General features: G+C 42.1%; 3 protein-coding genes across 5 annotated transcripts; 1 reads left to right on the top strand and 2 right to left on the bottom strand.

The window, feature by feature from the left end:
- Positions 1-4,828: 4,828 nt before the first annotated feature.
- On the bottom strand, positions 4,829-29,561 carry myh7ba (myosin, heavy chain 7B, cardiac muscle, beta a). 2 transcript variants are annotated; one of them, XM_084061336.1, is made up of 44 exons: positions 29,539-29,561; positions 28,497-28,659; positions 27,851-27,954; positions 27,371-27,517; positions 26,777-26,933; positions 26,387-26,414; positions 25,952-26,048; positions 25,333-25,353; positions 24,645-24,737; positions 24,329-24,392; positions 24,006-24,104; positions 23,241-23,344; positions 22,530-22,668; positions 22,245-22,363; positions 20,652-20,801; positions 20,231-20,401; positions 19,881-20,060; positions 19,228-19,366; positions 18,728-18,798; positions 18,249-18,336; positions 17,787-17,904; positions 17,462-17,585; positions 16,596-16,732; positions 14,707-14,962; positions 14,246-14,488; positions 13,667-13,843; positions 12,804-12,949; positions 12,603-12,693; positions 12,084-12,473; positions 11,399-11,525; positions 10,925-11,043; positions 10,605-10,801; positions 10,114-10,297; positions 9,237-9,402; positions 8,241-8,365; positions 8,029-8,144; positions 7,553-7,745; positions 7,109-7,312; positions 6,890-7,015; positions 6,616-6,786; positions 6,042-6,146; positions 5,828-5,923; positions 5,336-5,470; positions 4,829-5,095 (listed from the first exon to the last, which is right to left on the bottom strand). In XM_084061336.1, exons 2-44 carry the CDS (start codon positions 28,588-28,590, stop codon positions 5,084-5,086), a joined length of 5,823 nt encoding a protein of 1,940 aa, XP_083917462.1. In that variant the 5' UTR covers positions 28,591-28,659; positions 29,539-29,561; the 3' UTR covers positions 4,829-5,083. The 2 variants fall into 2 exon arrangements, with proteins under 2 accessions (XP_083917462.1, XP_083917463.1); XM_084061337.1 differs by lacking the exons at positions 25,952-26,048; positions 27,371-27,517; positions 27,851-27,954; positions 28,497-28,659; positions 29,539-29,561 and having other exon boundaries at positions 26,777-26,868.
- A 20,130-nt stretch (positions 29,562-49,691) lies between these two features.
- Positions 49,692-53,748, bottom strand: snai1a (snail family zinc finger 1a). Its single transcript, XM_084061370.1, has 3 exons — positions 53,466-53,748; positions 52,395-52,907; positions 49,692-51,295 (listed from the first exon to the last, which is right to left on the bottom strand). The coding sequence occupies exons 1-3, from the start codon at positions 53,539-53,541 to the stop codon at positions 51,111-51,113; spliced, it is 774 nt and encodes a 257-aa protein (XP_083917496.1). The 5' UTR covers positions 53,542-53,748; the 3' UTR covers positions 49,692-51,110.
- A 2,029-nt stretch (positions 53,749-55,777) lies between these two features.
- tp53inp2a (tumor protein p53 inducible nuclear protein 2a) lies at positions 55,778-60,763 on the top strand. Of its 2 annotated transcripts, none has more exons than XM_084061373.1 (4): positions 55,778-55,924; positions 57,257-57,475; positions 59,325-59,451; positions 59,985-60,763. In XM_084061373.1, the coding sequence occupies exons 2-4, from the start codon at positions 57,367-57,369 to the stop codon at positions 60,208-60,210; spliced, it is 462 nt and encodes a 153-aa protein (XP_083917499.1). In that variant the 5' UTR covers positions 55,778-55,924; positions 57,257-57,366; the 3' UTR covers positions 60,211-60,763. The 2 variants fall into 2 exon arrangements, with proteins under 2 accessions (XP_083917499.1, XP_083917500.1); XM_084061374.1 differs by lacking the exon at positions 55,778-55,924 and adding an exon at positions 56,242-56,369.
- The last annotated feature ends 185 nt before the right edge of the window (positions 60,764-60,948 follow it).

Raw genomic sequence — 60,948 nt, 5'->3', positions numbered from 1 at the left:
TACAAGTTTGAAACGTTTCGAACTTGTAGATCTGCTACAATTTTTTAATCCTGAAAAAGGTTTTGGACATAATTAGGTTTCCTCCCAAGTTTCTAATCTCCTGTTACAATGTAGCGCTGTTATCTCTCCTATCTTAGGCTTTAACATTTGTTTTGTTCGAGATATTTTATGAAAAGTATGAAATGTGAAGGTGCTGTACAAATAAGGTTTTATTATTATGATCTCGCCCTGGTCCAGAGAGTCAGTGAGTTCTCCCTAACGCTCTGCCAGGCGCTCTGCTCTGCTTATAGACAAGGAATTCCACTGTCCTGCGAGGGCTCCAACAGTAGTGAAATTAAACAAAACCATTTCACTACACACCCAAACAAAGGCTGTTTTGTGTTGTTGTCTGTTCTCGGAGGTGGGAAGCCTCTCAGCACCCATAGAGGTATAATATAACTAGAGGGCGGATTGCCCCGCCCCCAGCTATCATTTCAATGAATGTGCTCAGTGGCGTTTTGAAGCACCCGGAAGACTGCCGGAAGTAGAATTATTGAGTCGATTTTGACCACACGTAGAGTTATGAGCATGCGCACTAGTGTCATTTTTGCGTTCTACGGCAGCCCGTGTGTCAAGGATTGAACGCGAGATATTTATGAAATTCACTGGAGATGCCTATGTATATGTAAATGCATATGTATTTATGTATAATATGTTTACATATTTATATCTATATATATAAATATATATCAGTATGTTTTGCTCGCGCATGTATTTCTCCCCGCCTGCAGTTCCAGCTTTGGCCACTGGGGTGGCGGCTTCAAGATTTCTCAGCGGCTCTGGGGGCTTGTCAGCACCCCACCTTCTCTGTAAAATACACTTTTTGGCCAGAAAATAATATTTCACCGGAAGAAAAAAATGTTTTTGGTTGCTCCACTGCGCCCTCTACAGATCTGGTCAATGGAATTTTTCTATTGACCAGATTTTTGCATTCGGGTGAAATATTTTCTTTTCTGATCAAAAAGTGTATTTTACAGAGAAGGTGGGGTGCTGAGAGGCTTCCCACCTCCGAGACTAGACTTTCAACACGTTTTTGGAGTGTTCTTGAACACTCCAAAAAATAGTGTTTGTAGTTAGTTCCATGTTAAAGTCTCAAACATCTTGATAAATGTATATTACTCTAAATATAAAGTGTTTATCCCAAAGCTACAGATGTTATCCCACCACATGGACCCTTTGTGTTCAGCAATATTCCGTATTATTCAATTAATAAATGCTTTAATCTGGTCTGTCAGAACATCACTGTATATTCAATGGGTGTAAGTGGCGCTGATGCAGCAGGTGAACGCCGGTATTACATCCCATGTAATCCAGGAAATACAATGATGTTCATATTAAACTATACTGAATATCAAGAGAACACCAAGACCCCGTATGTACGGATAACATCTGTGGCTTTAAGATAATAACTTTATATTTACAATGAATACAGACATGTAGACGCACGAGCCTTAAAACACAGAAAACCACACTATTTAGGAAAGTGGCGCAGCAGGTGACCGCAGGTATTACACTACAAGTGAATGTGGAAATAGAATGGCGTTCAGACACACGCGTGATTAAAACACGTCTTTAATCAACGTTAAGTAATATTACGGAACAAACCTGACCCGTATGGACGGGTAACATCCGTGTCTTTGGGTTTAAACGCGTTATGTGTTGGATTGGGCTCATTTATGGGGATTTACGAGCCGTTTAAAACTACCAACAAACATCAGACTCTATCACCATAAATAAAATCCCTGACCAGTCTAGATCCAAGGCCTAAATAGATTATGAACCCACATGAATGTAATGTTTGTATGGTGGGGTTAGATCTACAAACCCCCACACAGTGAGTGTGGTTTAAGCTAGCCCCTTTCGGGACCCTGTTTACCTTTTTTGTATTTGGGAAGACGGTAACCAGGGTCCCTTGACGCTCAAAGCACTCTCTCTCATATTCGCGGGTACCACTGTCTCGTCTCGGGCTAATAGCTCGTCGCTGGGAAGTTGCAGAGATTTCTCAAAGGTACCAAAAAGAGCAATACTAAACCGCGGTTAATCTGCATTAATGCACTCGGATCGGCGCTGCCGTTTAACATTTTTAATCATTTAGTAAAGCTAAATTTCCTCTCTCAAACAATGCTCCACTTCCCATGTCCCGCCTCCCCGCGTTGTGACTGACAAGCTGCGCGTCCTACGCATAACTCTATGGTCCTACGGTACTGCCTCTGATTGGCGAGCTCCTACATGCTTGCATGACAATCACAACGCGGGGAGGCGGGACATGGGAAGTGGAGCATTGTTTGAGAGAGGAAATTTAGCTTTACTAAATGATTAAAAATGTTAAACGGCAGCGCCGATCCGAGCGCATTAATGCAGATTAACCGCGGTTTAGTATTGCTCTTTTTGGTACCTTTGAGAAATCTCTGCAACTTCCCAGCGACGAGCTATTAGCCCGAGACGAGACAGTGGTACCCGCGAATATGAGAGAGAGTGCTTTGAGCGTCAAGGGACCCTGGTTACCGTCTTCCCAAATACAAAACAAGGTAAACAGGGTCCCGAAAGGGGCTAGGTTTAAGCCAGGTTTAAACTTTAGGTGACATTTAGTTGTGATCATTTGGAACAAATGTTTGTTGCAATAGCCTTGAATCAAGACTATTATAGTTGTACTTTATCAATTTTGATTATTTGCATATCAATGAGGTAAAAGTCTGACTGATCAAAATGACTAGTTTGATGCATTTTCTCCCTCGGTTATAAAAAACAATATTTCATATTTATGCCCATTTTGGTGTCATAATAATTCACAGTCCTAGCACACCTCGAATGCTTAAATAATAATGGTATTAAATATTGGTGGATAAAAACGTGTCATGTTGATATAAATCAAACATCAGTTTTACCTTCTTCTACAGAGCAGCACCACGTTACAAACAAAACCGTAAGAACCAGCCGTAGTGCACCTGAGTCCAATTTAAACCCGTATTCACATCCGGTCTAGAGCCCCGCCTACTGCATCTGGTATGTTGAACGCGTACGTGGACGCATCATTTCCGTTTTCGTTTTCCAACCGGAGTGAATTGATCCCCAGACTGCTTTCAAGTAATCAACGCTAAATCATCTACTGCTGTGTGGAGGATGCAGTGGTGTAAAGTAACTAAGTACATTTACTCAAGTACTGTACTTGAGTACAATTTTGAGGTGTTTGTGCTTTACTTGAGTATTTCCAATTTCAAATACTTTTACTATTACTCCACTACATCTCAGAGTCAAATATTGTACTTTTACTCCACTACAATTATTTGAAAACATTAGTTATAGTTACTTTGTACATTTTTATTATTATTACAAAACATACATTAACCACTGCAGCCCTATGAAAATAGCCGATCTACAAGCTCACAACAAGTAGCAAAGCGATGCGTTGAGCTTGTAGATCTGCTATTTTCAAAGCATTCATACATTTTTGAAACAGTGACAATAACAGCCACTGTACTTGATTACAAAAAAACTAGTATAGTTCTGGTTGATTAACTGCTATAGTTTTGGTCATAAAACTAAGAAATTAGTTAGTGGATGTATTTGGAGATTCAGTCAACCTGTCAAGGTGAGAGCTGTTAACTTCAAACATCCATTCATTAGAAATGTCTGGTGGTGCAAGAGAAAAGTTGAGGTTCCACAATCTGAAGTCTATGGGTTTGAATCTTGGTCCCGGTGAATATTTATTTTGGTCTTTGGTCATATGTTTAACCGTGTGTACAGATTACAGTTAATATAGGAATATAAGACTTTATTTATATGATAGGAAGCAATTTTGCATGTACAATATAAATATTAATATATTGTCTGTCGGGTTGAAACCATTATGGCCAAAACTGTTACTTTTCAGCATAAACATTCTAAAATAGCAAAAACAGCAGATAGACAAAAAAAATCCAAAATATGCTTCTCATTGACTTACAGTGAAACCTTTTAAACCCGTAACTAATAATTTATATATGTGTGTGTGTGTGTGTGTGTGTGTGTGTGTGTGTGTGTGTGTGTGTGTGTGTGTGTGTGTGTGTGTGTGTGTGTGTGTGTGTGTATGTATATATAATGTCTGTCAGACATTTTTTATAATATAAAACAAAATCTGTAATATATTATCAAACATCTAACAACAATATGAACTATAGTGTTAACAGAGTGATACCCTGATGAAGACATAATATGTCGAAACGTTGGTAACTTATAAATAAAAAAGTTTATTGCATCGTGGCTGCGAGTCTGTGCGACCTCTCCTTTCCCTTTTTTAACAGTGACAATGACATATCACATGAGTCATTGTGAAACAATTATGATTCATGGTCACACTCTATTTCAGTAATATAATTAAATTGATTATATCTTATTGTATTTATTTCATTTTATTTGAATGCAGGGTCACTACAATGAGTCCATATTCAAACACATGTGTTGAATTAACTGTGGAAAAACTTGAAGAACAAGGCACTGGATTAAGTAAGCTTGGCTGTTAGCCTGGTCCCTACCAGGCTAACTTCACAGCTTAATTTCCATGGTAACTAAGGTAGGATTGCGTAAAGTTTCTTTCGTGAAATCGAGTCATGGATAAACTTATCCAGGGTGCTCTGGCAAGATAATTCAGCTTTCATGAAACCGATTCATCGCTAATCCTGGCTAAATTAAGCCAGGATAGGTGTTAAATCCAGGCTTAACCCCTAATTCTGCTTTCGTGAAATAGGCCCCAGTCCTGTATTTGCTATCCCCCATTATTGTTTTCCCCCACACTGAAATAACTAGGCATATATACAGGTTCAATAGTCTTTATTAGAGGTGCATCCTCACAGGCATGCACAGCTGTTGCAGCTGGCAGACTGTGATATGTTGACACCTGATTTATACTTAGTTGCACACTGTTGTTGCACACCAAAAATAGAAGATCTACAAGCTCACAACGTGTCACACTTCGCAGCGTTGTGAGCTTCTAGATAGGCTATTTTTGGAGTGTGACATGATCCACAACCAAGTATAAATCAGGCATTAGGCGGTCGTCTTCATCGCGTTACTCAGCAAGCTGAAATACACAAGACAGAGATGTTTATTAGCAACCACATACGGTGTAATACACAGAGAGAAAATACTCATGACCACAAGACATCACATGAGACGGGGTATGTGAGGCTAACTTCAATAATGGATTGCATCATGTCTGTTCCAAGATTAGCATGTTATTTGAATGAATACTTCTAAAGGTTATCCACTGCAGACATGATGCAATGCACATGAAATCCTCTAATGATGTTAAACTACTGACCTTGCCACCTTGGTCCCGGGTGCGAATACGGAGCTTGTTGACCTGCGACTCGGCCATATCAGCTCTCTCCTCTGCATCGTCAAGCTCATGCTGAACCTTTCTGAACTTGGACAGGTTGGTGTTGGACACCTCCTCCTGTGAATACGTGGGGACAGAAACAGCAGGAGAGTCATAATTTGTGGTGTTATGAAGTGTCCTTAACACCTGCTGCAGCCCATCCTCATGTTATCTGCAGTTATGTTATTGTGCAGAATTTGCTTCAGCAGAGGTACGCTGATAAAATATTAAAATAAATAGATTTAGAACCGAACCACTTTCAAAAGGTTGCTGACAGGGATGGTATCATTAGGGTTGTGATATGTAGGCAAATAAAGCACCAGTGTTAGGCCTACGACACCCAGTGTGGGTGTGCAAGAATAGTAATGCTATGTAAAAACAATGCCATGCAAATAATATACATACAGAATAGAATCATGTTTTAAGTGCACTTACCGCCTCTTCAGCCTGTCTCTTGTAGCTTTTCAGCTTAGCCTGCAGCTTGTCTATGAGTTCTTGGAGGCGAGCCAGGTTTTTTCTGTCCTCCTCGGTCTGCAAAAACAGCATAGGGCATTGTAGGTTTTTCATTCTGTCCACAAACAATCAATCGTCACATGTTTCAAACCCTAGCAGTATGTTCTTCCATCTATGCAGATACAGCAGATGTTACCTGGTAGGTGAGTTCTTTGATCCTCCTCTCGTACTTGCGCACTCCCTTCTGATACTCCTGGCTCCTCTTCTGCTCAGCCTCAAGCTCACTTTCTAGGTCTTTTACCTGCCATTGAGTTTAGACAGTTACATGTCTGCTCTCACTATTACAAAGATGAACAGGTAGGATAGCGCCTGAATCAATGCTTGTGTAAAGTTGCTTTCCCTAAATACTGTGTAACCAAAGCAGCCACCTTGGCTGCCTGCCAAGGGAGCCACGTCCCAACATTAATTATGTCATTGTATTCAATTATCTTGCATGAGTATATTGTTAACATTTCTAATTCAAATCATTATGATTGCGTGCTTCGACTTCTGGTGACTTATAAAGTGTTTGACAAATACCATATATTTTGTATACTAAGAGACCAATTGAAAATGCATGTAACTACGTATATGGGACAGGACAAAATGCCACCTTGGACTGACAACATTTGTAAAAGTAACCTGGTTGGAAGTCAACTTCTAACCAACCCTGTCTGGCCCCCAGTCTATCACATTGACTACAGATTTTCCAGTGTAAAAAAAAAACTCACCCTGCTCTCTAGTTTCTGGATCTGCTTCTTGCCACCCTTGAGTGCAATCTGCTCAGCCTCGTCTAGACGCATCTGCAGATCCTTGATGGTCTGCTCCATGTTCTTCTTCATCCTCTCCAGATGGGCGCTGGTGTCCTGCTCTTTCTTCAGCTCCTCTGCCATCATAGCAGCCTACAAAAGGACAGTGTTGGAATTAAAGAAATCATGAGGCTTGTATTGACACATGCAGGGAGTCAGTATTATGTGAGCTCTGTAAACGTGTGTAGGGTCTTACGTCAGTGATGGCCTTCTTGGCCTTTTCTTCTGCATTGCGGCACTCCTGCACTGCATCATCCACCTCGGTGGACAGCATGGACAGATCACTTTCCAGCTTCTTCTTCTGGTTGATCAGGCCAGTGTTCTGCATGAAAAGAGACAATGATTTCCTCTGATCTTTGCTGTTGAACTTCAGCTTCTTATGTCTTCTCTGGTACTCAATGAGCTGATACCTTACCTGAGCATGCAACAGGTTGACTCTCTCAGTGCACTCGAGCAGTTCGTGCTCAGCCAGTTTCCGACCGCGGTCGGTCTGCTCCAGTAGGGCCCTCAGCTCCTCCACCTCTGCAGCCAGCAGGTTGTTGCGGCGCTCTGTCACTGCCGCCTGCTCCTTAAGTTCCTCATTCTGGTGCAGGGTCTCATCCAGCTCCAACTGAGCATCCTGCAGCCACAGAATTTCACATCATGTACTGTACCTGACTTCAGGAATCAAGTTAATTCACGTCAGGAAAATGACAGACCATATCAGATGGAATGCAAAACACAAGCCTAAAGAATTATATTTTTTATGTCATAAAACAAAAACAAAATAAAACAAGAAGAAGACATGTAGACATTTACATCTGCTAGTTGACATGACAAACTGGGGTTAGTTGGCAGGCTGGCTGTAGTAAGGACTCACCTTGATCTGGACCTGCAGATTCCGCAGGAGTTTCTGGGACTCAGTGGCCTGTCTGTTGGCGTGGGCCAACTGCACCTCCATCTCATTCAGATCTCCCTCCATCTTCTTCCTCAGACGGACCGCCTCGTTTCGAGACTTGGACTCTGCATCCAATGTGGTCTGCATGGCCTCCAGTGATCTCTGGTGGTTGCGGCTTAAAGAAATAAGAAGTGAAGGAGTGACAGAATGAGTGGCATGGCTAAAATGTGGCTCACATTTTAGATTGCTCAAAACAGCATGTAACAGCTTGTACTGTATATCCACTATTTTTGGCAAAGAGATTTGGTGTAGACGGAAAAAAGCGGTCAGAGTACAGTTGTATCTCAAGTCCATTTCACTAAGACATGAGGCTTTAAGACTTAAGTGGTTAAGACGTTTATGGGACAGTGGTCTGGGATTCTAAGGGAGTGTTATATCTGCATGGTTATAAAGCTCACCGAAGGTTGTCGATTTCCTCATCCTTTTCTGACAGTTTCCTGTCAATGTCCGCCTTGATCTGGTTAAGTTCCAGCTGGATGCGGAGAGTTTTACTCTCCTCGTGCTCCAGAGTGCCCTGAGATAGACACATAACTTAGTAATAATAATATGGTTAGCCTGAGGCTAAATTATACCACAGACAAAAACTAAAAGAATGTGAGAGAATGCTTACCTCAGCCTCCTCTAGGGCAGCTTGGATTTCAGTTTTTTCCAGGTCCAATCCCTTCTTTAGCTTGTCCAGTTCGTGGATGGTCTTTGATCCCTGGCTGATTTGATCGACCAGGTCGGCTATCTCCTCTAGGGTGGGGGATATCAGTCAGCTTATTAGCTGAGCCACAAAATGATTGCGAAACTATTCTTACGGTTGTCATTTCTTCGGTGTCTATTTATGTATGTCACTCTGTCTGCAATGACTCAATAGTCAATATTTATCATCAAATCATAACACAAGGCTATGAAATGTTATGTATTAGATCTCTAGCTAAATATCTGACATACTCTGCATTTTGGTGGTCAAATATAAATTATTGATTAAGAAAATGTCATACATAACTTCTGAACTATTCATCATAGAAGGATATATTTAGAGCACTGAGGTCATCTGCCCAGGAGACACATACCTCACTACACACCTAGTTTTCTCATGTTGAACATTTCATACAGAGCTACACTCCTGTGTTCTTGTATATTTTCACATTTATGACCTGGGGTTCAATGAGGCCCTGTATTTTGGGATACAGGACGAGTGTGCACCTGAGAAGCACCTTAATGTGAAATTGCCCTTTTCCCCCCCAACATGTGAAAAAGTAATGAATAAAAGTATGCTTTTGAAAATTGTCTGAAATAATGTAAAGTATACATGATTTGAACATGCACGTTACATCATTATCAGACCTAAATTTAACCTTTAACTTGTTTATGCCATAATAACTGGCTAGCCACAGGTTTTGTAGCAATTATTAGCAATTGTTGAAATATTAGGCCTTAAATGTCAAATGTTCAAGCATGTTTAAATCATGTACACTTATTTCAGATAATTTCCCACAGCATATGTATTTCTTTTTTACTTAATTATTAATAATAATTATTTTGGTTGAAAATATAGCCAATTTAACATTGAGGTGCCCAGACTTCTCAGGTGCTCACTCTCTACCGTATTTTGCAGTACCTTGGAGGTTCTTGTTCTCCCTCTTGGTGGTCTCCAGATGGTCCAGAGACTCCTCGTAGGAGTTCTTCAGTTTGAAGAGCTCCGTGCTCAGACCACGAGACTCTTTCTGAGAACTTTCCAACTCTGTTTGACACTCCTCATATTTTTGTTTCCACTCAGACAGAAGCTGGAAGATATGAAGATATGAAGATATGAACAAAGAGGATGGAGGGAGAGGGAGAGAGGAAGACATGCAGAGATGGACGAAAATACATCAAAAAGGATTTTGATACAAATTACAAATACTGGGTCAAAAATATTATCACAATACAAATACAAAATACCGGTCTGAAATTTTTATTTGAGATACACATGTATTTTGTATTTTGAAAATACAAGAAAATCCATTTTATAAAAACTGATGCAATGATTAGTCAATTCAGGAATTTCTACGAATTGCCTATGCCAGAATTTCTAAGAATAAATTGATCATACAAATGTGTTTTTCATGGTGTTTGGAGCAGGCAGCCAAAATGTTTACCATTGTTATCGTCGAAAGCTAGAAAACCATGGCACGAGACAGATTTTTTTTTCCATCCCAGCCAAATACAAATGTCAAAATACAAAATATTATTTGAAAACCATATTTCTAATAAATGTATTTAAAATACTGCCCATCTCTGACGACATGCATCAAACTGGTCAGAAATCAGATTCAAACCCATGATGTTGCATGCTCATGGTATGTTACTGAACCTTACAGATTGTCAAATAACATTTGATTGAATGAAATCGGAAATCCTCCATAAAGGTCCTAGTCAGACAATGTGTCACCAACAAATAGTTTGATATTACTCACATCCATCATCTGGACTAATTAGCTCCAGTGTGTCCGTACCTTGTCAAAGTTGCGCTGCTTCTTGTCCAGGGCTGCAGCTGCAGCGTTCGAGCGCTCCAGGTCCACGACCAGGTCCTCGATCTCCGTCTGAAGCCTGTGCTTGGTCTTCTCCAGGGAGGAGCATTTGGCATTGGAAGCTTCCACCGTCTCCTCAGCCTCCTGCAAACGAGTCACAAGCTTCTTCCTAAGGGGCAAAGTTTGTAAACAATTACAAACTGCAGCTATACGTGTCATTAGATAAGACACTGTGCCATCTGGCTCCATTATATCGTCTCTGTCGGGTGGAAACCTCATATGTCCACAACTGTTACTTTTCAGGATTCAAAATTCAAAAAATATGATTTGCTACTTTTGCGTGACACTGTAGTATGATCAAGTAGGGCATTCATTTACGGAATAAAAACACAAAAAGTTATATATAGAATATGGAGATCGGCAGTTTCTGCCCGACAGCAACGATATGATATATACAGTAGCAACATCTTACTCACTTGGCCTCCTCCAGTTCCTCTGTCCTTTGGATAGCATCTGTCTCGTACTTGGTCCTCCACTGGGCCACTTCAGCGTTGGCTTTGGACAGCGCCCTCTGCAGCTCAGCCTTGGCCTCCTGCTCCTCCTCATACTGCTCTCTCAGCAGGTCACAGTCATGTCTGGACGACTGCAACGCGTGGGCCAGGGCGCTCTTAGCCTAAAGGGACAAACCAGACAAACCGTCAAGGTGGCAGAGAGTGATTTACAGTTCTGCCTCTTCAATGCTGGTAGTTACTGCATGTAAACGATAAATACTGGTTGTAATGCCAAAGCAGTGGACCTTATTCTCCTCATCCAGCTGTTTCTTCAGCTCCTCCGTAGTCTGGCAGAAGGAGTTCTTGGCACGTTGAAGTTGGGAGACTAAGGCTTCCCGTTCTTCAAGCTTCCTGCCCAGCTCAGCTACACAGAAACAAGATAGAGAGCGTGTTTGCTGCGTCATCTGTATCGAATCATATAATACTCGGGCGGGCGGAAACCTTGTATTTGTATGTTACGTTTCAGGAAATATAACAGTGGTTCCAGTGGATCCAATGTAGTTATCTATTCACCAGCTCTTGTTAATACCTTTAATTGATTTAATATTTGTAAAACCCACAGAAACCACTGGCACTTAAAACACTTTTCAATAGCAAAAAGCATATCTACAAGCTCACAATGGGTCGCATCTGCTTTTTTTGCTACTTATGTGACACTGTAGTAGGACGTGTGTGCGTGCAAATGTGCATGCAAGTGTGTGTACGCAGAGATCCCATACCACTTTCGGCGTTAGCTCGAGCCCTGTGGGCGCTCGTGTCATTGAGCTGCCTTTGGAGCTCCTCCACCTTGGCTTTAGACTCACTCAATTGGTCTTCATACATGCGGCACATCTTCTCTGAGTTGCCCTGGAGACCAGATGTAGCAAATATACATTTGTGAAATTGGTTTGTCGGTTAGCTTATTATTTCATATAGGTATTGATAACATCATATTATTAATATACATTTAAAGTAATATATAAATTAGATAGCCTATAATTATGATTAAATGAATTATTATTATATTTGTGTTAAAATATATATGTTTTGTCAGTAGCAGCTGTAAGCACATCTTTGTGTGATAGGGGGGTAACAGTTGCTGAAAATAGTAGATCAACAAGCTCACAATGTGTCACACTGCGATGTGTTGTGAGCTTGGAGATCTGCTATTTTCGGCAAAGATCAATTTGACGAAGTATTGAGTGGTTAAATGTCTAAAATACACATTAACATGAATCCAACATATTATTAGAAAAGATAATGTGTAAATAAACCAAATAAACGCACTTATGCTAGTGCAGTCACACAAGTCTATGAAATCTATGAAAATGTTTATACAGTATGTAGTAGGCGGGTCCCTGCTTAATCTCTCTCTCTCAGCTAAGGGGTCCTTGGCCTGAAAAACATTGCAGACCCCTGCTGTACCTTGCTCTTGGAAAGCTGCTCCACACTGGAGGCCAGGTCGTCCACCTCCATCTTGGCCTCGCTCCGCTCCTTCTCCAGCTTCTGCTTGACGCGCTGCAGACTGTCGATCTGCTCGCCGAGCTCCGCCACCGAGTCGGCGTGCTTCTTCCTCAGCGTGGCCGTGGTGGCCTCGTGGTGCAGCATGGCCTCCTCCAGGTCCCGCCGCATCTTCAGGAAGTCGCTCTCCCGCTTCTTGGTCATCTCGATCTGGGCCGAGGTGGCTCCGCCGGCCTCCTCCAGACGCTCGCTGAGGTCCTCCAGCTCGCGAGCCACGTCTCCACGCTGCTTCTCCACCTTAGCCCTGCAGGCCCTGTCCGCCTCCAGCTCTTCATCCAGCTCCTCGATACGAGCCTGGAGAAGAAACACATGAGAGGTCGTGAAACTGATGGAGGACGGCTGTGGAGTTTCATGATCTGGTTTAACTTTGTTCAGATGATGTTGTGATGTGTAAAGCTTTCCGCGGCAGTGTCCATCCCTTACCTGAAGCTCTTTTATCTTCTTCTGAAGCTGAATGACCAAAGCCAGTTCATCTTCAATTTTGGATCCCATCTCATTCATTTCAAAATCTTTCCTGGTTGAAAAGTAAAAAAGGTTGAATTTTAAATAACTGGTGTGATTGATACAACTTGAAAGAAAACCAAAAATAAGTTTCTTAAAAATCTTGATATGTAAATGACTGACTTTTTCAGCTTCTCTTCGAGTTGCAGTTTGTCATTGTCCAGGTCCATAGTCGACTCCATGGAAAGCTTCAGGTCTCCCTCCAGCTTGCGTTTGCAACGTTCCAGGTCCATGCGCAACTTCTTTTCTTGCTCCAGAGAGCCCTCCAACTGAGAAAGAAAATTAACATCAAGTTAATTAATATGAATGCCATATAAAATAAATAGATTAAATCTATCAAATGATGTAAATCCATGAATTATTTCAGTCAATGTGATAATGGGAGAGTTGCTATGCATCCCATGTCTATAATGCATTTTAGAAATACTCTAAATACTCATATTGCTGAATAACAACAATCATAACACACTATAAAACATTTTATTATGACTTATAAGGTAAATTATAAATGCATAGTAATCGGCTAATTACATTTATAAGCTCATAATGCAATCACAACACATTATAAAGTATTTTACAATTACTTATAAAGTCAAGTATCATAATACATAATTACTGACCACTCAATGACTTGTCACTCACTTGTTTTGGCCAAACAACTATGATAATTATAATACACTATGATCTTTGCCACAAAAAGAAGTCTGAGTATCCAGCAATGATAGGCTATAATACTTGACCTTCACCTTCAAGTCAATATAAAATGCTTTATAATCATGTGTTACGATTATTGTTATAAAGCATTATGGTATTTATGAGTGCATATAACTATAATTACACAGTGTTATAAGCATATTATAATATTATAGACATGGGATGCATAGCACCGTGCGTTTCTGTCAAGGGTAAACTTGTCGCACAAGTATAAATTAGGCCTAAGGGAGGAGGATGAAAGTGTCCCTGAACTAGAACATGTATAAACTCACATCGTCCACTTGTTGCTCCAGCTTGGCCTTAGCTTTGGTCAGAATGTTAACTTTGTCCTCCTCCACCTGCAGGTCATCCAGTGTCTGCTGGTGAGCCTCCTGAAGAACCTTTTTCTCCTTGGTCAGCTTCAGAATGGTCTCATCCAGTACTGCCATCTCTTCTATGAGGTTCTTCACCTGCATTCGGAGCGGGAGAAAATAATACACAAAGTATTTCATGATAATTGTTTTGACCTGATTCTTAATTAGTAGTCTGAGCTGGCCTCAGAACTAGAGGGGAAGAAATGTAGGACCTCTTCAATCGGGCCTTTGCCACAAGGGCCTGAGGATATCAAACTTCACTCAAGTGTACTCTTTTAATCACTTCTTAAAAGTGAACCCACTCGACTCCCAGAGAAAGGACCTTTGGCCGACACATGTCAGAGTTTTTATGTCATGATTAGCTGATTAAAGACTGTTTTGCTTTTGTACATTTAAAGAGGAGTTGTCTTGGTTGTTTCCTGTCAATAAAGCATGGGGTGTTGGTATGGGCTGGGTTTGTTCCCCCAGGTGTTAAATTGTGGTCCGTTCTCTGCTCACCTTGTTCTCGGTGGCGTGCTTCTCCTTCTCCACCTTGGCCAAGGTGATCTCCAGATCATCAATATCCTTCTTCAGCTCGGCACACTCATCCTCCAGCTTCCGCTTCTTGGCGAGCACGGTGGCATTCATCTCCTCCTCGTCTTCCAGCCTCTCCAACAGTTCTTTGACCTTGGCCTCCAGCTGGATCTTGGTCTTGATCAGCAGGTCACAGCGGTCCTCTGCGTCCGCCAGGTTGTCCTGCTCCTGAGGAGAGAGTAGACCAAAAGAACAAAAGAGGTGAGTAATAGACTGAGACGAGAGATAGAGGAAAAGTCAACATGGAGAAAAGGTTGAGTGCATGCAGTTTTAGTACTGACATTTGGAGCCTAACACTCAAATTATAACACGTATCTGTACTGTAAATGTTGAATGAGTGTCCAATGAATGGGTGTATGAATTGTTCTGTGAATGGTCCTACTTACTGCCTGCAGCTGCAGAGAGAGGTCATTCTTCTCCTGGATCAGGCTGACCTGCCTCTCCTCAAACTCCTTACGCTTGATCTCTGATTTCTCCAGAGCCTCTTTGAGCTTGGCCAGTTCTTCCTTCAGAGCGGCCAGCTCCTTCTCTGTGGCAGCACTCTTGAGCAGAGGTTTAATCTTAAAGAAAAGTCTCATCCATGGCCAGTGTTTCACTATATTGAAGGCCCGGATGTTCCACTGGATGACCATCAAAGCCTCTCTGGAAACAAGAAGGAAAAAGCGTGAAAGAATTAAAGGGTGATAAAATTCCTCTGCGGTGCATCCGGCTTGGCCGTGCGTTCCTAACTTCCTATGAACACAATTCTAGTGGAAAGTTGGCAGGGGAGGGCGTTCTCTGTTGGTGCACAAGCAACTCCTACAAGTTGTTCAGCAGGGAGCCGAACTGGGAGGGATAGCATGTCCCTCCGCACAAGTTATGCTCCTCAATGTCAGGTGAAAAGAAGTGGTTGGTGACTCCACATGTACCAGAGGAGACATTGTACATGCCAATAAAGCTCCCTTGAATTGAATCGAATCGAATTGAATTGAATTGAATTGAATTGAATTGAATTGAATTGAATTGAATTGAATTGAATTGAATTGAATTGAATTGAATTGAATTGAATGTGGTTTCCTTTCCTAGACCAACAGTAAAGGTTGGCAGTGATAGGGACTATACACATGGGGGGATTGGCAGAATGAAACAAAAAACAAACAAACAAACAAAAAAGCAAAGATTTTTTAAAGAATTAAAGGGTGATATAATTGGAATATTTCAATAGTACAGTTCACCAGAACTCTAAATATGGAACTGGGGTAGATTTCTCAAGGACTTCCTGTCAGGGTTTAGAGGTGTGTGTGTGTGTGTGTGTGTGTGTGTGTGTGTGTGTGTGTGTGTGTGTGAGCACAGGCCAATGGACAAGACAAGGTTGTGTGGGAGGGAGCTAGTAGAATGGGAGGTGGTTGAATGAGGGAGGGGGTAGCTGAGCTATGAGTCTGATTGAATGTTTGACGTGACTCCACGCCGGGTGCCTCTCAAAGGTGAACGTCTCTGTGTTTATTTAGAAACCGAAGCCCTCTGTCCAACGGCATCCTTTAATCCTCTGTCACCCGCCACATATCCCATCCACGCAGTCACTTAGAAGTACAGGCGCCGCGGACAAAAGGAGCCAAGGGGCATGGGGCGTTCGGGGAGAGAGGGAGGGGGGTGGCATATTTTTAGGGTGTACCCAAGCAGCTGCCACTTGACACATGTCGCCACGGAGCTCTGCCGACAACGTCAGCATTGTTTAATTTAGAGAGATGATGGTGAGAATGGCAGGGACGGGCGTGTGTGTATGTGACAAGAGAGAGCCAGGGCCCTTATTACCAACAGGGCCACACACATGCCTGGTAACCATATATGGGCAAGCACACGCCTCACACACGCCGATAACACTGCCCTTGCATGCCACAAATACTAGACCAAGGGAGGGAGCACTAAGGTATAATGTATCACACGATGAAAGGGTCGCAGCTGATCATGTTCCCATTGATCCTGTTTGGGAAAGCAACTGGTCACCCGGTTCAGTCATTTCATAGCAATGTCTTCATCTGCCTGTGAGGTTCAAAGTAAACCCTCTTACTTCATTCTCCTGCCCTGTGAGGTCTGAGTACTAAACACATCTACCGGACAGAACTGTGCAACAACTGCAACCATCACATCTGTGCCGTTTTCATTTGTTCAGTTTCCAAAAATTGCCAATAATCTAGCTCACAATGAGTTGCTGTGCGACACCGCCGTACAACAAAGTATAAATCAGTCTTAAGTGATTAAGAGATGAAGCTGAATGTTCCTTTGATCTCATACTTACTTCCTCTCCATCATCCTAAAGAGCTCCAGCCTCATGATCTTGCCACGGCTCACAGCCTGTAACATGGTGAGGACTTTGGCCAAGCGATCTTCCCTCAGCTCTTCTAGAACGCCCAAGAGGCCTGCTTTGAAGAACACCTTTATTATAAAGAACAGAACCACTGTAAGAATCAATGGCTGATAATGAACATCAGTGATAATTTAATTCTGAAAGTACCAAAACAGACCTGTAAGGATTCAACTCTGTGGGACAGTGGTGTGTGTAGGGGGGTGGCCAAAATGCCATTGTAATTTCTTTGGTAGGCTACTAGAGTATTCAACACACATCTATGTGTAACAAAACAGGTTATAATCACGTTTATACATAGGATGAATTAACGTTGATTTAAATGCAATCAAAGACAAAAATGTAAAATGGCTGTTTGTACATAAATGATGCGCTCCATGACGTCAACATCAGAACGCTTTGAAATCTTCACAGCATATTTACAAATGCACCCACATATTAATTGGTATCATGCCACTCTGTTGTGTTGCCATTGGTAGGTGTATTTACGTATCTTTTAAATTAAACTTTGAAAACAGTAAGACACTGGAATATATATTAAAGTAGATAGTAGTGGATACAGAACTGGTAATTAATACTATTCTGTTTTCCAGCTTGCAACATCAACATCAAAGTAGGAATTGATTTGTTTTGGGGTTATTTTAAAGGTTATGCTCCAAATAAGTTTTCTGGGAAAATGTTGACCCAGGCCTTAAATTATCTCAACTACTTTTGATATTGCCAAATAGGATCAGACAAGACTTGACGATATTATTACACACTGCTACAGTATATGTGAAACCCAATCTCCGCCATCCCACCTTGGTGTGTCCAAATCTATACTGGGTGTGGTCCACATCCAAAGAGGACAGCAGCTTCTCAGAAGCCTTCCTGCTGTCCACAAACGTGTCATCTGGGATGGCTTGTGGGTTCAGGATGCGATAGCTGTCCATGAGTAAGATAGTAGGTTCTGTTACTGATCCAGACTTGGATTCACATTGGTATCTAGGGAACTGTTTGTTGACATTTGTGTAAAAAAAAAGTGTACAAATGGACCCAAATGTTCTATATGGGTCCATTTCTACACTCTCGGAATCAAATGAACACTGAGGACTTTACTGTGTGAATTTGTCCCATTCATCTCACCGCTGTTTGAACTCAGCATAGACAAGGCGGTTAGGGAAGCCCTTTCTGCAGATTCTGATGCCCTCCAGCACACCGTTGCAGCGTAGCTGGTGTAGAACAAGAAAGGCATCCATGATCCCTGGAATAATACAATAATAACAAACAAAACACAGGGACTTAGTTGCTGATGAAATGTATGTGCCATGACAGTTACTCAAAATCAATAATTTGAAATGAAATACTTGAATTATTAATTATGTCTGACACCAAATGTATTTAACTTTTAATATATAACAAATATACCATATAATAGTTAATTCCGCAGTTAGGAATACGATGATTCTACATATCAATATAAATGTAAACAGAGACAGAATGGTCTGTTGTTCAGAAATACAGTAACTTAATTGAACAATCAGAATGGTGTATTCAACAAAGCCATGTAGCCTAATAAGATGTGGTAATGAATACACTGTGTCATACCCGGAGTCTTTGTCTCATTGGGTATGATGCAGCGCACAAAGTGGGGCTGGGTGCTGCGGAGGTTGGTCATCAGCTTGTTTAGATTTTCCTGGAGGTACGGAGAAATGTGGCAGAAAGCAAAATCGAAAAGAATCAGTGACTAAGAATTATTCGATGACTTGACCAAAAATCTCAACATCACGCTACGAACAGGGCTGTACAAATGGCTGCAAAGATCGTAGTCTGTTTTAGAGCAAATTGTGATCACCTTTTCATACGTTGTCCCCGGTGTAGAAGAGAGAGGAGCCAGCACAGACTTAAAGTGATGTTCATGTGATCAATGCCCTAAACATCACTGCAAGTCTTAACTGCCTCCTTCCCAGCACTCCAATGACAATTTATCACTGGATATTCTGGTTCTACTTGAGTATGATTGAGGGGATTAAATCAACTACATAACGCTGGTTTACACATTGACATCAAACAGGTGCCAGACTCACCTTGTGAAGCTGAGATACGGTCTGAAAAGATGCAGCCTTCTTCCTCTTCTCCTTGACCCCGCTCTTGGGGTCTGCTCATGGGTGATAAGACTTATCAGTTTATTCATACATTGATCCCAGTGATCTATAGAGAAGTGCTTCCCAAACTTTTTAGCCTATGACCCAAAAGAGAAATTTGATGTCTCCCCGGGACCCAAACTACAAACTCAGCAACGCGTTGTGAGCTTGTAGATTGGCTATTTTCACTTCCGCTTAAAAGTTATTTGAGGAATTTATGGAATTTGTTTTGTTTTAATTTTATTTATGAAATTCATTTTGAAAAATTATAATTATTTAATTTTATTTTATTTTATTATTATTATTATTTTTTTTTTTAAATCTTCTGAAAAAAAAAAGTGGGGAATATTTACTTGCGACCCACAAAGATCTGTCCATGAGCCACAATCTGTTTGGGAACCAGTGATCTAGTCATTTATTAGTCATCAGGTTGTTTACTGTACCTGCATCTGAGGCTGAGCTGACATAGTTCTCATACAGAGAGGCCATCAGCTTGCTGGCAGATTTCTGGAAGCACACCACCACTGTCTCATTCAACGGGTCTTTGTTTTTCTCCAGCCAGCCAACAATGTTGTATGGAACCTGTGAGATACAGCCAACATCTTCATTTACTTTATTACACGGCTTGGTTGAATGCTTGATTCTGATTGGTCAATCACTGAATTCAGAGGTGTGTTATTATTTTATTTAACAGACCTCTGTCTAATCAAAGGCTCAGAGCACAATGACATTTACAGCTAACGGCCGTATCTGGCATAAATTAATGGAATACTTTCATTACCGTACGCAAGGAAATCCTTTGTTTTGTTGTTACTTTTGGGTCAATTTATTAATTTATTTACTAAGTAACCGTGTAATAAGCGGGATAATTGACAGCGAGCCGGTCATTGTTTAGAAATAAACCTGTTCGGGGCGATTAAATCTCTCAGATTTAATCACCCTGTCGGGGTTTATTTCACCTGAAAAATGTCCAAAAGTGCCTTAAGGTTTTAATGGTTCTTAACTCTGCGAGCAAATACTGTGTGTGGTATTGAAGCTGCTTTTATGAGGTTTTCCTAATGCCTGGTAGGTCAATCTTTAGCAAGGATGGACTTACCACTCCGGCGTAGTGGACAAGCTCAAAGTGGGCCTCGTACTTGCGCTTCTTATCCGGTCGGGGTTTTAGGAAATTAGCTGACTTGCCAATGTGATTATCATACATCTTGGCCTTGAAGCTGTTTTCAGTGGCCTTGGGGAACATGCACTCCTCTTCGAGAATGGACATGATTCCCAGCGGCTAGAGGAAGAGGAAGTGGTTCATGAGGCCATTCATTTATACTTGATAGCTGATGATCACATAAAGTATTAAAATACAAATAAAGAGCGAAGTAGTATTAACTTTAGCCAAGACAGATACAGATGAAGTGATAACAATGAGTAACCTAACGTGAAATACGCTGTTCGTACTTTTTCAATGAGATCAATGCAAGCCTGAAGGTCAAGCCCAAAGTCAATGAAGGTCCAGTCGATCCCTTCTCTCTTGTACTCTTCCTGTTCCAGGATGAACATGTGGTGGTTGAAGAACTGTTGCAGTTTCTCGTTGGTAAAGTTGATGCACAGCTGCTCAAAGCTGTTGAGCTGCAATGAAAGTGGAACAGGTGTTTAGGAGAACATTAGAAGTGAACAGCATGTCTAAACTAGAAAATATGTTACATTGATTTATCCTGCACCACTGCTAGTCTGTCACACAATCTGAGAGGGCACCTGCTGGTATTAGACCAAAGAGAACACACTCGAGTAGAAAAGTGATTCTTCACAGTGAGTCCACCAAATAGACAATATTCTCTACATTGCTCTGTAAAATAATTGACAAAATGGAAAGACTTACATCAAAGATCTCAAAGCCAGCGATATCCAGTACGCCGATGAAGTACTGGCGAGGCAGGGACGAGTACAATGTCCGGTTGATGCGTCCCACAAGCCATTTGAACATGCGGTCATAGGTGGCTTTGGCTAGAGCGCCGACGGCATAGTTAACCTACACAGCACCCACGCAACACATGCACACACACACACACACACACACACACACACACACACACACACACACACACACACACACACACACACACACACACACACACACACACACACACACACACACACACACACACACACACACACACACACACACACACACACACACACACACACACAAAGAAACATGGTCATCTTTCACACAACTAGCCTCTGTTGCTTGGATACCAGATTTCAGAGTGTGTAGAATGCTGAGTGCATTGATTGATTGAGAATTAAGACACTACTGCTTATTAGCAAATAGAATGGCAATAAAAGTGCAGAAGCTGATTTCTTCTCCCTACGAAATACTTGTAACAAAGGCTTAGTCTGAGCATAGTCCTATTTTAGGTTTCAAATTGTATGTCAGAAATAATAATTATAATAAGCATTATTTACATTTTACGGTTCGTTCTTTTCAAACAAACAGTTACAATTTACAAAATAAATACTGTGTTCTTTTGTTCCATTAATATGTTGGACCCAAAGCCACATACAGTACTTCTACTCTGACTCTGGTCTACTCTCTGCTATATGGGCCTAAAATACCACTAAAATACCACTTGTCATGATGCGACGAGTTGTTGGCATGTAGACACCATGTTACCCTGTTACCATGGTAACACGGTAACATGATAACATGGGCCATGACAGGGCCATGACAGCCCTGCCATTCAGTGCTGTGAAAGGAGCCTGACATCCATACAATTCTACTTATAATCGTAGCAGGCTTTTTATCTCTCCCCAACATGATAACATGTTACCATGACGGCCCTATGACATGGCTATCAGGCCCTGTCACATCAGGCCCCTCTCACAGCATTGTGTGACAGGGATGATACTGGTCATAGTGTCTCCATGGTACTGGTCATTGTGTCTATATGGTACTGGTCATTGTGTCTCCATATCATGGTCAGTATCATGTCTGTATCATGTCACATGATACTGACATGATACTGACCATGATACTGACATGATACTGACCTGATACTGACCATACTGACATGATACTGACATGATACTGACCATGATACTGACCATGATACTGACATGATACTGACATGATACTGACATGATACTGACATGATACTGACCATGATACTGACACGATACTGACCACGATACTGACACGATACTGACCATGATACTGACATGATACTGACATGATACTGACCATGATACTGACATGATACTGACATGATACTGACATGTTACCCTACCATGGTAACATCACAGGGCCATGACAGCCCTGCCATTTAGTGCTGTGAGAGGGGCCGGACATCCATACAATTCTACTCTAATCGTAACAGACTTTTTATCTCTCCCTGGAAAGTAGGCTAATAATGACATAATCACATACTAACAGTCCACTTAGTCAGTCCAGCTTATTTGCAACAACACTCACCTGTTCAACACTCTGTCCCTTCACCACATACTCATTGCCAACCTTCACCCTGGGGTGCAGGAGACCCTTGATTAGGTCAGCTGAACTGACTCCCATCAAGTAGGAGGCCTTGTCAGCACCTAAGTCAAACCAACATAGAATAGGACAAAAACCATCACGGTCAAATCAGAATCAACTTTACTGTCAAGCTTAATTTCAGAAACAAAGACATTTCCAAAAATTTGGAAACCAAATTTAATATTGGAGTAAGGTTTTCAGCGTTCTTTGGACTCTGGGGGATCTTACTTTCAGTGCCGTCTGCCTCTGCCTGCTCCTCGCGCTGTTTTTGCTTGAATTTCATGTTTCCAAAGTGCATAATGGCTCCAACTATTTTATAGCAGCCGTATTTTTCTTCAGTCGTGAAACCTAGAATATCCATGGCGTGCTGTTGGAACAACCAAGAACAAGTGATGTCACCACTTCAAATTATATCGGTGCAAAGATACTTACCCGTATATATCTATTAGATATACTTGTATTCATATAAACTATTAGGGACCAAGCTTTTTCAGAGCGACAGAGCGCTTTGGATAACATGTCCAGAGCGCTTCACATGAACTGAGTGAGATGCCTCTGATCAATGATTGTGGCTGTGTCTCTCTTGATGAGAGGCGCTCTTCTCCCAAAAGTTAAACTATTTTTTGCTTGAGGTACCCAGAGCACTTTGCTAAAAAACGTCATGAGCGCTGAAACACTATGCATGGCCCCTGGGAAGAGGAGCGATTCAGCGCGTATTTACGCACCATAGAAATGCATGTTTTACTTGTACATTGCTTTGTACATCATCCGTCAATATTTACAGTACATATTGTTACGGCTGCCATTGTTGTGACTATTGTGTTTGGAAGCACTTTGCTTTGTTTTTTGTTTGTTTCTTTTTGCATTAAAACTGCTATAAAAATCAAACGTATTATTATATCATGATGATGACTACTAACAGCAAAGAAAAGCTCTTACGTCAGTGGCCATCAACTCCACTCCATCGTCCATGCTCTCCACGGTGGTGACTCCCTGGGAGCAGAAGTGGTAGTCATAGGGGTTGGTAGATACCAGTAGCATATCTGTGAGGAGGGGAGTGTGCATGGTGAGGTCCTATACTAGTTTTAAGTAGGGCTGCCAAGATCATGACATTTTACTTGACGATTAATTGGGCATTGAACATTGGAACATTATGAATAGGTATGAATGAAAATGTATGAATATTTTTCAACACGTTAACGATTATGATGATTACACAAAATAATTGGGATTATCTCAAATAATTGGGATAAGGCAATTGTGTAACAATTGTGACAGGCCGATTAGGTCTTACCCATTAAAACCGGGAAAGCATCTGTGTCATTTTAGATTTTAGCGTTGCCTATACAAAAACAGCAGATATACAAGCTCACAGCACGTCACTTCGTGCCGCACTGCGAGCTTGCACATCTGCTATTTTTGAACATTTTAGAAAAATCTTGAAAGAACTTTCAGGCCTCAGGTCTTTCATGGGTTAAGCACGATTTGCACTTTGTTGCACGATGGTGTCATCTATTTTCAGGATGCGATGCTGACAGACTATGAATTAAGCATTACTTGCAGCTGGGCAGTGAATATTAATTGCATGTCCACCAGGGTAATGGAATACCATTCTTTAAGTACCAAAAAAATTGCCCCCACGGGTCCATTTTTACACTCTCAGAGTTAAAATAACACCCTGGATTTTACAGTGAAATTACTTACCTAGGAGTTCTGGCTTCTTCTGTGACATGATCTGATAGTAGATGTGGTAGCTCCTCTCACCAGGCTGCTGAAATATCACCCTGGACTTTTCCAGAAGATCTGACAGATGAGAGCAGCAACTTATTATAACACATGGTAACACACAGCAAATGTGTTCATTTAAGTCCTGAGTATTCATTTAACTATGAGTGTAAAAAAATGAGTTTGTATGAATGAATGAATGAATGAATGAATGAATGAATGAATGAATGAATGAATGAATGAATGAATGAATGAATGAATGAATGAATAAATGTTTATGATAACAGACTGTGTTAACTCACATATATCAATATCAGATGAGGCTAGTTTGCCAGTGTGTCCAAAATGGATACGGATGAACTTTCCCTGTGGGAGAGAAATTAGAGGATAACCACATTAACCCTGGTGTCCTTATTTTGAGGATGTCATTATAGCGAACATCTTTAAAAAATAATCGGTCCATTTAACAAAAACTTTTTCTAAAATAAAATCAAAATAGTGAAAATAGCCGACGCGTTATGAGCTTGCTTGGCTATTTTCACTATTCATCACGATGAAGTATGTAGGGCTGAAGAGCACCGCAGTTCCATTCAAAAACGTTTAACAGGTAGTACTCACAAAACGGGACGAGTTGTCGTTCCTCAATGTTTTGGCATTGCCAAACGCCTCCATTGCAGGGTTCGCCTCAATAATCTGGTCCTCCAGTGTACCCTGGAAAGATAACAAGGAGGAGTCCTACACAGTCAAATAACCCTCAGTGTTAATTTAAATCTGACAGTGGATAAAATGGTCCATTGGAGTCCATTTCAAATTAACTGAATAGCATTACAACGATCTTAACCACTTGAAACCTAGCATCCATATTCTGGGGAGACTAATAAAAGAGGATAATTAAAGACTCAACCGAAAAGCAGGGAGACTACAGCAATTGTGTAAGTTAAATTATATTAACATACTCTACCAGATTGGTGAAAATATAATTTATTCTCGCAAAAAAAGTTAAATATTGAAACTTTAAGCCCTAAAGTATGATTATGATATGATATGATGTATGATTAATAGCCAAAATATTCTTGCTATTTTTGGAAATATTTGATAATTTTTTGAAAAGTGTGGAAAAGGTTTAGAAGATTAGGAAAATAAATTACAAATGTTAAGAGTTTTCACCAATAATGACATGCCCAAAATAGGGACTCCAGGTTGAAAGTGCAGCAACAAATCAGTACTAAATCAAATAGAATGATAGATAGAACACATGCATCAACATAAATCAAAGGCAATGTATGTGTCATAGAGACGAACGTACCCCTGTTTTAGTGGCCAGGCCCTGAATGAAAGAGGGTGAGAAGAAGGTGAATGTGTTATCATTGGATATAAGGTGAACACTGAATGACAGTTTCACCATCAAAGCGGCACATCATGACCAAGTTGAAATATTGATTGTTAAAGCTGTGACAAAAGTTTACAACCACGTCATTTTATATGATGAACAAAGCCACAAAAACGAAGCAGGAACGGAAATGGGGGGGGAAATGTGGGAGAAAAAGGGGAGGAAAAATGGACGCCAAGCAAAATAGGACAACCAAAAATCAAAGGAACTGGAAAGGAAACTGTGAAAGTGCTATGCCATCTTGGGGTTAATGGTTTAAAAAAAAGAAGAAGAAAAAAAGAGAGAAAATGAGAGGAAAAGGGAAAAATAAAAATGATTCAAAAAATCAACAAGAAAATAAAGTAGCTGCATACAGATGAGGGTAAAGACTCACACGGTATGAATGTGTAATCAATGTCAACATTCACCATTGACACGCAATGAAGAAAATGTATGAAGAATGTTTAAGGGGAATTCTCTAAAGGATTCCTGGGACCAAAAAAAATGTAAAAAGGGAAAGGGGAACAAAAAATATGTACTGCCATATTGGCCTTACTCCTTTCATAGAAGATGTTTCCCCAAGAGCTGCCACAATAGCAAAATACTGAATAACACGTTTCGTGTTGACAGTTTTGCCAGCACCGGATTCTCCGCTATAGGAGTGTGACAAAAAAATAAATGAACAAATGTGTGCATAAAACAGGTAAAAACGGATCACAAAAAGTTGTGTAAATTACACCGTATGTTACAAGGGGGAAGTGAAGAGGGGGGGGAAAACTGTTTGGCTTTGTTTGGCTTTGACTGAATTACATTGAAGTGCAGCAATATATTTCAAACAAAGCACAAAGCATTTTTAAGTGGCAGTGTTTGGAGGGTATACTGTACATTATGTAATTATTCACTCTGCCAAACATTCAAATGTCCTGTACTGTATTAATATGTCACACACTTGGAAAAAGAGCGCATTAGTTTTTGAAACATTTTGACTCACGTGATTAGCATGGATTGATTCTCCCGATCTAGTAAAAAAAAAGTGTATATATATATACATATTAGTTATATATAATATTTTATTAGTTATTGCTTATAATTATAGATGTCATCCTGAAAAGTGTTTGACTGCACCTTTGCATCTTTCACTGCACAGCACAGAAAAATCCTCAAGTGTTGATTTATCCATTTGTAACTCTGAGAGTGTTCATAATATGTCTCACTCACTCTCAGAGTTAAATGAACACTCAGGATTTGACTGTGTGTGTGTGTGTGTGTGTGTGTGTGTGTGTGTGTGTGTGTGTGTGTGTGTGTGTGTGTGTGTGTGTGTGTGTGTGTGTGTGTGTGTGTGTGTGTGTGTGTGTGTGTGTGTGTGTGTGTGTCCACTCACTGCGCAGCATGTCATTGTAGGCGTTATCTGCAATGGAGTAGATGTGGGGTGGAGACTCAGAGCGGCGTTTGCCTTTGTAGGCAGCAACCACCATGGGAGCGTAGACAGGCAACCATTTGTATGGATTCACTGTCACACAGAAGAGCCCGGAGTAGGTCTATGAAGAACAGCACCATAATATCAATATGGCTGATAGGGAAGTATAAAAGGCCTTTTGTGTACACAATCACAAAGCTTTTATAGTTTTTATATTGTGCATTTAATATATGTATATGTATAATAACTTAGCAAATATTTTTATATTTTGTTGTTGCTTGTCTGTGTCTATTAAGTAGATCACAACAATACACCAACCTCAACATGTCAAATTCCTTCATAATGTGCAACTCGCAGAAATAAAGAATTCTGATTTTAAAATTGTCATAATAATGAACTCGTAAAGAGAGATTAGACTGCCCTTCAATTCCAAAAAGGGACAAATTGTCAAACGTCATGTTTGCACAAGCTCATCCAGCTCTCCAGTTTAATTAGGCCTACTATGGTGAACATGGGACAGTAAAGAAAAACACAGTTAATCCATGTTAATATACTCACATAGATCATCCAGTGGGAATAGCGTCTGCGCAGGTTGTAAAGCACAGAGGCCTCATTGAGGTGGGTCAGCATGGCCATGTCCTCTATCATGTCAAACTTTGGAGGATTCATCTGCTGGATTTCCCCCTCCTTCACTACTAATGTTGTCTAAAGGAAACAGAGAGAGACCCATGGTTTACAGGTTGACTAGGCCAGTCGTAGCCTACACTTCAAGTTCAGCTGCTACTGCAAACTATTTTCTTTTTTTATAGTGACACAGAGAGGTCTGGATTTGACACATTAGATCACGATGATAACAATTTATAACGTTTGATTTTAGACCAAATAAATGCAAAGGAGAGAAGATAAAATAATAAAATAGTTAAAGATAAAATAGATAAGATGAAAAATAGATAAAATATAAAATAGATGAGGTAAAATCTTATCATATTAAATTTTACGCAAAGCCATGAGTAGGCCTATAGTGTGTAGGCTACTTACCCTCTGGTCTTTGGTCTCAACAATGACTTTGTCACCGTCCAGCTCTTTGATCTCGACCTCAATATAAGCTTCCTTCTCATCTGGGATCCACACGCGCTTCTTACCTATAATAACAGCAAAGAACCCGGAGGAGAGACAGTGTTGTTGTATGTAAGTAATCACAAACTAACACAATGTTGGTGAAATAGACTGATGTTATAATGTCTGTATTCCGATGTGTTGTGGAGTAGGATGCAATACAGTATAAAGACACAACATGTGTGACAAAAGGTTTAAACCCATTAAGACCAGGAAAGCATCTGTGTCATTTTTAGATGTCTTTGGCTATTCAAAAATAGCAGATATACAAGCTCATAGCCCGGCACCGAGTGCCAGCTATTTTTGAAAAATCGTGAGAATTTGTGCAAATCTTTGAACATATATATTTTGTAAGTAACTCAATAAATCTTTGCTTCTGGGCCCCCCCCCCCCCCCCCCCCCCCCAGGGGGGGGGGGGGGGGTCCTTGACGTGAAAACGTTTGAGAACCACGTATTATAGCAACATAGGTTTTTTTGTTAGGATTTAGAAGACATTTCCAGAAGCAAAGATTTTAAACGTGCGCGCAGCAAAACCCAATGCCAGATTGGAGCTTTCCAAGTAAAGTACCATCAAACGGTGCCTGCGCGGCCAGCAGCTCCATGTCCGTTTTACGCAAAAACGGTCCAGCCTCCCCAAACTCCTTCACGTCAAAGCGGGACATGATGATGATGATGACAACTCCTGGTGCCCGACGCACCAACGGTACAGTCAGATATGGCTTCTGGGACTCCTTGGACAAGAAAAACAAATCATTCAGTTAGATCATGAAGACGAGACATAATATGGGTGTTCTTCAATCTCCGGCCTTTCCAGAGGAGGTTAATTTATAGGTCGGCAGGAATACCAAAACGCTCGCCCCAAAACACTGTCACCCCGGGTCAAATCCGGTGGTATTCACCTGGTATTCCTAAACGTAACCTCAGTAAACTATGCCTAAACCTAACCTTATTCCTAACCTCAGTAAAACGGTGCCAAAAAGCTAGCTTTATTCCTAAACTTAACCTCAGTAAAACTATCCCTAAAACCTAACCTTATTCCTAAACGTAACCTCAGTAAAACTATGCCTAAAACCTAGCCTTATTCCTAAACGTAACCTCAGTAAAACGGTGCCAAAACCTAACCCTATTCATAAACTTAACCCCAGTCAAACTATGCCTATACCTAAACTTATTTCTAACCTTATCCTCAGTAAAACAAATACAAGAACCGCTGGTCCACGAAAAAAAAAATGAGGGTGAGCGTGTTTTGGGGCAAGTCTTCCAGTTACCGTCGGTAGCAGTTATAGACAAAAAGAGACCGCAGCTTGTGACCCGCTCAGAAGAATGACTGTGCGTAAAGAGCGCACAAAATCCACTATTATCACCACGGGCCATCCAGGCATTCAATTCCGTATGTCACGCGTAGCAGAAATGCACTTGTCGGTAGCCTATATATGGGCTATATATATATATATATATATATATATATATATATATATATATATATATATATATATAAATATATACTGAATGACATTTGGAGTCGATAAACCACTTTAAAACACAGCCAACCAACGCGCAAAACGTGTAGCCTAAAACTGGGGAAACAAAGTCAAAAGTTGTAGACTGACCTCGTGATGCCGACACAACGAAATAACAACTCGGTGAGGTGTGTCCCCCTTTTTATTGTGTCTGTCAAGGTCACGGTCAGGGGAGATTTGTCCCTCATTAGCATATGCCACCTCCTCCGACGCCTATTGGTGGTGGCCGCGTGTCTCAATTGACACAAAAGGAAAGCTACGTTTTTATCATTGCGCTAAACCTAAGCCGGCTATTTTTATAGCCCTGTTATTTTATGCGCTGCGTGAAGAGAGTAAAAGAGACATTCTCTGAAGGGAACAGTGGTGTAAAGTAACTAAGTACATTTACTCAAGTAGCCTACTGTACTTAAGTACAATTTTGAGGTATTTTTTACTTTACTGCATGGAGTATTTCCAATTTTCAGTACTTTTACTTCTACTCCACTACATATCAGATACAAATATTGTACTTTTACTCCTCTACAATTATTTGAAAACTTTAGTTACATTAGGCTACTTTGTAAATTTTGATTATTATTACAAAACATACATTAACCACTGTCTTCAGCCCTATTTGAAAATAGCCCATCTACAAGCTACTCCATATTGATACTTTTACTTAAGTAAAACAATGTAGTAGGCCTACTACTTTTTCCACCACAGGTCATGTCATGTCAAAAGTCGGATGATGACAAAAACACAGAAAACTGTCAATGATCAAAGTCCCTGGAGTCCCTATTATAGCTGGTATAAAAACGCAGATCAGAGAAATGCCAGAGTATCTTTTAGATCGACAAAGAATTGCCCACATAGATCTCTATATAAGTTTCAACAAGTTACAACACCAAGATCTAAAGTAGCCTACCGTATCTCGAGTGGGCTTCAGCTTTGACTATTTATACTCATGCTATGTCTCCTGAAAAGCACAACTTTATTCAGAAGCTCTTGATGTGACTTGGTTATCTATGATCTCATGCTGTCCCAGCTGTAATTGCCCCGCGGCTTTTTTGTAGCTGGGTGCCAACATGGATGTTTGCTATTGTGTGAGGCCGAGGATGCAACCTTAGAAGAGATTATTTCAGGAGGTGCGTGGCATTAAACATGGTACTATAAATACATCACACAATATTTATAGACAGAAACAACTCTCTTTTGAACATGGCGGATAACAGCTCACATCCAGTAGCCTAGGCGGCTAGGCCTAAAGGCAAATGGCTTAAAAAATAAAGAAAATTAGCCTAGAGAAGGGTAATATTATATAATATTATATTATAACACGCAACATGTTATAATATTTAAACTTGAAGTTATTATTCACTGTGCATGCTCCTTCAATGCTATCAGTGTCACTTAGGCTATAGATTTAAATTAGGTATTGGGTTTGAGCTAAAACTGAAAAGGATCTTGGTCTACTAGTACATAATTATGCATATTCTGTGTGTGGTCCTGTAGATTTGTCCTCCCAGTAATTCTGGTGTAAGGACCATGACTTTTAAATCCTGGCCCCAATACATCTGACCTTCAGTGCAAGGGGAGAGGTTGGTGCCTGGTATGAGAGCAGGGTGACAGTGCAACACAGGGGGTGGGGGGGACCACAGTTTCTCAGAATAGACAAAGCCAGAGTCCAGCATTCCTGATGGAGAGACATAGTAGGAAAATCTTCTGTTGGAGAGATGAAACACTGCGCTGTATTCATATATGGAGATTAACGAAACCACACACAGTAGCCGCCTATATTCTTCAATTACTGTATGTATTCAGACCCAGGGGTGGACCCATGACTACCCACATTTTTGAGGGCCATGTTTTACATTCTCAGAGTTAGATGTTTTAGATTCTCAGAGTTAGAAAGGGTGTTGGCTATGCATTAATTTTTCAAGGCATATGCTCGCAAACTAAGCTCATAATGACCACCTAAACTAAAAGGGACTTTTCTCGAAGTTAGAGGCGGCCATCTTTGTTGATGGCCCTATCTCTTGCTGTGGCAGGCGGAGAGGTGTTGCCGTGATTGCTGAAACTTTCTTGGGCATCAGTTAGATAGAGCCAGGCCTGAGTTATTCTGGGACAAGGGGCACTTCAGCGTAGCAGAGGCTGGGTTATGTACTATGTCACTTGCTGCACCGTTAAAAAAGCTGGCATGTAGATAACACACGAGGAGGAGATGAATCCCAAAGAGTCCCAGGAGCTGCTTGCTTTAAATAAGTCCACACACACACACACACACACACACACACACACACACACACACACACACACACACACACACACACACACACACACACACACACACACACACACACACACACACACACACACACACACACACACACACACACACACACACACGTAGTATAGAAGAGCATATAGTATGTGCCGTTTATCCGGTTCAACAGCACATCTCTCTGCACTACAATACTGCAGCCCAGTGCAACAGCTGAGTTCCCAAAGCAGCAGCTCTTCTTACATCCCCAACATTCACATTCAAAATCATTTTGACCCTAATGTGGCAAGGCCCCTGCCATATCATTCTATATGCCTACCTTCCTATGTGTTGCTTATTAGTCAATGGGTCTCACAATTACCTCAAAACAGTACAATACAGTCCGCACACACACACAGGATCATGCTTCCATGGATATGTATTCAATTATTGCCACCGAAAAATACATTTCAAGCGTCTACCCTTCTTAAGACCCTTCCCTGTTATATATTTCTATAGGCCTACCTTCCTATATGTTTTCCTTATTAGTCAAAGGGTCTCAAGATCACCTCTCCATGTAATATGACCAGAATAATGTGATTATTATCATACAGTATAAGATTTGATCCAAGTCCACATTAAAAAATGTCATTTGTGGGATTTCCTGCACTACAGTTTGATGATGCGGGACGGAGGAGGCAGCATTTTGGACATTAAGACATGATCTGGGAGGTGCTCACAGTTGGTTTAGATCATCATGCACTGAATGCCAGCAGGCTTACACAGAGAGATGCAGGGAAGAGATTGGGATTTATGATGCTGTCCACAACACCCCACACACACACTCGCACGCGCTCACAAACACACACACACACACACACACACGCACACACACACGCACACACGCACACACGCACACACGCACACACTCACTCACTCACTCACTTACTCAAACCATGGTCTCTCTTCTCTTTTCTCTCATCCATTACCTTGATTCCTTGAGTCCTTACTAACGCTTACAAACGCTTACTAACGCTTACAAAAGTAAATCCATATAGTCTACTCTTACAGCATGTTTTTATTGGACTTGAAATATCAAGAACCCTATTTTGGCTCTTTCCTTGATTTTGTTCAAGTCCTTACTAACGCTTACAAAAGTACTCTCTCTCTCTCTCCCTCTCTCTCGCTCTCTCTGATTCTAATTTACACGCTTATGGTATTCCAAGCAACCAATGATCAAAATGATTTGCAAACCATGTTCTCTCTTCTCTTTTCTTTCATCCATTACCTTGATTTTGTTCAAGTCCTTACTAACGCTTACAAAAGTAAATCCATATAGTCTACTCTTACAGCATGTTTTTATTGGACTTGAAATATCAAGAACCCTATTTTGGCTGCTTGTCATTAGAAGTAACTAAAAGCCAGTATCAGTGATAGCAAACCAGCCTTTCATTTTGGATCGAAGCATTCACCACTGATGAATATTTCTGTAATCACCCCTTGCCTGTGCACAATAGGCCTTGCAGCAACTGTGTGGGCTCAGGTCTTAGCCACTATTTCATCAGCGTGGAGACAGGCAGACGCGTGGCACAGACACAGGCCAAAGCCCCAATCACTCTACAAGATCTCTCTCCACACCCACTTCTAGCCTAGCACTAACCTACACACAAGCAACAATAACATACAGTAGAGTTAATCAGTCTTTTAGCAACTCGTTTGGGGTGAGATACCTTAGCTATTACATGCTGGCTCCAGACAATACCCTGTCCCTCATTGTGCTAAAGCCAGATTTATGCTTCGTCGTTTGACAGTGTCCCACGCCAAAAAATGCTGATATACAAGCTCACAACATGTCGCATCTGTGACGCGTTGTGAGATTGTAGATCTGTTTTTTTCTGTGCGTGACACCATTGTACGACAGAGCATAAATTAGGCATTAGTTGTGGATGGGGACTGTGGGCCCAGCAGGCCTGACCAACCCTGCCCCAAGTATGCACGGCAGCCCTCAGCTGTCTTTCTATTCCTGGGGCATGGAGGCATACCTCAGCCCATCAGAGACAATGGGCATGCTGCCTTATCCAAACACAGGACCGCAGACAATCTGACGCACTCCAGGATCCCAGTGAGAGCCCTGCTGCAGCCCCCCTTCTCTCCATTAAGCACCAGCTAAAAGAGAGGGGTTAACAAGGCAGCACAAACACTTACACAGATCACTCATGGAGCAGACAGGCTTGCTCTGTACACTTCTTTGACGAATGGTCTAGTTAGAGCTTCATTTTGTATATTCGTGTTGTTCAGTGACTGATATTGGACATGGTTACCTGTGTCCTGTGTATCTCCGTTTTTGGCTCTGGGCACAGATATGAGGAGTAATATGTAGAAAGATACTCCTCGGCCGGCGATTGCAAACGCTTGCGTATTTTTGTTCCCGTAAAATCAACAGCCCTAAACGGTGGGCCTGGCGTCAGCCATGTTGCTGGGCTTTAAATAGATTTTGAAAGCAGGCCCGTCCGGCTGCTGGTGAGACCTTCATTTACTGACCTGCAGCAGCTCATTGTCAGGGCAGACATAGCTTCACCTAATTTACTATCAGTCCCCTTGGGGTCTTTTAAAGATGTCCAAGGTGGCTGGTGCAAGGCCTCTGATGGTAATTGGGGGCCACTGTGATGTTTACATATGGGAGCTGCTGTCACAATGAGAGGCATTCTACTGCGCTGCCATCAGACCATAAAGCAGAGGACATAAGGCAGTGTTGCACAGGATGAACCTTTTCACAGTTTACACAGGCTCCCAAGCAACATAGATTCTTTTATATACTTGTGCACACGCTTTCATGTCCATGTGCACACACATGCACTCACAAACGGGCGAACACATGCACACGCACCCACACATACACGCCAGTGACGCCACCACTGCTACCACCTCAGCTACATAACAACAGCACCTGTCTCCTATAGCAACTGCTCAAACACAGACACACAAGTGACCAACTGGTGGTACATGTGTTAAACCGCCAATAATTAGTTCAGGAGCATTCACCACAGAGATAGAATAATTCAGTTAGTTGTCTGGCTTAATCGATTTCAATTGATATTGCCTCTCAATGGTTAGTTCAGCTGGCTGTGCCATACTGAATGAGAACAGCATCAACTTAAAAAAGTTTGCTTAAAACCACATAAGTCATGGTGGGTTTTTTATAGCACGTTTCATAAATAAAGTCAATTGAAAGTGCTTTACATAAGGCATTAAAGGACATAAAAGGCATTTAAAGGCTTAATAGGAGGAATAAAATTGTGAAATAAAAGTAAAGATAGTGAAATTAAGTCAGGGTCACAACCATTCAGTCACCAATAATTGCTTTTGACACTATTGACACTAGTTGTTTATAGTTTTGAAATCTATTGTCCATATTGTATTGTTCTTGTGTTGCATTTTGTAGTTTATGTAGTTTATGCGTGTGTGCACGCACGCACACGCACACACACACAGAGGGATATATGAAACTGAGAAACTGGATTTATTTGACTTGACTTCTCTTCAAAATTGTACTTTGGAGATAGATCCATGTAAATATTTTGATGTTTTATTCCCCAATGTTTTATTCCCCAATGCAGTCTTGGTTCATTTCAAATGCTGATGATTCAGAATTATACATTTCTGTTGAGTCAAATTGTGTAAATGACTTCAGGTAGTCAGCTCCCTGACTACCCATCCTTCCGCAATAAATCAAGGGACGATTCTTTTATTAAATGAAGACAATAAGAAAGAAATTGGCCCAAAGTCAAAAGAGCTGCACTTTCAAATAGGCTAGGAATTTGGCTCATCAGACTAAAATGGAAGCAACAAGTCCAAGTGTAATTTTAGACTCTGATTTAAGTTTTAAATCCCACATAAAGGTAACTAAAACAGTATTCTTCCACCTTAGAAACATTGCCAAAGTATGCCTGTTTTAAATTCAACAGAATACAGAAAAATCTAAATCAAAAAATCTAATTGAGAAACTATACAGTAGCTAATTCAGAACTCTACTCAACTGAAGACTTTTAATGAAAAGAAGGAAGAGAGAGCATACTCTGTTGGCTACATCGTACACTGCACTGGCTCTCTGTAGCTTTTAGAATGTATTTCACAACTGCAGAGGAGCTGCCTGGTGGATATGGAGAGCTGGAGGACGTGTCACCACTACTCACTGTTTTTTAAAGTTGTTTAAATAAATGGCAAATGGTGCATTTATATAGCGGCGCTTTACAATGATTGTGCATTACATTCACCCATTCACACACAGATGGAGGAGGAAATCATGCAAGACACCAACCTGCTCATCGGGCGCAATTACAGGGGTTCAGTGTCTTGCTCAAGGACACTTTGACAGTAACTCTGGGGGAGCCCGGATTCGAACTGGGAAACTTCCGGATCCCAAGCAGCCGCTCTCTAGCCACTACCTTAGACCCCCACCAATATGCCTGGAGACAAAACAGATCCAGAGATGACGCCATAGCCACAACACTACCCACACTCACCTGGAGAAAATAATTCCTATGTGAGAATGCGGTTTATAGATTACAGCTCAGCATTCAACACCATAATCCCCTCCAGACTTGACATCAAACTTAACCTACGACAAAAGATGGGCTCCAACACCTTTGCCTCCAGACCATCAGCAGAGGAGCCCCCCCAGGGCTGCGTCCTGAGTCTCCTTTACTCCCTTTACAGTGTACACCCACGACTGCATGGCAGAGTACAGATCCAAATTACCATACATATATACATATGCATATATATATATATATATATATATATACATATGCATATATATATATATATATATATATATATATATATATAAAAAATAGACACGCTTGTACCTTTTAGATCTGCTATTTTGGCTGAATGGTCACCCCAGATTAGCAAAGTTATTATAGTTTTGAATTTTTCATTCATTTTTAATTTCGTTTTGACTTTGTTAGTTTTTATAATGCATTTGCTAGTTTAGTTTAGTTTGTATTCCATGAAACGGCTTAGTTTTTATTTGTTTTAGTGACTGACTCCCCAGTTTTAGGAGAGTCAGGAGCCAGATTAAAAAAGCTCAGAAGTGAAAAAAGCCAGCCTACAAGCCGCAGTCGATATGGTCAGCGACTTCAAAATCCTTGGCATCCACATCACTGAGAAACCACCAGGGATGCACACTAACCAAGTAGTGAAGGAGGCACAGCAGAGCAAACGCCTCTACTGAATAGGTTTGGTATGGGCCCTAAGGTCGGTAACCGTCTTCCATGCCGACATCTCGCCACTCCGACTAGTGGCTTCCGCGTGCGGTTAGGGTTAGGTATAGGGTTCGTTAACGTCGGAAAGGCGACATGTCGGAAAGCCGCCATGTAACCCTAAGGTCCTATGGGCCTTCAGCCGTCTATTCACCTGTTTCCTAGGCTTTTCACTTCCTGTGTGTGTGTTCCACTTCCTGTCAATTTGATCCAATGAAATCCAATGAAACTGGTCAGATGACTAATGATATCCAATGAAATCCAGGAAGTGGAAAACACACAGCCTAGGAAACGGGTGAATAGAGACACCACTGAGAGCATCCTGACTGGCTGCATCACTGCCTGGAATTTGAACTTTAGCTTACCAACCTCAAATAAATACAAAGCAATGCAGAATGGTCATGCAGACAGCAGCGGATGTGAGCTTGCCTCCATCCAGGACATAAGATGGACGTTGTGTTAGCAAAGCTTGCAGGCTTATCAAGGATTCTAGCGACCTCAACCACAGACAGATACTAGGGGCAAGTGGCTTCTTAGCCACAGAGCTACTGGCAGTAGATTGCTAAATAAATAGATTCTTTCCCCCGGACAATCAGGCATGCGAATGATCTGGCCAAAGAAAATAAAAATATCTTGGGAGACACCCCCGCCCCCTTTTTTTTCCTACTCTGTACATATAGTGTTTTATATTTGTGATGATATTGAATGTCTGGTACTATTTTATATGTTGATGAATTGAATACCTAGGAGGACCCCAATGTAAACAAGGCCGCAAGGACTTTTTTGGTGTAATCCTTTTGGACAATGTGTTTGACTGTACTTGTGCTGTTTTTACATTCTGTCTAATAATATATTCAAATCAATCAAACACAAGGAGTAAGAACCTTGCACAGCACCCTCAAGCACAATTTTACAATGGTCAAACTGCTCTTTCCTCTTGTAATTGTATATTCATTATTAATAATAGATATTCTTACTACTGCTACTACGATAAAGAACATGTATTTTACTCTTATGTACAGTGCTGTACACAAGTCATTAACTTAAGACAAGATGTAAAGAAACCTTGAACCTGTTTCCTTCCGTTTCCTTCCGTGTTGTGGCCAGCAGAGGGCACCAACCACTGTCGCAACTTGCCATCCTGGCCGAACAACGAGCGAACATTTAACAGCTATGTAGCCTGCAGACCCCAAAGCATGATGGAATGGTAGTTTAAAGTCTAAGTCGGCGAGCGCTACGGCCATACGATGAGGATACATACATTATGCCTTTTAAGAGATGCAGCAGGAGCAGGTGAAGGGAGTCCTGGGGGAAAGGCATTCATTTACTTCCACTAGTGGACCCACACACACTCGGGAGTCGGGAGGCAACAGAAGGATCAACATGGCATCCAGAGAAGTGCTACTTCCCGGCAGAGGGCCAGGCAGACAGCTGGCATGTATGAGTGTCTCAGCTCTCTCTGGTGCACAATGCTGTAGACAGTGTGTTACCAATCTGTTGTCATCTGTTAAATGGCAATTCCAGAATAGTGTGAACATCGGACGGAGATTGAAGTCTGGTAGCAGGAGTCCTCTCTTACCTCACCTGCAGCTGATGCTAAATGAGAGGTGAAAGTAATATGAAGCTGACAACAAAATGTAAGAATTATGTAAACAGGCAAGTGATGCATACTGCTCTGTCAAACTGGTGTAACGCAACGGGATCATTATATAGCTTATCAATTAAGGTGTTGATTGTGTCAGGATGGATCATCTGCTGTGATCAGGGGTGGATTAACCCTTCGTGGTGCCTGGTGCTTGGAGCAAGTTGTAATATTGAGCTATGCTGCCCTCTACTGCCACAGACGGAAAATAACATGCGCCCCACCTTACACTGAGTTTTCATGACAGCTTTTGTTTTGAATGACCTCTTGGACAAACGGCCGGCTACACAGAATCATATGGGCTCTGCGCAAGGCAGGCTAGATTATTAGTAAAGCACATTTTCAACAGGAAGGCAAACAAGTGCTTTCCATTAAACATTAAGCAGACTTATTGTTTGCAAACGATTGTTTCTCAGTTACAGAGCCTATTGCTATCTGTTTTTCTGCCCACTGTAACTGCCTCTTGTCTCGAAACAGGGCCTCATGTATTATGTCAGGACACTGGTGAAGGGTTGGCTGCAGGTTAAACTAGGTCCACAACACACAATAGCTCCATTTATTTTTAAACTATTACTGTAAACTCAAGCTCACCAAGCTAAGAATGTATTTATTAAATACAATTCTGGCTTAGTAATTATGTGCAAGAGGAAGACATCATCAACATGGCAGACATCCTTGAAAGGGGATGAGGTATTGCTATCTGTGTTCAATGTAATCTGCGTGTAGACTAGTCATGCTTGCTAAATCCAAAAGCAAACATTTGAAACTCTGGATTTGAATCATGAGATTTCAAACAATCATCATATTGATGTAGTGGGCAGGCCCGGTGCTAGCCGTCAACTGAGTGGGACATTTTAAATGCTATAGAAAGCACCAACAACGTAAGATGAATGTGTTAGCAAAATTTGCCAATTTACACGCCTTTACATCCAATCATATACTGTATGTTGTTAATTTCACCATATCAGCACAGCAGTGGATGGCATATGCATGCAAGTATCAAAAAAGTGGAAAAAAATAACACAATTTCAACACTCAACTGAGGAGACAATGGAGATAGTGGAGCTTATCGGCACAAAGGAACCACACAGTATCAAAATGACTTTCAATGGTTTACACAGAATGGTTGTGTACCAACAACAGAAAGCAGCACCTGACCTTCCATGTTGGAAGGCCAACTGAAATCCCAATGGACCTACCATTTTGTTCACTGGGACATTCCTTGCCTGAAATGTTTTTCTATTTATTAACTTCCAAGTGTTGCTGATCAAATGCTATTTTCTTGTCCTTGTGAACACATCTCTATATTTAAATAATCTCCTGGCATTCATAACTGTCCTTATGCAAAGAACAATTTCCTGAACAGATATTTAAACCACAAGATATTTGTCTTCTGGCCTTTATAACCATGTTGTTGACTTAGAAGCGCAGCCCTAAAGAAGAAAACTATAAATACATAAAGAATCACATACTCATGCACCCTGGCTCCTGGCTTGGTATGTGGACAACATCATGTTTTCCATATGGGCTATTCTGCGTTCTCATTATTTTCTTGTATTGCATTTCTTGCTAGTTGTAAACCTATTGTGAAAATATATACAGGATACATGGTTTTATCTTACAGTTTATCTAGTTACACTGGATACACCTAATTTACGTACAATCCTCGGGATGTAAAATTCATGGGGCAGTGCCATGCTGCTACCAGCAGAGGGACCTATAATCCTGTCATGTCACACACTGCTACATAATTATTGGTCTGTGGTCAACACCAGGCTGAATTAGCCAGGCTCAGGCTGAATGACAACACACAGGAGGTTCATAACAAGCAGTATTTCTCAAACAATGGGGTTTGCTGGTTAATCAGTAACAGGGACAAAAAAGGTCACGCCATAAAACTCTAAGGGGTTGGTGATAAATAAAAAGGCCCTTTTGGAACTGAATCATCAAAAATCTTCTATGCTGTCCTTATCAAATTCCAGGCTTATCTATTTAGACTGAACAGATCAAGGAGAGGAAAGGTCATTCCACCAAAATGGTCATTGGTCAGCTGGTCCTCTGTGTCCTCTGTTTTGCATAGACAGGAAGGGGTTATCGGATAGGAAGTGGAAGTAGGAGCGCCCCCCCCCCCCCCCCCCCCCCCCCCCCCCCACACACACACACACACACACACACACACACACTCCTCCCTGGGCTGTCCACTTGCCTGCCCATCCTGTGGCTGTTGAGCTTTTTGAGCCAGGAACCCCCCCTCACAGAGGCTATGGCTGCCTGCTTATATTTTGGTAATCATCATCCTCTCCGACCTTCTGGCCCGATCCTGGCGCCAGGAGTCTCCACACCTCCCGTCAACCCCCCACCAGTCTGCCCCCAGCTACCCCCCGACCCCGCTGATAATTCAGACCAGCTGTTGCAAGGTGCCTTGCCCACTCCCACCCACCACACTCACACTTGCCTTTTCTATAAGCCTCTGGTTCGTCATTGGAAGAGAAATAGCTGGCGTTGGTTCGTTTTTTGGAGGCTGCTAAACTTTGCATGGGGTCTTACTGGTGCATAAAATAAATCCCAGTCAATCATAGGCCTAGTTCCACTTCTGTAACGAATCAATGTGGTGTCTGGATTTAATGTTGCCAATATGGAAACGAATTCCACGGGTCATGCAATGGCGGAGAGTCAAACTGCTGCATTGGCCCGTTTGCTGTCCCTGGTGTTATGTTATTCTGCATGGCCGTCCGTCACTGACCTGCATTGCACTGTAGTGTCACAAACTGTTTAGACGTCACGGTATGGAATGTATGTCACCATGGTCTCAGAGCAACAAAGCCGAGCGCTCAATCTTTGCTTTTTTTCCCCTTTGCATGTCTTCATAGCCTATCTCTTCATTGGAGTCACATGAAGAGCATGTGCGCCCTCGATGAATAAGTGATACTGTGTGGGTATTGAGAATTACTGCCATGGAATGTCTGCCGAGAGGACCAAGACCGAGAGAGAGAAAGGCTTCAATGTGCCACAGATAGCTTCCCTCCTGTAAGGAATTTGTGCAACAGGAAAGGAAGAGTGTGTGTGTGTGTGTGTGTGTGTGTGTGTGTGTGTGTGTGTGTGTGTGTGTGTGTGTGTGTGTGTGTGTGTGTGTGTGTGTGTGTGTGTGTGTGTGTGTGTGTGTGTGTGTGTGTGTGTGTGTGTGTGTGTGTGTGTGTGTGTGTGTGTGTGTGTGTGTGTGTGTGTGTGTGTGTGTGTATATGTACTTTTATTGTGCTTTCCTTTCGCAAACTTGAGTGTTTTTGGCATCTAGGGGCTCTGCGTAAAAGAGGTGCCTCTCTGTCTAAGGCCTAACCACAGAGGGACTACGCACCGAGACGTTGGGGAACCCTGAAGCTTTTGATCCCCCCTTCACTGCTGAGTAATGGCCCGTGAGTGAACTGTTGGGGTCTGCAGTATGTGGTGTGTGTGTGTGTGTGTGTGTGTGTGTGTGTGTGTGTGTGTGTGTGTGTGTGTGTGTGTGTGTGTGTGTGTGTGTGTGTGTGTGTGTGTGTGTGTGAGTGTGAGAGTGTGAGTGTGAGTGTGAGAGAGGGTTTCTGATTGTTTTTTCTTAGTGGTGGTGGTGAGGTTGCTTCATACAAATGCAATGCATGATTGTCAGAGGTTGGCTGGTTGTGAGACGGGCAGGATGGAGGGGGCGGGGGGGGGGGTGGTACAAAGAGCCGTTCTGGTGGAACGGTGGAGGGGAAAAAGGTTCATGCTGCATTGGGATTTCCTGCTTTTGCCCTGGCTACTCCCCCCTCCTTCTCATATCTACCCACTATGGTAGACATGTCTCTGTCCATGGAAACTGCACACTTTCTCAACGGTGATTGATTAAGTAAACGGTTCGCAGCATATTGAAAAGCACCCTAGGGACCATGGGGGAGAATGTTTCGTAGTGATCCAGACTCTCAAACTTTAGTTTCCATAATTCCATTTCCTGTCATCATCTATCCACTCAAAGGCTCAGGTGGATGGATAGTTTAGAGAGCCTCAGCCAAAGTTGATACATATATCACTCATGGCTTGCGGTACGTCCCACTGACATGCAACCAATCTGGACAGGTGCTATCTGATCTCTTATCAGCCACAGCTGGAATACACATCTATTGCACTCGGACTTTGGGGTTCTGTGGGAGCGAGCTCAGACATCACGCTCCCCTACTACATTATTTGCTCACATTAAACCCAGAGAGGACAGGTGCTTCCCCATTTGGCGGCCCTCAGACACTATCGTGTGGGTGTCAAAGAGGAGGTGGGGGCAGGGTGCATGGGGCGCCAGAGCGTAAACCAGGCCCACTCTCTTCCAGGACTTTGATCTTAGGTGTTAGCAGCAGAGCTAAGGGACATGTGTCGCTCATTAGCAGCGTGGTGAGAGCGGTGCACTCTGCCTGGCTACTCACATGAACGCTTCTCCTATTTGTGGAGCAAAGCAGAGAGGATGCTGTGAAAAGGACTATGACTTGTAGTGATTCTACTAATAAACCCCACTCAGCCATGAGGAGAGTCACTGTGGCTGTGTGGGTTGGGGTGGGAGTGGGGGAGGGGTGCCATGTTGGAGAACTTTGTGGCCGGGAGAGAGACTTTAGAAGAAAGCACAACAGTCATCATTCAAAGCATTTACTAATAAGAGGCCATTTCACTTTAATGTGCCAAAGATATCTTTCATTGCCCCCTTTTTGGTGTAACCCTGTATGCTAAACTGATAGCACAGGAAGTGGAATAGACGATTTCATTGAAAAGCCCTGCTGCCAGCGCTCACTGTCTTGCGAGGGGAGGGAAATGGAAACCAGATGTCTGAGATCCACCATGAACATGTCAAAGCTCTCGGACTATGTCAGTTCCTCCCTGTCCCATTGGTGGAGCGGGCCTATTCTGCACTGTCATCAGTAATCTCTGCATTACGCCCTCCCAATAGACAGCTCATACATTCGTGGCTGCAGTTACAGCCCAGAAGACACTGAGAAAATAGAATTTTCAATGTTCCAAAAAAAGTTCATTTTCTCTCTGTTCCTTAGGTTTCATGCCTCACCACATTCCTCAAATTTCAACGTAACTTCCCATATCCTAAGGCCCAGTCGGGTGGCAAATCTCTCAGCACTCCTCTCTGGATAGATTGCTTTCTCTTGGCTTGAGAAAATAACAAGCTACAGAGTAATGACTTAACAAGCAACAGGATAATGGCTTCAACATGTGCGAGATTGTGTGTATGTCTTTGCGTGTGTCTTTGCGTGTGAGTGCATGAGCACGGCATGCTTGCGCGAGTGCTCGCATGTGTGTCTCTGAGTGGCTATTGTTTGCAAATCAACTACACAGACCTCTGTTTGGGGAGTTGTTTGAAAGCTACACCGCTGATGAATAGACTCTTCTCCAGGTTTGCAGTCTCAAAGTCCTTGGAGAGTCAGCAGTGCTTGGTGCGTCACAATGATGGGGACAGCCTGTGTGTGTGTGTGTGTGTGTGTGTGTGTGTGTGTGTGTGTGTGTGTGTGTGTGTGTGTGTGTGTGTGTGTGTGTGTGTGTGTGTGTGTGTGTGTGTGTGTGTGTGTGTGTGTGTGTGTGAGTGTGTGTATGTGTACGTGGGGGGGTTGTCAGTGGGGGTGCCGGGTGTTTTCCATCATAACCAGCTGCTGCTTGGCCTCCCACACAGAAGAACGCTCTTCTGTCTGTCTGTCTGTATGTGTGTGTGTGTGTGTGTGTGTGTGTGTGTGTGTGTGTGTGTGTGTGTGTGTGTGTGTGTGTGTGTGTGTGTGTGTGTGTGTGTGTGTGTGTGTGTGTGTGTGTGTGTGTGTGTGTCACACAGTGACATAGGTATGTATGTATATATGTGTGCTGTGCATGTGTGTTTGTTGAGGGGGATGTCAGAGAAATCGCGTCACTGTATGCTGTAGTAGTTAATGATACAATATGACAGCTGTATGTACAGTATGAGTGTGTGTGTCCGTGTGTGAAAGCAGGATTGTTAGTGTTTGTGCTACTTTGACTATCTCTAGGAGTGTTTTGATGCCGTACATCTGTTCTCTAAGGCCCTAGCCCCCTCAGCTGCTTCCTGGGTCTTAGTGCGCCCTTTGATCTCCATTGGAACAAATGGAAGAAGTGCTTGGCACCTTCACACTGACAACACTGACAAACCCATCTCCCCTTCCCACATGCCCTTCTGAGTCTCATGCTGGTGTGTAGAGTTTGGACCAACACCGATATGCCGATGTTCACGGGCCAACAAAATGGCACACTACAAGCACTTTAACAAGTCCATTTTCCCTTTCTGCATTAGCGTTATGCCATTGTTCGGCAGATTTTACAGTGACATGATCAGACTTGCTGCAACGGGTGTTGTTCCCTTTACACAGTGATCACAATTTCATCAAATCAAAACCTGGGAGACTAGCTTAGTCTTAACCTGGGAGTGAGAACAAACCAAAACAATGTGTTTCTCAATGCACCACCTGATGCAGTTTAGGCACTCCAGAAACATGTCTTGACACGAAGATGAAAAATTTAACACAACCTCTCTTTCACAATACTCTGCCATGGCCTTCGGCAACAGCTCAACGTCCCATGCACCTTGTCTGGGAAATTTAACTCAGGTGCATTCCACTGTGGGATGACAAACAGGTGATCTGCTGCTCTGCTGTCAAGTGGAGAAGAAGGTACTTCTGCATAGCCATGGTGGCTGGTGCTCTAATGTGTTGCTAGTTTGGTGAAAGACTTCGTTGTTCCTCGGTTTCTCCCAATTTTCCCCCTAATTTAGCCATTGCTGCCAATTCCCCCATGTGTACACCAGAATTGTCAGTGTTGCTGCCAACACCATTTTGTGAGGCTCATCAGCTTTAACGGCAGATTTTGCTTGACTTTTTAGTTGAGCCATTGTAAAACTATTGTAATGAGGCTGTTTGTCGGTGTATGTGTGTGTGTGTGTGTGTGTGTGTGTGTGTGTGTGTGTGTGTGTGTGTGTGTGTGTGTGTGTGTGTGTGTGTGTGTGTGTGTGTGTGTGTGTCACTCTGCCCGTAAAGACTCAATACACTATCATTGTCAACTCACAACACAAGGCCATGATTCTGATCTAACCCTAACCCTAAAATATCATATGAGATATCTAACTCACACAGTACAAATGGTACAATTTGGTGGACAACAATGTTTCATAGAAGACACATTCACTTCCCTGTATTAAGTTTCCTAGATGACGTAAGATAATGATGTAAGTTGACATCGAATTTGGCTTTTCACTGCTCAACTATCCACACATCTAGCTTGCCCTTGTGTCATATATATATCTATACTGTATTTGTTACACATTTATTTTATTTGTAACCATTATCTATTTTGTATGTGTCTGTAATATTCATGCATGGTTGTGATCAGGATGTAAGCTCTGTTATAACCCATTTAGACTAAAAACGGCTTCTAAATCCTAAACTACGTTTTCTGAAAAGCTTAGACAAAAATGTAAAAAAAAAACATAGCAACATCTAAAATGACACAAATGCTTTCCCGGATTGAAGGGTATAACAATGTATAGGCTTTCCAGGTCTTAATGGGATAAATGTAGTAAACATACTGTTTTTCTATATATGGAAGACAACATGTCTCAACAGGCTGAGATGCCACGCAAGTATTTTTGGGAGTAATGATGGTAAAAAAAAAAAGAGAGAGAGTTAGGTCAAGATACTCTCTGAGAATCTCTTGTTTCCTGTCTCAGGGTAGAAAGAAGCTGGGTTTTCCCCCCCATCCTCCTCCTTCTCCTCCTCCACCTCCCTACTCCTCTCCAATCCCATAAGCCCTAGTGTGAGGCAATGCCCAGAAGGAGAGAGAGTGAGAGAGGAAAAGCATCGAGCTTAGGCGCCATCCGTCCTCTTCCACCTCTCCTCCCCACTTCTCTCTCTCTCTCTCTTTCTCTCTGTTTCTCACTGGCAGTGAGTCCGCAGCAACACATGTCTCTGATCAAGTGCAGCCTGCGTCATCAGTTAGTAAACTCCAGGCTCCAGGAAAACCAACAGAGAGCACATTCATAGCCGGCGACCCTGTGACTGCGTGTGTGATTCATTACTCTTTAATATGCACCCCCTTCCCCACCAACACCACTACCCCCCACCCCAAACCCACTTGACCACCTCTCCAATGCAGCCCCAGGCTGTTCCACAGCCTGATCGAATCCATCATTAGACATACTTGTGGTGTTACTGCTGCTGGCCTCTTTATTTACCAGATGCAGTGGTTGCGTCTCTGCCGCTTTTGGCATCTAAAGGGAGTGGAATTAGTGTAGGATTTTCATAGGTTAGCTTGATGCTCTGAGGTTCCTCTTTTTTTTTGGGGGGGGGGGGGGGGGGGGACACGACTGGGAATGATCTTTAAAGTGATAAGCGATCACCAACCAAAACAGCTTTCAACTAAGTAATGTAACAGACGTTGAGAGGTGCTTAGAATGAGTTTGAGCTGCTAGTGTGATCTTTGTGTAGGAGGCTATGGGAGTGATACAAGGCTACATGAGGTGAGAGGTGTCAACACAAAATGATGACACTTTTAATGCAATCAAAACACTATCTACTTCTAAGCATAAAACATGGTGATGGCCCCCTTTAGAGCCGAGTTGACAACTGCAACAATTGAATACCATTAAAACACTATCTGGACTTTCTCCTTCTTAGCATAAAACATGATGATGACCCCTTTCGAGCTGCGCTGACAACTGCAATAATTGGACCAATCCCACTGTTGACGTGATATCTTGTGCAATCCAGCACTGGAACGACACCAACAAGGCTGTGCCCTAGATATCATAGCACTTCTCCCATCTGTGTGTGTTGGGGGGGGGGGGGGGGGACGTCCTCAAAATGCTTATTGTACTATTAACCAGAGAGGCTATGACTGTGGCAAAGCATCCCACAGAAGACCGACCAGCAGGGAAAAAAAGAATAATGCATGCCGTGCTCGTGTCTCAAAGGGTAACGTATTGATGGCTCAACTGAAGGCTGTTCCTGCATGGGTTCTGCAGGCTCAGAACATCATGGATGCAGCATGAGTCCTGTTTATGAGATGCTGACAGTTCTTTCCTGTCTCCCAGGCCACTAGCCCAGGCTGCTGCTGTTGCATCGAAGGCCACTCTTTAGTTTTGTACCCTCCCCACCCACCTCCAAAACTGGGCCTGGGAGCAGGCGTGGGTGGGACGGCCGATGGGGGGGATGGGATGTGGCGGCAGCAACAGCAGCAACAGAAACAGTACTTGAGCTCTCTGGCCCGGCCAGCATGCTTTTTTTGGGTAAAGTAGGCCAATGTAAACTCTCACTTCCTGTCGGCCTTGTCTCAGAGGGGGAGAGATGATCCTTCTGTGAAGAGGGAGGGGGCTGCTGCTCTGCAGAAACCGTTCACACACACACACACACACACACACACACACACACACACACACACACACACACACACACACACACACACACACACACACACACACACACACACACACACACACATACACACACACCCGTACACACACACTCACATACATAAATAGAAATACAGCCAGCCATAGAGGCAGGCAAAGAGTGAGTGGGAGAGAGAGAGCGCGAATGAGAGAGCGAGGAATACACAAACACAGTGGGGTTCTGGAATGTTAAACACATGCTTTATGGCATAAATAGCAGCCACTTTTGGTAAATTACAGTGAGTGTTCTGGCGCTGTAAAGCACACAGCAGGAAAGAGTTCTCAGATTTCAGATCCAGGCCTTCCACTCTCCCTGAGGAACAAGAAGGGGAGCATGTTATGTCTTTATTTCTCCATGAGAAAAAAAGACAGAAATAAAATCATAAGAAAGTGAGCAACAGACAAGTCAAATGTGTGAATGATAAGAAATGCCATCAAAATTAAGCATATAGGGCAATGTCCTTATGAGATGACTAAGAAGCAGAAACAAAAGGATGAGGAATTTGACCAAGTAGAAGAGTTATTTTAGTATTTCTTCAGCAGAGCCTCAGCTCATGTTAGCAATTTACTTAATCAAACAGGCCTTTTATCAAATTCCCACAGCTGAGATTTTTAATAGGCACAGTATTAAAGAACATCCTGGACAAAAGTACAAAATGAACAACCAAATGAGCCACTATCAAGGTTATTCGCATTATCACCACATTTGGCCTGGTCTGTATCCGTACACAGCTGTTGGAGCATCTGTCTTAACAAACTTGACGCAGCAAAGTGTTTATTTAACTCAAAGAGCTGGCTGAAAATAACATTCATAACTTTATATGTAGGCTATGCACTGAATCACTAATGCATAATACAACAGTCGTCCTGGCTAGGGGATGTGTGCATATTTCCCTGACTCAGAAGGAAATGAGGAGCCACTCCGTGGAACAGCTTACCTCACCCTGCACTGGCCTGGGCCTCAGCCCACGCACAACCACGAATCTGACTGCCTGGCTGGTTGGCTGACTTACTGACTGAGAGAAGAGCAGTGCAGTCAAGGAGCCATGGGAACCTCGGCTCCAGGCTGAGCAGACTCTGACTCACTGTCTAGGCAGAGGAAGAAGAGAACGTTATACCCTCCTAAAGGAGGGGGAAAAATACATTCACTCCGTCCAAGGGCTGAATGGTTGGATGTCAGCCCATCAGAATTCCAACGCAAATTACTATATCGAGCCCTATAGTGATCACAATCAAATACTGTAAATCATGAAACTGTCAAAATAACAAATGTGACTTACTGACTTACCCGCAACTACTTTCACTTTTAAAGACACGGGCGCACACACGCACGCGCGCGCACACACAGCAGTGTTTGCACAGTGGCTTTGAGAAGTTGGTGGCAGGTGTGAACTTAGAGCAGGTGCAATCAGTTGTCCCCATCCATCACCGTGTAATCACCTGCACACCTGTACTTAAGCTACAACACAATGGTCACAATTTTACACCATCCAATATGAGAATAAACATCAGTTGAATATAAAACCCTTGTTTATGGACATTTCTAACCAACATTTTAACTGCTATTTAGAATTAAGCAAGGAATAAAGTAATTGCTATAGTTTCTAATAGAAACTACACACATACAAAAAATATTCAATGAATGCAAATGACCAAAAAAAGGTTTTAATAAACATAAATTACTTTATTGAATGCAAATTTCATGAAAAACAAGAAATAGAAGTTAACACACAGGAACAGTACAAAATTGATATAAGACATATCTGGACATTGCACTATAAAACCACCATAAAATATTCAGGAAAGTTTGAAACGGATCTCCATACAGACCGTTTTATTTACATGGTCTTGGGCAACCATACCTCAGTTGAGTAAACACTTGAAACACACGTTCTTTGGTCCCAGCCTTCTTCCTTTGATTTTTGGTGCCAATTTCCAATAATACTGCAAATGTTATTTTTTCACTTTTATTATTAATTACAACTACCGGCTGAGGTAAAAAAGGCACATTTTTTTGTTTCAAAACGTATAGGCTATATAGATTTCAAGGCACAAATCATATCACATCTTACAAAAAATGGCTTTGGTAGGCATTAGTAACACTGTGGTAACCTTGAGTGCATGACTTGAAATGTCATAAGAAAAAACATTATTATAGGAACACAGCTTCCATAGAAAATTCCAAACAAAATGGCTTCTCCTTATCTCTGAAACGCATCAGATTAGAAAGAGGGTTTGGATGTGGTCAAAATAGAGGCTTAAAATCAGAAAATAAACCCACGAAGACTCTCTCACGCCATCTTTATTGATAATAGACTTCCTCTTTTTTGTTAGCTATCTGAGGGCAGTGGAAGTTACCTGTTATCAACCAGTGAAGGTCATGGCTGTAGCACCTGTTAGCACTTCGTCTATCTACAACACAGTACCAGGGACAGCTGTGTGTGTGTGTGTGTGTGTGTGTGTGTGTGTGTGTGTGTGTGTGTGTGTGTGTGTGTGTGTGTGTGTGTGTGTGTGTGTGTGTGTGTGTGTGTGTGTATTGAGGCCTGCTGAGAGATTTATTCCACCCACGCACCCCTACCTCTCAGCAGCCATGTCTAGGCCATGATCTTGAGTTGGCCAGTACCAGAGACAGACTGAATACTAACCCCCATGAGTCCACAAAAGATTTGGTCTTTGGAATCTAACGCACTTGGAACAAAGGGCCAGATATTTGGTGATTGTCATGATTACTCAGTTCAGTTTTTGGTCCAGTGCCAAGATATCAACCGAGAATGGCTTGAAATAGGAGGCAGTCAAATAAAAATGTGTATATATATATCAGCTCCTCCTGTGGTTTTGCAGCAAACAAAGAAGCCAAGACGCTTGTGAAACTCTCAACCAAAAAAGAAGCGTCAGCCCTTACTACCAGGTTGTTGGTTATTCCTTCCAGGGCTCTTCGGACAGTCCCCATGCTGCTTTTTGTCAACAGACTGCTTGGGACCGTGTGTATCTCTTCTCCGCCCCCGCTGCCACTGTCCTCCACCTTCTTCCACTGGCCCTGAGGTCTGTGTGGATCCGCCGCCAACTCCACAGCCTGGCTCAAACCGCGGCAGAGCAACAGCCTGATGAGGTGTGTTTCTGTAACAGCGACATGCGGCTGAATGTGCGAGAGCATACACCACACTGGTACTTCTTCACTTCGGCGTGCGTCTGCAGATGTGCCCTCAGGTTGGAGCGGTCAGCAAACGCCCGATTGCAGTGGGGACAGGAGAAGGGACGCTCACCTGGAGGAGGGGGGGGGGGCAAGGCAAAGGTTTAGTGAGCACATCATATGACTTTACTGTGATTACTACACTTGCTGCGCTTGAGATGTGGCCATTGAGTGGTTTCATCATAATGCCTAGCAATAGTAGTCTACATAGCAGGTTCCAGGTTGGAAGGTGAAAAAAAAAACTGGAAGGTGATCATATAAACACACACACAATCTGTAGTAGTATCTTGTGAACATGTGATGTATATCATGTATAGGGGAGTATTGTTTTTGTTTAGTAATTAAATGGGATTTGGGTTACTTTTGTTAAATTCAGAAACCATTTAGCACTCAGCTCAGTCAGCTGGAACCAGCTATGGATACCATTTCTGGCATAGTAGGAATTATGGGCCATGTGAAGCCACCAAAAGTCTTTGGAAAAAGGTGCTAAAGGTAAGCCTCACAGAAATGACAGACAGGCGTCTCCAAGTACAGAAGCAGGCCATTAACACCTGAGAGTGAGAGAATCCTCACCCACAACTCATTCTGAAGCTAATGAAGAGACATGTGGTATTTCTGGAGGGGTCTGACTGAATTAGCATGATTTAATCAAGAGCTAAATGAGATTAGTGCCCTAACATACTGCCACAGGTAGTACGTGCTCAATGGTAGCTAGAGGCTCTTCAAACATTCTTTGTACCCTTTGACAGAATTCTATCCCTCGTCTGTTGTCTTCAGTCAGTCTGTGATAAGATAAGTACCCAGCAGGTCATTGTTGCAGGAACACAGTGAGTGATCAATGAGCCTACAGAGGGCTTCCCTATGGGTGTTTACCCCTTGTGTGATGAGCTCATCGCACTGACTGTATTGAATAATATCCTTCCCCATAAAAAAAACTTGCCAAATAATGACTATACTTTAGAAGCAACCGATGAATAACAGTTACAACAACCGAAGTGAATTGATTTGCAGCTTGAAGATGTGAGCAGAGGCATACGTATGATTTCTTACAATGCTTATACCTCATACCTCATAAAACATAATGGAAAGTTGGCAACCAAGTAAGGACTGTTGTTTTTGTGTGTGGATCCTATAGAGCCAATGGCCTCATCCATCTATGAAGCAAATCTTACCCGTGTGCGTTCGAATATGGCCGCGCAGCAGCCAAGGCCTAGAGAAGGCTTTCCCACAAGTGGTGCATACACAGGGCAGAGTGTGTGACCGGATGTGCATCTTCAGAGCCCCAAGGCTGGTGTACTCTTTGGGGCAGTGTTTGCAGAAAAAGGCTGGCCTTGCTACTGTGGCGGGGGCCTTTCTCTCCTCCTCTTCCCTGGGACTTCCGTGGATCTTGGAGCCGGTGCATTTCATTCGCTGGCGAGGGATGTAGCTGTGAGTGGGTTCGGGGCTGGGAGGGTCCGAGGTGCGACCGTCGTCCTCCTCTCCACTGCTGCTGGCATTGCTGCTCAGACTGGATGGGGAGCTGAGGTCCAGTGGACCTGGGGTAGAAGAGGGTTCTATATGGGAGGGTAGGTAGAGGGCTGGGAGAACACTCAGGTCCCACACTAGGCCTGTTGTGTAGCAGGTGGCTGTTGAACTGTTCTCTCCTGATGCGAGCTCAGACAGAGGGTACCTATCCAATGAAGTTTCTGAGGGCGAGAAACAAGGCGATCCGTTCAAACATACAGCCAGCATAAAACAACAAAAGTTCTTTCTAACCATGCATTGATGTATAGATGACACAAATACACACATCTGATCTGGATTATGTTTTATATTTACTCATATGCATGCGTTAATATATACACTCAATAGTGACACCTATTCTACCCATGATCATTTTGTTTAAAATTCCTGTGTTTGTCCTCATAGAGAGCATAAAAGCTGCAGGCAAGTAGAAGTTTCATGGGCCATTTCCTCCCACGTATTCACAAGGGGTTGTAACATGAATGGAGCTCTGTCTAGCAGCAAAAAGGGGGAAAGTGCATCTAACGGGCCTCAACTTGATCATGGAGCTGTGAGGTTTCTAGGCTAGTCAAAGCAAAATCAGCGCACATTCAATAGGTTGACAGGAATTTATACTTGACCATAATAGACTATATATAATTATTCTACAGCCAATTAAGAAAACAGGTGGCTGTGAATTGTTTTATGCACTTATCCATAATGCATTATGTTTTTTTAGTAGTAAGAGTTTTGTAACTTACCATTCTGATATTCCAGTTCACTATAGTTTGGCTTTTGTTTGGCGAAATATTTTTTGACCAAGAAAGATCGAGGCATTTTCCTTTTTTGATGTTAAAAGTTATCCTGCGGGACAAATTAAACAGCAGCACAAAACGGCGGAAAACGCAACGGGTTCTTCAGATCTTCACAGAAACAACAATACGAAGAGAAATACCATCCATCCAGTAATCCAGGAGATTTTGGGCTACTTATACAACTGTTACTGTAGACTAGTGCTTGTGAATGTGCAGCGCTCTCTCTCAAAATGACTAAACGCACTTCTGTGCTGAAATACTCTGACATAGGCAGTAGGGGTGTGATCGCCCCGAGGGCACACCCCACCTCAGTGGTGTAAAGTAACTACATGTAGCTACTCAAGTACTGTACTTAAGTTAGGCTACTAGTTACTTTGTAGGTTTTGATTATTATTACAAAACATACATTAACCACTTCAGCCCTATATAAATTTCGGCCATTTGAAAATAGCCGATCTACAAGCTCACAATGCTTTGCAGATGCAAAATCTGCTATTTTCAAAGGATTTTTATACATTTTATACATTACAAAACTTGTGAAATGGGACATTATATGCATAATGAGTAGCCTAGTATACTTTCTACTTTTGTTACTTTTATATTTTGATACCAAGACTTTTGTACTTTTACTCAAGTATATTTTTAATTCCGGACTTTTACTTGTAACAGAGTATTTCTACATTACAGTATTGATACTTTTACTTAAGTAAAACATGTGAGTACTTTTTACACCACTGCCCCACCTTCCATGATGGCAATGGTAAAGTGCGCAGAGGAGAGAGACAGAGACACAAAACATATGCCTCAAAGCCTTAGCAGAGGGCCATCAAGGGCATTGGCCTGTAGACAAAACACAGTAAACAGTTAATGTCTGCTTATTAATTTGCAGCCTGTTTTATTCTGTTGTTGCTGTGATTTATTTTATTTCTTCCGTTGTACGTACAAGCACTTTGCAACATTGTATTATGATGATGATTATTATTGTTATTATTAGCAAAACAAACTGGAACAGAAAAACAACTAAAAAATGTTGTTTATCACCAACAGCTTGGTCTGCATGCCATGCACGCGTGCACAAATGTAGCCTAGGCCTACACACTAATTGTAATTATTGATTTATTATGTAGCCTACAAATTATGTGACATAATAGCCTACAATCATTACTGAAAGATATTGTCAGGCCTATAGCCTCTATGTTCTTAATCTTAAAATCATGCATTAACATTATGGTCTTGAAATGCCAAAGGAAATATTTATGGTTCTAATTCTAAATATCATAAATGTTATTGTAAACGTAATGCTAAAAGTTAATTTCTGAGTTGTGACTGTCCTATGTGCTCAACCCCCCCTCCCCCCCAAAAAAACAAACAAATAAACAAACAAACAAAACAGCAGGAGCTCCAGTGCAATAGGCTATCAATCTGTCATTGATTCGTTGTTGCAAACCAATCCAGTGGCGCAACTGCGCCATCTTTAGGAATAAAGTAGCAATTGAGACTACTCCATAGTACATGCAACAAGTCTTCTTAGTCCATACAATGACCGGTTTGTTTGATTGGGGTTTTTATTGAGAAAAATGCATATAGGCTTACATGAACATATATTTGTACATAGGCTGATAGGCATATCTATCAAAATGTCATTTCCATTGTGGTCCTTTGAGTGCAAATGTATGAGTACAATTATTGCCATGTTTATTTCTTTATTTGGAGAGGGGGGGTCATCAATCCGTTTTTATTTTTATCTTCGGTAGGCTACGTCTGTATTAAAGCTATGTGGCTATGGCAATACACTTAAATGTAGCCTATAGGCCACTGCAGTGTTTTTTATTTACTCCAAAGAGGGGTGGGGGCGGGGGGCGGTTCCTCTGATTATGGTTTTGAGACTACTTTTAAAATTCAGATTACGCACTCAAACCGTTAATGGTAACGCTATCCCCCAAACCAAACCAATTCCAATATAAGAGTCTTTGTCAAGGGGGAAAAAACTATAGCAACTGATATGCAGTAGGCTATTTGATACAATCTTAATATCTCAACAAAAACAGTGGATGTTTGTAATTCAATTTAAAACACTAAACTCAACATTAAACTCAGCTTATGTGTGTTGTGTATTATCTATCTCTGCATTTCAAAAATAGAGGGCTCTTCGTGTGCCCTCTGATTGGTGGTGGACCTCTAAGTGGGCGGAGAAAGAGGAGGTTCTGTGCGCGATCAGCTGTAATTTCCAAACAGTGGCAAAACAGCAGCAACGAAAACAGAAATATTGGGTGCATGCCTGCATGGATGCATCGGTGCAATAAGTTAGGCTATAAAACTGATCTGGTAAAACATATCAAATTCACATCACAATTTAAGAAAATGGACAGCGAATTAATTTGAGAGACAATAACCCCAACACCCAGGTAAGGACATTAGCCTTTTCAGAACTTAGTTATAGATACATTACATCTGTAAATAGGTCGTCCAACAGTAAATACTGAAATTGGACGAATCCAGACACGATAAAGTAGCCACGCCACCCTACGATGCTCTCATCTGGTCTGTAGCCAAACAGGTGTTGTGTCCCTGACTCCCTCTTAAATATCAAAATATTATAGTTCACGAAAACCGTTATGTTCGGAGGTGATATAATAAATACGACACGGAAGCCACTTCGGATGTTTTATTTTTGATAGTGACGGGGCGCACCCATGAAAGCCTAAATTACACTCAATGTAAACAGGAAGTAAACGAGTGGGGGAAATGGCGTTCGGCCACAGACGGGATTAAAACACATATCTATTAAAAATACGGACTAAAACAGTGCAAAAAGATTCCGAATACCGAGTTAACATTTGGGGCAACCGGGTAAGCACCTTATATTTTGCATTTGTACATTTTCGGAGAAATACGGACTTTACTGGTGAAAGTTCAGGGCACTCTGGGGGTAAATCCCAAGACTATCGTATATGCAAATGTAAAAATCGATAAAATACGTCTATGATAGTCTTGATCCAAGGCTAACGTAAGCCTACTTTGCTCTAAATACTATATAGCCATAACACGTTGGCGATTATTATGCCATTATTTTCGTTTCGTGGTAGCCTATGCATCTGTTCCAACTTCCAGATGTTGCCTTAAATTAGCCCCGTTTGAAACATCCCCCGATCGGAGCTAGTCTTAAATCCGCTCCGTTCGCATCAAGTGCATGGTGCTCATGCTCACTGATGGCTACTGCTTTTCCAAACTCTGGCTCATGGTCACACGACCCACATTGCAGTTTGTGCGCTACTCATTTTTTCCGTTGAAGTCTTGGGTAAATGGGTACTGCACAATATCGTTAATTAATATTACCACCCCTGAGCATCATCAAACTGATAAAGAGGCGGACCATATGAAAGCAAGACTGGAGCACAAGAAGCCCCTCCCCCATGCCATGACCAAAAACAGATGGACTCAACAATGGGACTCTTCGTGCCAGTTGATTATTCAAAATCACTGTAGGGCTGTCATTGGCCAATCATCAATGACCATTGCAATCAGTTGAGTGAATATGCTGTTTAATTTACAATAGGCCAAAATGTTGATAGGATCCTCCCAGAAGGATTAGAGTTAGTTACCGTTATAAAAAAAGGAGGGGGGGGCAGTATCATAGATGCTACATGACAACAATGAACAATAGGCCTAGAGTTGGCAACAGAGAGGCGGGCCAACTCATCTGATGTGACTGTCACTTTTTGTCTCCTTCTGTCAAGGTCTTTTGGTGGGACATACATTGAGAAAATTGCAGCACAAAAGAAAGGAGAGGGGAAATAAAGGAGGGAGGCCAAGCAACTACCTCATATACACCTGACAGAAACCAAACATGTTCAAAATAATTACCAGTTTGTTTTTTGGGGGAGATGAGGACGCTCACCAAGACCTGAAGTCTGAAGAAGTGGTTGATGAGGGCTGGCTTCTAGTCAACCATACAGGTCAGTGTAGCCCCTACGGAACCTCTCCCTCCGCTGTACGCTGTATAGCTCCGAGATGAGGTCCCTCGTTAGTTACTGCCGTCTGTTTTCGAAATGGTCGCACGTCGTCCACTTTACATGTTTCTTACCCCTTTCTGCACATCGTATCCAAAAAGTAAAGCATTTCCGCCACTCTCTCAGATGTTTGAAGTTTTAACGCGCCATAAAAGCTATCCAACGGGTTGAAGAAAGTATTTAATTTGCCTCGGTTTTCATCCGGTTCCATAATATTTTGCATTAGAAGATGCAATTCAACATTTGACCAGTAGGGTAAAAAGTAATGTTATCTCTACGGGCGCAACTCTTGCGCAATGTCTTAAAAACCATGTAACCGGATGAAAACCGAGGCAAATTAAATACTTTCTTCAACCCGTTGGATGGCTTTTATGGCGCGTTAAAACTTCAAACATCTGAGAGAGTGGCGGAAATGCTTTACTTTTTGGATACGATGTGCAGAAAGGGGTAAGAAACATGTAAAGTGGACGACGTGCGACCATTTCGAAAACAGACGGCAGTAACTAACGAGGAACCTCATCTCGGAGCTATACAGCGGAGGGAGAGGTTCCGTCGGAGCTAAGGTCAGTGGGTAACCGCCCAACTCACTCCAAATCCAACTCACTCCAAATCGCGCCCAACTCACTCCAGACATCTCACTCCACACACTTGCCCAACTCACTCCACACACTTGCCCAACTCACTCCACACACTTGCCCAACTCACTCCAAAAATTATTATTCAGTACAATATTGAGGAATTAAGTACAATATTGAGGAATTTGTTACTTTTAACTCTATTCTGTTTTAGGCTTGGTTAAAGTTTTAAATACTGTCTCTACAAAACAACTTAATGGTTCTGGGGGGGGGGGGGGGGCTCGCTGGCCACTTTGGCACTTGGAGTCCAGTGTTTGTTAGATGTCTTATTCTATTGTTGGTCAAATCAAGAGGTGTTGTTATATTCCTCGTTAAGGTTTTGGCCCTCCTCCACTGAGTTCACCCGCATAATCACCCTCCACCCAGGTTAGGGTTAGGGTTTAGGGTTAGGGTTAGGGTTAGAATGTAAGAGTCTCCACCGATTCAACCCACACACACACACACACACACACACACACACACACACACACACACACACACACACACACTATAATATTATAATTTATAGCTGCAAAGTAACTAGTAAAACAAATACATTTAGTGGAGTAAAAAAACAATATGTGGATCCGATATGTAGTGGAGTAGAGGTAAAACCATTGGAAGTTGGGAATATTCAAATAACGCACAAATACCCAACATTGTACATAAGTACAGTACTTAAGTTAATGTACTTAGTTACTTTACACCACTGACACATTGAACCAATATTACACTGGTGACATTGCATGAGTGAGTTGGGTTTGGTCCTGGAGTGAGTTGGCTATGGTCCTGGAGGGAGTTGGTCTTTGGTCCTGGAGGGAGTTGTCCCAGCCCTGGAGTGAGTTGGGCGAGCCCTGGAGTGAGTTGGGCAAATATTTCTTAAGTCTTCATGGAGTGAGTTGGATTTGGAGTGAGTTGGGCGGTATTCGGTCAGTGGTGCTGTAGCAATGCTATATGGGTGGTTGTTTTTTTTCTGTGATGATGCAAACAAGGAGTTCATTTTGTTCAGAAATGTTATGTCGGCATCATTTGTGTATCTGTCTCTTTTTCCATCGTTAAACTCTAATGTTAAATATAAATCAGAGCTTTGTTTGACACTAATTTATATTTCATCACACAAGGGTGTCACTACTATCAAGTATAAATTAGGCCTTAAAGTTCCTTACTATGTGTTTCTGCAGAAGCAGTAAATGAAGTGAGTTCTGTAGCAGACAAGGATACAGAGCGAGATGACTCCTGTGCCTGTAGGGCCCCATCAAACCCTGCTGTCAATGAGGAGACTGATGCAAACCCAGAAACTGACTTTAGGTGAGAGAAGATGATGGGAACAAGGGAAGAAGTGAGATCTTCTTGCCAGAACTCAGTAGGGTTGCAGCTATCGATTATGTCCGTAGCGATTCTTCTCTTGATTGCTTTTTTGATTATATGAATAATCAAGAAGCTTTACAACATTTTCATATACACATGCATATTTCAATGAATCGATTCACCTTTTAAGCCCTATTTTATACTTTGTCACACAACGGAGTCATGCAAACATTTTGAAAATAGCCGATCTACAAGCTTGCAATGTGTTGCTTTGTGACACCCTGTGAGTTTGTAGATCTGGTGTTTTCACTATTTTTCAAATGCGTGAAATTTGTTTTACAATTTCACATATAGGGAGTGATTATTACTCAATAGTTAAAAAATATATAGATTAAATTGATTGGTTTGATTAACTGTTGCACCCCTAGAACTCAGTTTGAACCGAGGGCAGACTGAGTGCTTTTGTTATGTAAATTCACTAACATGTTTCTTTGCTGCATATTAAAGCCAGATGTCTCTGTTCCAAACAACAGTGCCACCATTCCGAGCGTCCGTAGCACTACGTCCCAGCCTGGAGCCTTGGCTAAGATGACCCAGGTGACTCGTGTCCAGAGGGCTCAGGCATGGGTTGACCGTCACCAACTGTCCCGCAGCTGCATTCAACGCCAGAACTGTGTCTGTCAGCGAGCCCAGCGGCACTCCTTCCACATGCGCAACACCTACCTCCACCAGCCAGGGCGTCGCAACTGCACCCACTAAGGCCTTAGGTCTAGGACGCCAAGCTAATAAGCACACAAATTGGTCAAGCCATATACCTTGGAAGTCACATACTCAAATACCCATTTTCATGTTTTGGGTGCAGCTGACCTTCACTGGTCGTAGTAATGATTGAAATGATGATTCACCTATGATTAAAAATCACTATATAAGCAATACATAATATGCACTCCACTGGACATATTCCAAGGTGGCAATTTGGCCCCCATGTCGAAGTGGGAGGGGTGGGGTATGATGTAATAGAAAAATGGTTGCCAGGGAATATTGTCAAAACCTTGAAGCACTTATCTGATCATGGGCAGCTTTTTTATTTGTTCATTTTTAAAGACACTATGTTTTTTGGTTGTGTGCATTTTACTTTTATATACTGTACTTGAGTTGAGCTAAATGTGCTTGTTGATTTGGAAAGCCTAGCCTATGCTAAATGTATCCCCAAACATTTTAAGTTGTGTTTCTCAATGTAATTACTTTTATGCTCTGATTTTGGATTGCCAGCTTAAAAACATCATACAGCAATAAAAATATTGGTCTTCAATTTGCATAATTTCTTAATTAATCCAAAGCTTTCTAATGTCTGTATTATGTGAGTAAAACTTCACCAAGACGAATGAGAGAGAGATATCAGATGCAACTGTGCATGCAAAATCTCATTGGTCAGGAGTTAATTACAACTCCTGTCTTCCATTATTGATTTGTGTAGCTGAGGATTGAGTGCAGTTA

Source organism: Gymnoscopelus microlampas (genome assembly GCF_963454915.1).
Source record: "Gymnoscopelus microlampas genome assembly, chromosome: 7".
NCBI lineage: Eukaryota > Metazoa > Chordata > Actinopteri > Myctophiformes > Myctophidae > Gymnoscopelus > Gymnoscopelus microlampas.
Note: the sequence above shows the minus strand (reverse complement) of the source record. Positions and strands in the feature narration are given on the sequence as shown.

What these genes read in the sequence shown, in the direction of transcription:
- myh7ba (XM_084061336.1), bottom strand. Translation starts at nt 28,590, where the DNA reads ATGTCCCGCTTTGACGTGAAGGAGTTTGGGGAGGCTGGACCGTTTTTG. An exon ending in TATGCTGAGTTCAAACAGCG is followed by an intron (nt 17,586 to 17,786) that starts GTGAGATGAATG and finishes ACTCATGGACAG; the next exon opens with CTATCGCATCCTGAACCCAC. An exon ending in GAGGAACTGGAGGAGGCCAA is followed by an intron (nt 10,298 to 10,604) that starts GTGAGTAAGATG and finishes TTTGCCCCTTAG; the next exon opens with GAAGAAGCTTGTGACTCGTT.
- snai1a (XM_084061370.1), bottom strand. Translation starts at nt 53,541, where the DNA reads ATGCCTCGATCTTTCTTGGTCAAAAAATATTTCGCCAAACAAAAGCCA. An exon ending in TGAACTGGAATATCAGAATG is followed by an intron (nt 52,908 to 53,465) that starts GTAAGTTACAAA and finishes TCTCGCCCTCAG; the next exon opens with AAACTTCATTGGATAGGTAC. An exon ending in CCATATTCGAACGCACACGG is followed by an intron (nt 51,296 to 52,394) that starts GTAAGATTTGCT and finishes CCCCTCCTCCAG; the next exon opens with GTGAGCGTCCCTTCTCCTGT.
- tp53inp2a (XM_084061373.1), top strand. Translation starts at nt 57,367, where the DNA reads ATGTTCAAAATAATTACCAGTTTGTTTTTTGGGGGAGATGAGGACGCT. An exon ending in GCTTCTAGTCAACCATACAG is followed by an intron (nt 57,476 to 59,324) that starts GTCAGTGTAGCC and finishes GTGTTTCTGCAG; the next exon opens with AAGCAGTAAATGAAGTGAGT. An exon ending in AACCCAGAAACTGACTTTAG is followed by an intron (nt 59,452 to 59,984) that starts GTGAGAGAAGAT and finishes TCCAAACAACAG; the next exon opens with TGCCACCATTCCGAGCGTCC.